The sequence below is a fragment of the Lithobates pipiens genome, unplaced genomic scaffold, assembly GCF_037356315.1.
Source record: "Lithobates pipiens isolate NorthernLeopardFrog02 unplaced genomic scaffold, aLitPip1_a1.2 Scaffold_8, whole genome shotgun sequence".
Taxonomy (NCBI): domain Eukaryota; kingdom Metazoa; phylum Chordata; class Amphibia; order Anura; family Ranidae; genus Lithobates; species Lithobates pipiens.
In genome coordinates, this window is record NW_027507903.1 from 199,726,146 (window position 1) to 199,790,509 (window position 64,364).

The 64,364-nt window shown below is 44.8% G+C and overlaps 1 protein-coding gene across 1 annotated transcript; it reads right to left on the reverse strand.

The window, feature by feature from the left end:
* Positions 1–3,476: 3,476 nt before the first annotated feature.
* LOC143963642 (hyaluronidase-1-like) lies at positions 3,477–45,521 on the reverse strand. The gene is made up of 4 exons (XM_077473329.1): positions 45,367–45,521; positions 15,485–16,449; positions 7,934–8,023; positions 3,477–4,847 (listed from the first exon to the last, which is right to left on the reverse strand). The coding sequence occupies exons 2-4, from the start codon at positions 16,421–16,423 to the stop codon at positions 4,416–4,418; spliced, it is 1,461 nt and encodes a 486-aa protein (XP_077329455.1). The 5' UTR covers positions 16,424–16,449; positions 45,367–45,521; the 3' UTR covers positions 3,477–4,415.
* Positions 45,522–64,364: the final 18,843 nt, after the last annotated feature.

Consider the following 64,364-nt stretch of genomic DNA (forward strand, 5'->3'; position numbering starts at 1 on the left):
GTATTCAATAAATACAGAGTTCAAAAATATGTATGATTGTACTGCAATAAACTAAGTGACAAAAAGGTGTATACACAATCTGTACAGTATATGCAGGCAGAAATGTTTACAAATGGACACTTCAACCTCAATGTATCACAATTGTAATAGGTATTGCTATACAATTGTTCAGTGTATGTTATGCTTTTATTTAAATAAAATAGTTCCGATTTTAAAACACATATGTATTCAAAGTGTAGTTATCATGAAAATATGAAACGACACAACCACTAGTATTGTGGTTGTCAGCTCTACACTTCTGACCCTTTACCATTAGAAACAAAAGCAAGGTTCAGTTTTTTGCCAGCAGGCTCAATAAAAATAAAATAAAGAGATCCCTGCATTAATGCAAGCGATGTTGATGTTGATCTCTCCCACTGAGCTACTGTATTCTATCAGGGGTGACTCTTGCTCCCCTGGTCAGAATAGAGGAACATTTTATACTTACCTGACGGTAATTTTCCTTTCCTGATGCAAAGCATGGCAGCATATACGTATGCATATACTTATGGGTAGGCTCCACCCTCTGCCCTATTCCAGGACCGGTAATACTATAAAAGTAAGTCTCCTCCCGGCAGGCCACATTCTCGTAACTAAGTATCACTGCAAAGCCCTTATCCGGAGGGACTGAGTGGCGGCACGTGCACTGTGGGCAAACTACGCCCCCCCCATCCATGCGCCCAGCCCCTTTCAGAGGAGGGGGTGGTACATTTTGAGCACCTGATTAGAGCCAGAGGCTCTAATAGGCTTCAAATTAGGGTGGGCTCGGGGCGCAGAGAGTGCACCTTGATCCTACCCAATTCTGTGACCATAGCAAATTAATTTTCACTATTTTCGCACTAACCTGCCAGGACGTCATACCTACAGGATACCTATAGGATGCCTGGCGCTTCGGAAGAAGACCGAGGATACACACGCTCTGAGAGGACAGTGCTGCTGTAGGTCCCCTCGGCTCAGTCAGAGCCACGGGGGGAGTGCTGCAGCCGCAATCCACGTGGGGGGTTCCGGAGCCACGATTCGCACGGGGGGTCAGTGTGTGGGCACAGATGGCTGCATTTGATGGGCACAATGGCTGCGTTTGATGTGCACAAGTGGCTGCGTTTGATGGGCACAAGTGGCTGCGATTGATGGACACAGGTGGCTACATTTGATGGGCACAATGGCTGCATTTGATGGGCATGTGGCTGCATTTGATGGGCAAAATGGCTGCGTTTGATGGGCACAAGTGGCAGCGTTTGATGAGCACAAGTGGCTGTGATTGATGGGCACAGGTGGCTACATTTGATGGGCACAATGGCTGCATATGATGGGCATGTGGCTGCATTTGATGGGCACAAGTGGCTGCATTTGATGGGCACACGTGGCTGTGTTTGATGGGCACAATTGGCTGCATTTGATGGGCACAGGTGGCTGCATATGATGGGCACAAGTGGTTGCATTTGATGGACACAAGTGGCTGCATTTGATGGGCACAGTGGCTGCATTTGATGGACAAAGGTACTGCGTTTGATGGGCACAGTGGCTGCATTTGATGGGCACAATGGCTATATATATGATGGACACAGGTGGCTGCATTTGATGGGCAAGTGGCTGCATTTGATGGGCACAATGGGTGCGTTTTATGGGCACAAGTGGCTGCATTTGATGGGCACAGGTGGCTGCGTATGATGGGTACAAGTGGCTATGTTTGATGGGCTCAATGGATGCGTTTGATGGGCGCAATGGCTATGTTTGGGCACAGGTAGCTGTGTTTGATGGGCAAAGGTGGCTGTGTTTGATGGGCACAGGTGGCTGCATATGATGGGCACAAGTGGCTGCATTTGATGGCACAAGTGGCTGCATTTGATGGCACAAGGGGCTGCATTTGATGGCACAAGGGGCTGCATTTGATGATCAAGTGGCTGCATTTGATGGGCACAGGTGGCTGCGTCTGATGGGCACAGGTGGCTGTATATGATAGGCACAAGTGGCTGCATATGATGGGCACAAGTGGCTGCATTTGATGGAAACTAACCTGCCAAGACGTCATACCTATTGGATGCCTGGCGCTTCGGAAAAGGAGTGAGGATACACTCAGTGGAGCCTCCGCTCTGAGAGGACAGTGCTGCGGTAAGTCCCCTCGGCTCCGTCAGAGCCAAGGGGACTTAAGTCATGATGGAGCAATTTCTAGAGACCAGATACCATTGCCCCCCCCATCCTGGATCTTGAGGGGCGAGGTCTCCCCCATATAGGCGTTCATGTCTGCCTTAACAGTGGGGAGCTTCGTCACAGGAGAGACTTGAAGATGAATCTGGCAAGGTGAGGGAGAAAAATCCTGCTTTCAGCAGTAGCATAACCGGCTGTAGCAGTGAGGAAAAAAAGAGAATGTGGCCTGCAGGGAGGAGACTAATTATTAAGATTATTAATATTATTAAGATTAATTTGCTATGGTCACACAATTGGGTGGGATCAGGGCGAACTCTCTGCGCTCCGAGCCCACCCTAATTTGAAGCCTATTAGAGCCTCTGGCTCTAATCAGGTGCTCAAAATGTACAACCCCCTCCATAGGAATCCATGGGCCCGGCATTCTGAAAGGGGCCAGGCGCATGGATGGGGGGCAGCGTAGTTTGCCCACAGTGCACGTGCCGCCACTGATATTGGTCCCTCCGGAAAAGGGCTTTGCATTGATACTTAGTTACGAGAATGTGGCCTGCCGGGAGGAGACTTACTTTTATAGTATAACCAGTCCTGGAATAGGGCAGGGGGCAGAGCCTACCCATATGTATATTCATACCTATATTTTGTCATGCTGTGTCGGGAAAAATAGATCAGCGCTGCAGCCATTGGCTGAAAGGGCTGATCTGTGGAAGATAAGTGCAGCGCTCAAAATTTATCTCAAAGAACTGAAAAAATATATAAAACATTGTACATATACATATATATGAAAAAGTGCACATAGATGATCTGAGAATAAACTCAAGACAATACAAACGGTGTATAGATACACATAAGTATACACTAAAATATACAAATGTAATAAACCAAAAATAAAAATGATATACTGAGTGTCATATCAACAAATGTGCAAATAGGAATTATGTGAATATTGTCCAATAACAATGTCCAAAGAAAAAGGAAATAAGTCCTGAATGTTTGGAAAGGTGAACCAAACAATAAAATGATAAATATCCAAAACGTGGTTCAAAATAGCTGACACTTGAACTGGGTAACAGTGTGACATAGAAAAAGATGCCCTAACTTGATGATAAGTGATCCACCACTAGAGAGTCAAAAGGCTTACCAGAACGATTGAACCCAAATAGGTATAGCAATAGGTCAATCAGGCTTGTAGGGCTACACACCTAAGTAGAACTGTCACAATGGACACAACCTCCAGCCAGAAGACCAACCAACAGTGGACCTCAATGGGGTAGATATTAGACAGAAAACCACATGGATTGTTTCTTAGTCCTTCCTTTATTTCTTAGAAAGCTTCAGGAAATCTCTGGTATACAGACAGACAGAGAAACCAGTAAGACGCAGGAAGGCGTTGATTTTTCACACTATTTAAAAGGGCTGATCGAATGCTGGTTTTCTAGCAGGATCATTCGACATTAGGCAGGCTTCTGTTGAACAAAGGAGGTACACACAGACCAAAAATCAGCCTCTTCCTGCTTATACAGCCCGCTTCCTCTTTCTTGTCTGGTCATTAGCTTAGACTTATGACATCATGCACAGCTCTCTCTCTCTCACTCTTGTGAGAGTTTGTCAGGAAGGGAGGGGGGATGAGTCATAAGAGGGCCAATAAGAGCTGCAGGGCTGCAGAGCTGGAGGCCTGCCCCTGTGTGCCTGTGTAAACCCAGGAAGTTAACAGGCAGCAGCTTCAGCTGCCCACAGTTAAAATGGATGCAGCCAGACTTAGTGGAGGGAGATCTCTGCAGCATATTTGGCAAGTGCAGAATCACAGTATATATAAAATAATATGCAAAGTGGTTGGAGGGAAGCTTCAGAATGGCAAAGATGTTTTTAATACTAATTATGTGAGCAGACTGCAGTTCCTCTTTAAGATGTGTGGGAATACCTAGAATAAAAAAAAAAAAAGGGAGGTGGATATAGAGATGAAAATACTGCTGGAGGGCACAAGCCTTGTAGGAACTATAGGTGAACATCACTTTATAGTAATATATGTCTTGTCACATTCATGTAAGCAGTAAGTAAACTGTTTAACGTTAACTTAGCTCAGTAGTACTGGTTGATCCTTATATTCTCATGTATGTTGGGATTCACTTGCTAAATGATTTTCAGTACGTTTGCAACGCACAGTTAACATGCAAGACATTGTTATCCTTGGATCTTTTCAGCTCTTATGTAGGTTTTTGTTGCGTTCTCTTGGAACATTATGCATAAATTGTTATTAAAACACTGATGTTAAAAAGAAGAAAAAGCACAAGGTTAAAAGATGTTGACAATATGGCTGAACCATTATTGAAATTTACTGCCCTCGTTTCTAAATCATCCGAGTCCGGTATTTCACAGAACATCCCAGTCCAACCTTCAAAGCACCGACATTCAAATTTACGCTTCATGTACAGGACATCTTCTTTTCCATGGTGACCAGTTACATAATGCCCTTTACCATTAAAATGGGATTTTATTTTAAAATTGTTTGGATTCAAATGTAAATATGTTGCTGAATTCTGTTTCTTTCTTACACACCTCCCATTTTTTCCACATATAACTGCACTGCAAAGTTTAGCAGCAGAAGTTACATTGACGATGTAGTGTCCAAAATCTCCATCAATGTAGTTCTTCAATTTGTTGCAGCTGTCCTGAAGGAAAGAAATACAATATAAGGTTAGGTTTTGTCCTTATTGCTGTGTGTCCTTTGAAGCAGGTCTTGACATTAGGGTTGCACTGATACCGATACTGGTATCGGTGCTGATACTAGGCATTTGCATGGGTATAGTACTTTTGCAAATGCACTGATACCCGAAACTGATACCTTCTAGCTCAGTTCTTTCAGCTGTCAGCGGGATTTCCCCCTCTAACAGCTTAAATGTAAAGAAAAGAATGCCGAAAATTATTGGTTGTTAAGGAGCAGGGCCACCACGTCCTTAGCAACCAATGACATTTCATCTGTCCATGGGATTGCCCTCCCCGCCACCTCCTCCCCTCTAGCTAGCTGTCACCCTCCTGGCCTGAAGGATAGCGAGAGCAGCGCTATTTAAGTGCAGTGTGCAAGCAATTTAATGTATAAAAGGTAAGAAATACACTCACAAGGTTACAAAGATTTCCAGCATAAATGATGAATGTGGTGTTCATCTACACTACTCTAGTGTGGTAGCCGCTGGTGTGTCGGTGGCAAGAGGTCTGGGGGCGCTCGTGGCTCCCATCACTTCCTAGTAAACTTGGAGACACTCAGGTGCACTGATGACGTCACTTCTGGGTATATCATTAGTGCCCCTGAGTGTTTACAAGGAATCCCTGGAAGGCACAAGCGCCCCAGACCTCTGGCCACCACACACCAGTGGCTACCACCTGAGAGTAGAGCAGATGAACACCACATTCATCATTTATGCTGGAATTGTTTTTACTTTGCAAGTGTATTTCTTACCTTTTATACATTAAATTGCAGGCATGCTCTAGATCAGCCTTTCTCAACCATTTCAGTATAGAGGAACCCTTGAAATAGTTCCCTGGTCTCGGGGGAACCCCTGCTAAAAATTAGAAATCTACAACTCATGATACATTAGTTTGATGGTCAGTGGGAAGAATGGTCCTTACACTTGTGGTCATTGGGAAGAACTACCTCCTTACAGATAGCTAAAAAGATCAATGGTGCGAGTGGGAACTTATCCAAGAGGCAGAAATTACCCAATGCTAAAGGAATCCCTAGCAACCTCTGGAGGAACCCTAGGGTTCCACGGAACCCTGGTTGAGAATCACTGTCCTAAACGGTACAGGATTATGAGATGCTTTCCTAATAAGTACTGTAAATCTTATTCTAGGCTTACCTATAGGTACAAACATTAGAACAGCCTTTCTCAACCTTTTCAACATGGGGGACCTTTGAAATAACTTTCCAGTCTCAGGGAACCCCTGCTATTAATGACTATATCTACAACTCATGATACATTACCGTGATGTCAGTGGGAAGAATGCTCTTTACATTGGTGGTCATTGGGAAGAATTACCCCCTTACAAATAGCTAAAAATATCAATGGTGTCAGTGGGAACTTATCTGAGAGGCAGAAACTGGTCATTGCTCAAGGAACCCCTGGCAACCTCTGGAGAAACCCTAAGGTTCCATGGAACCCCGGTTGAGAAACCCTGCTCTAGATAGATGGTGCTGCTCTGTTTGTCCTTTGTATTCCCAAAGTCCCTTCTAGATCCCCAACCCTGCCCTCACTTACCCTCCTACCCCCCCACCCTGTCCTCAACCCAGCCTCACCTAACTCCCTAACCCCCAGCCTCCCAAACCACCCCTCTACCTACTCTTCCCAAGCGATAGGTATCAGTAATTGGTATCAGCGAGTATCGTACTCATATTCAGTGTTTAAAAAATGGCATTGGTGCATCCCTAGTTGATTAGACATTAAAGCCCTGTCTACACAATCAGAATATTGTACAAAAAAATCGCGCTTTAGACACCATTGTTCAATAATCTGATCGTTGGTACACAGCTGGCATCCAAAATTTTCCGAAGGGACAAACACAAAAATACAAATAATTTTTATTCTGCCATATGAGAATTTTCAGACTTTAATAACCTATTCATTTTCTATATAGAGATTATCACCCCAAAAAAACCCCCCCCAAAAAAACGGGCGATAATTTGTCCAATAATCTCATTGTATGTACTAGGCTGAACTTATTAGGTTTAATGAGTAGCTCCAGTGACGTCTACTTTAGGGCTTTTCCACATCCAGCAGTCTAATGCAGGCCATACACGGTCGAATTTCGAACGAATTTTCTTTTCAAAATCAGAAAATTCGTTTTTTTTGTGATCCGATGATGCCACCATTGATTTTCGAAATTCGGCCGACCAAGCCTTCAATTTCACCTCATGTTGCTACAGAAAAGAATTTTCTTGGCTGGAAATCTTCTTTTCTCTCCGTACATTTTCTTTTATCTCCGTACATTTTCTTTTATCTCCGTACATTTTCTTACGTTTCTCGCACGATTCTCCCATCATTGATTAGAAAATCGTTCGTTTTTCTAAAAATTTCCAACATGTCCGATTCCTCAAATTTTATTTCTGCACGAAAATCGGCTGTTGCTGCAGCCCACTAATGGTGCGAAATTCATACGAAAATTCTTAGATACGATTTTCGAAAGAAAATTCTTTCGAAATTCGAACCGTGTATGGCCGGCATTACCTTTCCCAGTGGCAGTCACACTTTCTTAACTCTTGTAGCTCAGGAGGACAACAGCCTGTGGAACTTTAGGCCACACTTCTGACAGTACTCTGTTGGTGCTATGATCAATAAAAGACTTAAGCCTGGTACACACTACTATTTTTTTTTTTCAGTCAACCCAAAGGGCTGACTGAAAAAAAACTGAAGTGCTCGGGAGGAACTGCCGTACTAACAATCTGATGTTAGTACAGCAATCTCCCCTGTTGAGCTATTGTGTTCTGAAAGGGGGTCTGCCCCCCTGCCAGAACTCCCCACTCAGCGCTTTCAGCAATTGGCTGAGAGTATTGATTAGATGCCGAGCGGCAGACCTTTTTTCGGTCAATGCTCCTTTGACAGAAATCGGACCAGCTGCAGTACTCACAGGCCGCATATCAGCTGATTTCTATTGAACTATCTGATGCCACCCCACATTCAGCCCGTGTGTACTAGGCTTAACAATGGCACAGGAATTGCCAGACCCTGCTTGAGTTTAAACTGAGCATAGATTTACTACTTACCGGTGTGCTGGAATAATCACTGCCTCCCCACAGCACTATTCCAGCTACTCCTAATGCTGCACTTTCTCCAATTGTGTTAATTAAGTCGATCTGAAAATGTGAAAACACATTAGAAATGTTATCATTTAGTATATTATTAACTGCAAATACCATTGAGGAGCTTGTATGATGAGGACATTCATAGGATTTACATGTAGACAAGAGTTACCTTGGTTGGTGAAGGTGTATCAAGAAGAGTTTTAAAGGGGGAACAGAAAAGAAAGGAAATTGAGTAAAATAAGTGATAAAGAGGCAGCCATTGCTGACCTTTTGGAAATACAAATTTCCTTTCTGTCTTTGTCTGCCATACCTTTTGGGGTCAATAACCCAGAACAAGAGTAAAGGCAGCTGAGTAAGAGCACCGTAAGAACTGAGCATACTGTATGTTTGTTGTCTGTTGTCAGAAAATGTGTAGCGAATAGGTGACCCCGATGCATACATTTATTATATTGTACATTTGTATGTGGGATTTGGACTCAAACATTTTTTTGGGGGGTGATTTAAGTAAGTGCTTGGGTGTAACTTCAATTTTTTAAATATACTTTTTACCAAACTTTTTCCCCCCAGTAGACTTGGTCATGGATCAATTTGTAACTTAATACCCTTTTTCTTTGTTCTTATAATATATTGTTTTTGGAACCAAGCAGGGGGTGAATGAGATGTGTATCTCTGTATGTATATATACACTATATTACCAAAAGTATTGAGACGCCTGCCTTTACACACACATGAACTTTAACCGCTTGCCGACCGCCCCATGTATATTTGCAAAGGCAGAATGGCGCGGCTGGGCAATTGAGCGTAGCTGTACGTCCCTTTGGAATTCCCGCCAATAGTGGCGCGCGCGCAGCTGCCCCTGGCACATGCGCGCCCCCATCGCGTTCTCCGTGATCGCGCCCACGGGTCCTGCAGACTCGATGTCCGTCGGTCTCCCGGCGATCGTGTCACGGAGAGGTAGAACGGGGAGATGCTTTTGTAAACTAAGCATTCCCCCGTTCTGCCTATTGACAGGACAGTGATCAACTGGAATTCCCGCCAATAGTGGCGCGCGCGCAGCTGCCCCTGGCACATGCACGCCCCCATCGCGTTCTCCGTGATCGCGCCCACGGGTCCTGCAGACTCGATGTCCGTCGGTCTCCCGGCGATCGTGTCACGGAGAGGTAGAATGGGGAGATGCTTTTGTAAACTAAGCATTTCCCCGTTCTGCCTATTGACAGGACAGTGATCAACTGCTGTCTGTCATCAAAAGCAGCGATCAATGTCCTGTGTGTTCAAGCCTAGCCCTAGCCTCACAGTTAGAATCACTTCCTAGGACACACTTAACCCCTTCACCGCCCCCTAGTGGTTGACCCCTTCACTGCCAGTGTAATTTACACACATTTCATTGAGTAGCCAAATCCTCCAGGGCTGAAGTGGTTAATGGCATCGCAGGCTTAGTCCGTGGGGTTCAATATTGAGTTGGCCCACCCTTTGCAGCTATAACAGCTTTAACTTTTCTGGGAAGGCTGTTCACAAGGTTTAGGAGTGTGTCTATGGGAATGTATGACCATTCTTCCAGAAGCGCATTTGTGAGATCAGACACTGATGTTGGACGAGAAGGCCTGGCTGGCAGTTTCTGCTCTAATTCATCCCAAATGTGTTCTATTGAGTTGAGGTCAGGACTTTGTGCAGGCCAGTCAAGTTCCTCCACCCCAAACTCGCTCATCCATGTCTTTATGGACCTTGCTTTGTGCACTGGTGCACAGTCATGTTGGAACAGGATGGGGCCATCCCCAAACTGTTCCCACAAAGTTGGGAGCATGAAATCGTCCAAAATGTCTTGGTATGCTGATGCCTTAAGAGTTCCCTTCACTGGAACTAAGGGGCCAAGCCCATAATCCCCCCTCCACCAAATGATTTGGAGTACACAAAGCAAAGCTCCAAGCAGGTTGCTATGGGGGTACCCAAGCCGAGTCACAGCTCCCTGTGTCCATTCAGACACAGAGCCCTGACCCGGCTCCACCCCCTCTCTCCCCTGATTGACTAGCTGACTTTGACAGCAATGGGCACCAATGGACTGCGGTGTCTCAGCCAATGAGGAAGGAGAATGTCAGACAGCTGAGATACTCGTAGACATCGCTGAACAGAGAGGGACCTCAGGTAATTGTTAGGGGGGCTGAGGGGGGCTGCTGCATACAGAAGGCTTTTTATCTTAATGCATAGAATGCATTAAGATAAACAAAAACTTCTGCCTTTACAACCGCTTAAAAGCAGAAATAAACTTACATTTTAAGAAACTGCTGGCAGGTAGAGTTTTTGTGACAAAAAAGACTCTATTGGACTCCTCTGCCGCTCTTGGATGTGATGTCATTGAAGCCCAGCCATTCAAGTGGCCGAATAGATGGAACCCTGAAGAATGACTGGGAGAAGATGGCAGTGCCCCTGGCCAGCAAGAACGCTCGCAGTGCCGTAGGGCATCATTTGATAGGTAAGCCTGTCATAATACTATGGCATACACCTCCTGGGGGCCCATTTATTTAAAAAAAAATGTGTAGAATAATTCCACTTTAAATAATTCTTCTTTTGGTTGTCACTGTATTCTTCCTCACTGTTCCGGTTACAAGTCATAATTTTGGATTTCCTACCCCACTTTTAGTCCTGATGACAGGTCACTAGGATAAATACAGAGCATAAATCCTCCCTGTGTGGACACACACAGAATAACAACACCTTACGGGGGTTCTAACCCTGTGCTAATCTAAAATTAAGAAATGTTTTGGATTCAGATGCACATTAAGAAACATATTGGTGTCTTCTCTTCACCCCAATCTGTTTAAGCAGGGGAAGAGCTGAAGTAGACTGATAAGGTTATCCTACAGATTACTCTGCTTTCTTGTCCTGTTAGCACCTTCCAAGTCAATACATTTGCATACAACATATCAAGTAAGGGAATTCCTCTTTTAAAAGAGAAACTGTAATGTAAAAAAATAGAAAAACATACTGTACACACGCACTTAGATGGTTGCAGCATCAATCTGCTGCTGCAGCCCCCTGCCAGTTCTACACAGAGAAAGGAGTGATCAACAACCTCTGATTGCTCAGTTCTCAGGTCCACTCTGAACAAAGCGTGGTGATTGCCAGTCACTTTTCTATGCTCTGCCCCTGAGCGCTGGGCTGGGAAGAGGGTGGAAGAGGATGAGCCAGCTTCCTGTCAGGCATCAGAGTGGATCTCGATTGTCAGGTTCCCTGTAGAACCTGGACCAGCTCTGTTACATCAGCCGACAACAGACTTTAGTCCACTGTCAGCTGAACCTGGGTTACAGGAGTGCAGAATTACCTGTACTACTGTGAGCCACAGGAGAAGTATGGCCAAAAGAGTGTGGGGCTATACTGTGCCTTTAAACAGTTGTCTCTACAGGTGTACCCAATATAGGACTTTTCTGCTGGTCACTAGGCAAAAATAGAGTAAAATTATCCCTAGGAAACACGAAAACAATAAAAATCTGACAATGCTGATAACCATTCCCAGCTAAATTCAAAACTAAAAAAAGGTTTTACCTTAAAGTGGTCATAAAGGTAGAAGGTTTTTTTTATCTTAATGCATTCTTTGCATTAAGATAAAAAGTCTTCTGTGTGCAGCAGCCCCCCACGGCCCCCCTAATACTTACCTGAGCCATCTCAATCCAGCGATGTTGCATGAGAGACTCGGCTGTCCGAGACTCTCCCTCCTAATTGGCTGAGACAGCAGTGAAGCGCCATTGGCTCCTGCTGCTGTCAATCAAAGTCAGTGAGCCAATGAGGAGAGAGGGGGAGAGGCCAGGCCTTGGCTCCATGTCTGAATGGACACAGGGAGCTGTGGCTTGGGTGCCCCCATAGCAAGCTGCTTGCTGTGGGGGCACTCAACAGGATGGAGGGGCCAGGAATGCTGGTGGGGGATGAAAGAAAAGGAGGATCTGGGCTGCTCTCTGCAAAACCACTGCACAGAGCAGGTAAGTATGACATGTTTATTATTTTTAACAAAAAACAAGACTTTAGTATCACTTTAAAGTTTTGCTCTAAAGTTAAAATTTTTTCACCTTAATACATTCCCTTAATGCATTGTGCAACCCAAAACACTTACTTGTCGTTGATTAACCACTGTCATAGGCACCATCTCTTCTCTCCCCTTTTTGTGGGAGACCGAGGTAGTAGTGGGAGCCATTGGCTCCTGCTGCTGTCAGTCAAATCCTTTGAGGAGGCGGGGGGGGGGGGGGGCATGGCCAAGCCAAGTTGTGTGTATCTGTATTAAAAAATCTGTTTTAAAAAAACAGTCTTTCAAACATTAGTAGCTCTTAAGAAGTTCATATGTAAATAAAGATAAAAAGTTCCACTTGTGTTTTAATTATACAAAGCAGGGTGTGGGGGTAGTGGCTGATCCGTTCTTACAAAATGTTGAACACCAAATCTTTGCAGATCAAAATCCCAGATAAATCCTTTACCACATTGCTGCTATGGGAATCCCCTGAAGGTAATTCACTTACCGGAAGGTAAAGGGTTAACAGCGTGCCTTTTACTGGTTTGGTATCAGCGGACTCTGTTTAATTCACTCAAATATGGCTGGATCCGTGGATGGATGTTTGGATGGCTGTCAGGGCACTCTGCATGCTTCCAGGGCGCCCTCTGACGAAAGCATTGGGGAAACGCGTGTCATGGCATGACCACAACTGACCACATGCATGACCACGCCGTTGATCTTCTGTGATACCTTACCCGGGAATACCGCTCTTAGCGGTAATAAGGTATATCGGGACTCAGCGATTTAGTACGGAGATATGATACATGCTTATACTATTTTTGATCTATATGGGATCACTTTGTTTTTTTAAATAAAATTATTTTAATTTACTGGATTACACTATGAGCACTTCTGTTTCTTCGCTCGTCATAAGCTAAATTTAGATGGAAGCATGCAGATTGTGCTGACAGCCATCCAAACATCCATCCACGGATCCAGCCCTATTTGAGTGAATTAAACAGAGTCCGCTGATACAAAACCAGTGAAAGGCACGCTGTTAACCCATTACCTTCCGGTAAGTGAATTACCAACAGGGGATTCCCATAGACACAATGTGGAGAAGGATTTATCTAGGATTTTGATCTGCAGAGATTTGGTGTTCAACATTTTGTACGAATGGATCAGCTACCTGCTTTGTATAATTAAAACACAAGAGGAACTTTTTATCTTTATTTACATATGAACTTCTTAAGTGCTACTAATGTTTGAAAGACTTTTGTTTTTTTAAACATATTTTTGGATACAGTTCATATTTTTTTATAGTAGCAGCTTTAATATTTTATAATTTTTGCATGAGCACTGAGGGAGAAATACCTTGCATCTGTTTATTTCTCATTGTTTGTTCAAGTTGTGTTTATCTATAGATGCATACAGTTCGGCTTGGGAGCGAAACTGCATGTGTGCCCCTCGAGCACCTGGCTTGCTATGGGGACACATGGAGAAAAGGAGAAGTGAACAGCAGGGAACTTCAAAAGAGAAGGTAAGGGACTACTCTGTGCAATACCATTTTTTAAAATGTTTAAACATGTTTTATTTAGGAGATTAATTTACCATACAGACTAGCTCGAGCACTTAACAAATGCATATGCTTAAAGACATTAAGTCCAGCAAGATTCAGAAGTTTACAGTAAAGAAGAGAACATGATATGCTAGCAGGACACAAGGAACAGTACAATCTTGCCAGTGTAATCATCCATGGGAAAGAAAAAGCGGCTAACTGCATAAAAGTTTTAGGGAACCTCATGTCCTTAGTTTTACTTTAAAGGGATTGGGAGTAGGGCTGAAAGGATTAATCGATATTATTGATAATAATCGATAATGAAAATCGTTGTCAGTGATTTTCATTATCGATTAGTTGGACCTTCCTTCTTGCTAGTCTGTTAGAATCCTCCTTTATACAATGCGGTGCCGCCACCGTATTCTCATGAGAATACGGTGGTGCTCATGTGACCAGGTACATCCGCGTCGCACATCCGCACCTCTCCTCCTCGCTGACGTCAGCTCCCCCCTGATATTGTCAGCCCAACACGCTGCTACCTCGAGGGAATAGACAGAGAGAGGAGAGAAGCAGCCGTGAGAGCTGAACTGCACCTGTGTGAAGTGATAAGGTAGCGGCTAATGGTTATACAGAATACTCAGTCAGTACAGTACATTCATTTCTGTGATGGCAAGTGCCTCATGATCCAAGGTATTTCTGCCCCATCATTGGTGTTCTGAGGGGGAGGGTGGAATAGTGCCCCATCATTGGTTTTCCTGGGGGGGAATAGTGCCCCATTGGTGTTCCTGGGTGGGGAGGGGGGATAGTGCCCCATTGGTGTTCCTGGGAGGGAGAATAGTGCCCCATCATTGGTGTTCCTGGGAGGAATAGTGCCCCATCATTGCTGTTCTTGGGTGGAATAGTACCCCATAATTGGTGTTCCCGGGAGGAATAATGCTTCATCATTGGTATTCCTGGGAGGAATAGTGCCCCATCATTGGTGTTCCTGGGAGGAATAGTGCTGCCCCATCATTGATGTTCCTGGGAGAAATAGTGCCCCGTCATTGATGTTCCTGAGTGGAATAGTACCCCATCATTGGTGTTTCTGGGAGGAATAGTGCCCCATCATTGGTTTATCTGGGAGGGGGGAGAAAAAGTGCCCTATTGGTGTTCCTGGGAGGGGGGAATAGTGCCCTATCATTGGTATCCCCGGGAGGAATAGAGCCCCATCAGTGGTGTTCCTGGGTGGAATAGTACCCCACCATTGGTGTTCCTGGGAGTAATAGTGCCCCCTCACTGGTGTTCCCGGAAGGAATAGTGCCCCATCATTGGTGTTCCCAGGAGGAATAGTGCTGCCCCATCATTGGTGTTCTCAGGAGGAACAGTGCCCCATAATTTTCATTATTACTTTAAATAAACGAAAAAAAATTGCATATCACGTTTTTTTTATGATTTTATCCGATTAATCGATTAATTGAAACAATAATCGGCCAACTAATCGATTATGAAAATAATCGTTAGTTGCAGCCCTAATTGGGAGTTGTTGTGAGGTGGACTTCGGGCCTAATGGGGAATCAGGGAAGAAGGATAAATAGTGGGGGGAGGTATTCAGAAGGCAGACAGGGGTGCAGCCGTATACCAGGGACAAGGGAACACAATGGGATGTTAAAGGTAGGTGACAGGGGTAGACAGAGAAGAGGGAGAAAGAAGAAGAGGAGAAAGAGGAAAAAAACGGTATCCTCTCTCTCCTCCTCATCTTCCCAATTTATAACTTTTTTATTTAAATTAAAAAAAAATTGCCTTTAGAAACACTTTAAGATACACTTGATTGTATACACTCATTCAAATACATGTGAATGAATATAGAGCTGCCATAATTTGTATCTTATATATCATGCCTGGAGTTGAGCTTTTATTTACTGTACAATATTCTACTGTAAATGCAAAATTGATAGATAGATAGATAGATAGGCTGTATATACTGTGTATTTAGTTTACTTACCTCTGACAAGGGATTAAGAGTATATGAGTAAAAAGGTCTTGCATATGCGTAAACTGGCAATACATAGTGTTTACCAGACATTGTAGCAACACGTGTTGCTTCTCTTAAACGATGATGAACAAATTTTTGTGCATTTTTTGTTGATTCAAGAACACTATCTAGATATATGGAAGGGAACAGAGCAGTGCTGTATTTCCACATCCAATGCAGGTTATCATTGCGCTTTACTTCAATATCTGGACATTGTCCTGTATAGGTATCAGGATGTCGCTTATAATCATGATTGTAGCAATCTGGAAATAGATAATAACCCCAAAGGCCATTAGATCGAATTTCTTGACCCAGAAGAACCGTCTCGCTCATAATACTCTTTGCAGCAAAAGTAAATTCTTCTTTGGCTTGTTTCTGTAATAAATTGATAGGCCAGTCTGGATGAAGCATCTTTACCAGCTCAATCGATTTAGTTCTGTAGATGTTTTTCTTGTCCCAGTTTCTATCCCACAGGGGCCTCCAGTTTTCCCAATCTATGACTGCTAAGCCTTGGAAATCTTTATTTGGTAAAAATTTGACAATATCTTCTTTAGCTTTACTGAGGTGTTGTGCAAGACTTTGATTTTGTGGTATCCCACCATTAACAGATATTCCATCATCAGTGACATATGGGTAGTAGCCCAGATGGGAAGGATAAAATATTGTGACATTCTGACCACTCAAGGTTTCATTTGGATTTGCAACTATGTCAAAGACACTGAGATCCAAGTCAATTTTATATCTCTGTTTACATTGCTGCGTGGGTGCATTCCAGATAGCAATAAATGGTTTATCGCGCAATATAGGTGATTTTGCTTTCTTCAACCGTTGACCATTAATGATAGTAATGGTGATGAAAAGAGCCAAACACCATATCAACCACTGAGAAATGAAAATCCTGGAGGACATCTTCGCAAGCTTGAATAAAAAATTTTCTGGGAAATGAAAGAAATTACAAAAACATACGTTTATTGAACGTGACCATATTTTATGCACGCGCCATTAAAAACATAATCCTTTGTTTAGTTAGATATACCTGTGTTACGTATATAGAAATGTACTAGTTTGCTTTTTACTACAGGAGGCAATTTTTATACATATTTCTCCATAATATTTATTTTTATTTCCCTATATGAGGACTAAAAATAAGAATGACACAGAAAGCAATAAAATACCAGATAGGTGTTCTAATCCCTCTCCAATCTATCTAAAAATAAAAACATCCCATACTTCCCATCCTTTACAACCCGTTATCTCCTGGAAAATATAGGACATGTTTAAAGCGTTCTATGGTCACAGCATACAGTATCCTTTTATTTCAGAAATAATAAATATTCAATGTGGATATTAATAGATAATATTACATTTTGAGCATATACTGTATACACTTTAAACTGACGAATCCCCCAAATAATTATAGTGTTAGGTAAATCCTTTTCACTGCATAATCGGTTTTCAGGAAGGAACTCCAGGAATTCCATGTATGGATATTTTATACATAGTTATATTGGTCCAGCTTGGGCCAACCAATGTAACTACATACAGTATCTCACAAAAGTGAGTACACCCCTCACTTTTTTGTAAATATTTTATTATATCTTTTCATGTGACAACACTGAAGAAATTACACTTTGCTACAATGTAAAGTAGTGAGTGTAAAGCTTGTATAACAGTGTACATTTGCTGTCCCTTCAAAATAACACACAGCCATTAATGTCTGAACCGTTGGCAACAAAAGTGGTTACACCCATAAGAGAAAATGTCCAAATTGGGCCCAGTTAGCCTTTTCTCTCTCGGGTGTCATGTGACTCGTTAGTGTTACAAGGTCTCAGATGTGAATGGGGAGCAGGTGTGTTAAATTTGGTGTTATCGCTCTCATACTGGTCACTGGAAGTTCAACATGGCACCTCATAGCAAAGAATTCTTTGAGGATCTGAAAAAAATAATAGTTGCTCTATATAAAGATGGCCTAGGCCAGTGATGGCGAACCTTGGCATCCCACATGTTTTGGAACTACATTTCCCATGATTCTCATGCACTCTGCAGTGTAGTTGAACATCATAGGAAAAGTAGTTCCAAAACATCTGGGGTGTCAAGGTTCGCCATCACAGGCCTAGGCTATAAGAAGATTGCCAAGACCCTGAAACTGAGCTGTAGCACGGCGGCCAAGACCATGCAACGGTTTAACAGGACAGGGTCCACTCAGAACAGGCTTCGCCATGGTCGACCGAAGAAGTTGAGTGCACGTGCTCAGCATCATATCCAGAGGTTGTCTTTGGGAAATAGACATAAAAGTGCTGCCAACATTGCTGCATAGGTTGAAGGGGTGGGGGGTCAGCCTGTCAGTGCTCACACCATACGCTGCACACTGCATCAAATTGGTCTGCTTGGCTGTCTTCCCTGATGGAAGCCTCTTCTAAAGATGATGCACAAGAAAGCCCGCAAACAGTTTGCAGAAGACAAGCAGACTAAGGATATGAATTACTGGAACCATGTCCTGTGGTCTGATGAGACCAAGATAAACTTATTTGGTTCAGATGGTGTCAAGCGTTTGTGGCGGCAAACCAGGTGAGGAGTACAAAGACAAGTGTGTCTTGCCTAAAGTCAAGCATTTTGGTGTCAAGGTCTGGGCTGCATGAGTGCTGCCAACACTGGGGAGCTACAGTTCATTGAGGGAACCATGAATGCCAACATATACTGTGACATACTGAAGCAAAGCATGATCCCCTTCACTTTGGAGACTGGGCCGCAGGGCAGTATTCCAACATGATAACGACCCCAAACACACCTCCAAGACCACCACTCCCTTGCTAAAGAAGCTGAGGGTAAAGATGATGAACTAGCCAAGCATGTTTTCAGAACTAAACCCTATTGAGCATCTGTGGGGCATCCTCAAAGGGAGGGTGGAGGAGCGCAAGGTCTCTAACATCTACCAGCTCTGTGATGTCGTCATGGAGGAGTGGAAGTGGACTCCAGTGACAACCTGTGAAGCTCTGGTGAACTCCAAGCCCAAGATGGTTAAGACAGTGCTGGAAAATAATGATGGCCACACGAAATATTGACACTTTTGCCCAATTTGGACATTTTCACTTAGGGGTGTACTCACTTTTGTTGCCAGTGGTTTAAACATTAATGGCTGTGTGTTGAGTTATTTTGAGGGGACAGAAAATTGACACTGTTGAACAAGCTGTATACTCACTACTTTACATTGTAGCAAAGTGTAATTTCTTCAGTGTTGTCACATAAAAAGATATAATAAAATATTTACAAAAATGTGAGGAGTGTACTCACTTTTGTGAGATACTGTATATATACCTTTCCTCTCCAATTGGGCGCTGCAAAGACGCAGGGAGATGACTTTGCATTCAGTGTGGCTCCTATGCTGAGGGGCCAATCTCCTGTATTCAGAATGCAGCATGCCAGCTGCTCAAAACTTCAGTGATTTCCAGCTTCCAGGGACATCCGCCAGATATGGACTGGACCAATGTAACCATGTATAAAATATCCATGCTTGGAATTCTTCTATAATGCCACACTCTCCAGGCTAAAGTGTGAAAGACAATACAGGCAGCCCCCTGTTACAAATAAGATAAGTTATCTAGATTTATCCTTAAAGAGGAGGGTCGGTTTAAAAAAAAAATTAAAAGTCAGCAGCTGCAAACACTGTAGCTGCTGACTTTTAATAAGCACACTTACCTGTCCAGGGCACCCGCGATGTCGGCCGCCCGAGGCTGACCCGTCCCTCGGGTCTCGGGTCCCGGCGCAGCGATTTTGGCTAAGGGAAACAGGCAGTGGAGCCTTGTGGCTTCACTGCCCGTTTCCTACTGCGCATGCAAGCAAGTGCATGCAAGTCGCGCAGCGCTTTGTGAATGGGGCGCGCTGTGTTCTGGGACACACAGTTCCCAGAACACAGCGCGACCCATTACCCAGAAGATGCCGCGCGGAGGAGAGAAGACAGAAGATCACCGCGGAGGAGGAAGAGGCAGATTAGGACGATGTGCCTAGCAACAAGCATTTCTGGTAAGTTAAAAAAAAAATGTCATTTTTTTCTTTTCAGATTCTTTTCTAAATTTTTATGTCTTTTTTTTTCAGGGTGGCCCTCCACTTTAAGTTGAATTTGTATGTAAGTTGAATCAGGTAAATTTTTTAAGTGTAACTCCAGCCTAAAAACTGTTTTAATGTTTTTTGGATAGCATAGGGGAGGGTTAATGCCCCTGTAATGTTTATTTTGCTGTCTGTCAGCATATTTCACCTAACTTTCTGTCCCTGTGACAAATTGGATTTTGAAATTTTTGGGTTGTTGTGGAAACAAGGATTGCTGATAAAGCTTCAGTGGAGACAGATTTTTTTTCATTATAACTTCCTAAGGGTAGATTTCCTCTAACTTCCTGTTGTCTCCCTCCATTTGTACGTATGAGTCGTGTAAGTCGGATGTATATAACTTGGGGACTGCCTGTACAGGGGTTGTTTGGAAAGAATGAATTCCATAGTATTACAATTTACCAATATAGTAAAGAAAAAAAATGGGCAAGCCTTCCTAGTCCTGCGGTCTCTGCAGGGTAATTAGCTTCAGCCTTTTCAGAGAAAAAATAAGACTATTCATAGAAAATATTTTTTTTTAGTATTGACAGCATTAAAGCGGAGTTCCACCCTTTTTTTTTTACATTTTCCTAGTCCTTGATCAATAATGACAAACATTTGGAGTGAAAAAAAATGTTTTACTTACCCGAAGTGCCCTGTTGCTAGGTGGTGTCTCCTAATCTGCCACTTCCAGGTCTGCGGAGCTCAGCATCACTTCCTCCCTCGCCTGTGCTCTTGGGAAATGCAAGTCATTCCCCAGGAGTCAGTGGGCAGGAGTGTGTTAAAAAATCGCGTTATTTCCCAACAGGAAATTATGCAATTTAAGGCGGATCTATCTAGGTTGCAATAACAACGGGGCTGGACCTTCCTCCGTCACCGCTCGTTGTTATGGCAAATTGATAAACAATTGGCGATACGGCTGCCGGAGCATCGCGCATGCGTGAGATCGAGAGGTGCATGCTGGTTACCCAGCATGCACCTCTCGATATGTTATCCAGGAGGAGGTTGCGAGTGGGCTTCATAAGGCCATACTCATCATAGCAACGGCCAGAAAAGGATCAGATAAACTGTAAGTAAAAAAAAAAAAAATAATAGGATTCCTATCCACTAGCATATACACATATAGTTTATGTGTTTAAATTAATGCAGTGGGAGGGATGCCTGTTAAAAAATATAATAATTGCGGTGACAGGAACTCCACTTTAAAGGAGAAGTCCAACCTGAGCTTGTTTGGCTGGGCTTCTCCTAAGAGTCACGGGAGTGCAATTAATTTTGCACTCCTGTTACCCGTTCTCAGCAGAGAGTGGACCAAAGTCCGCTCTCTGCTGACCTCACTGGAATTAGTCCAGGCACCGAGTCATTGCGACAATAAAGTCTGGATCTGTCAAGTGCCTGGACTGATGCCTGTCCAAGGCTCTCAGCAAGCCGCTGAGAGCCTGAGATGGCCGCTCCCTGCCCCTCCACAGCTCAGCGCTCCAATGAACATGGAGGAGCAGAGAGGAGAGGTGCCGATTGATAGTCAGCAGCTCTCCTCTCGGGGATCTGTGCGAACTGAGCCATCAGCGGTGTTTCATGGTTCTCAGTGTAGAGACGCCGGTGGACAGATGCAGCATGCTGCATCCACCTAGGGAAGTATAAAAGGGGGAAAAAAACATACTTCTCTTTTAACAACTCAATCAATGTAGACTGAATAATTCTATTTATATTAAACTAACTTTTTTTTATGAGATTGAGTGGCAGATGGCTTCAGGCTGCTGTTTTTACTCTAAACCAATGGCAATATGGGTTCTTTACTGGCTACATAAAATTATGAAGTGTATTTGATATAAATTCCCAAATATTTGAATATTTCTACCTGTTGTAGCTTGTTACTCATTTTATACTTTTGTGATGAAGGTCAATATAAATAAGATTATTAACTGATATATGGTGAGCAACCAGAGTTTTCTAGATTCAAAGTCATGCTGTCTACATATAGTTTTATTTAGGCTGGGTTCACACTTTGTGTGGATGCGGCTCACCGCAGGGGTCCAGTGCTTCCCTGTTCTCCATTTCAGGGATGAATCAGGCCCGAATTTTCGGCCTAATTCAGACCTAAAATGGACCCAAAGACTCACAGGACCCCTGTGCAATCTGCTTCACGGCCACCACGGAGATGTGTGAACCAGTCTCCTGTCATGTGAATTGGATGTGGAGAAACCCCCATCCAATTTGCACTAGTGTGAACCCAGCCTTAAACTGTGGGCTGGACAGCATCCTGATCGTTAATACTGCTATTGGAAAAAGTTAAGGTGATCAGGGACACTTTAGATTCCCCTGTGTAGTTTAAAAAGAGGATAAATAACATTGTTTACTAATATGGAAGTTACTGAAGTGTTATAGATAGTCTGGATTCAATAGAAGAAATTTTGCACCAAATCCAAGTTGAGCCATGTGACCATATGAAGTTCTAAATAATGGAGTTGGATGGTTTAATAAGGTCTAAAAATTCCATGGCACTGTCTCCATTGTTATCATGACCTAGCAAGACACCGACCAGCATTTTCCTGATTTTTACGTGGCATAAATCCAGCTTGATGTATAATTGATGCTCTCACTTTCTGTAATATTTTTAGCCACAAGGTTAATAATAATTTGATCCCTCAGTATGAGCCACAATCCTTAAAGCAGAAGTAAACCCATCGATCTAACAGTTTGAAAAACATGCCGGAAATGCTAACTGTCACATTGGTTGTGCTCTCAACCAAACTGGCAAACCATCCAATGGCTGGTGTCATAACTGATCACATGTGCAGCTTCATGGCAGTTAAAGATTAAACGGAGGCCAAGATGGCATCTTCCTTGGCTGAAAATTATAGGAGGGGTTACTTTCACTTTAACCAGTTGCCGACCGCCTCACGCCGATGTACGTCATCAGAATGGCACGGGCAGGCATAAGCACATAAATGTACGTCCTTGCCTTCCCGCGGGTCGGGGGCCCGATCGGGCCCCCGCCCGGTGCCTGCGGCGGTCGGTATTCGTTCGGGAGCGATCCCGGACGAGGGGACGGCCATTCATTCATGGCCACCCCCTCGCGATCGCTCCCGACGAATGAAAATCCCCCCTGACATCACTTCCTCTCCTGTAATGTAAACACAGGAGAGGAAGTGATGTATTCTCTCCTCGTGTCGGTCTTTTTCGTTCCGGCACGGAGGAGAGAGGATCGGTGAGTTGCACCTAACACTACACTAACAGTAGAACACGCCAGGCACACTTTTCACCCCCCTGATCACCCCCCAATCACCCCCCAATCACCCCTGCCCCCCCCAGTCACAGTGACACCAAGTGCATTTTTTTTTTTTTTATTTTTTTTTTTTTTTTTTTGCATTGGTGTCATTTGTGACTGTAATAACTGTTAGGGCAGTTAGGGCTAGCCCCCTTTAGCTCTAGGGTGCCCCCCTAACCCCCCCAATAAAGGTTTAACCCCGTGATCACCCCCCGTCGCCAGTGTCACTAATAAGCGATTTTTTTCTGATCGCTGTATTAGTGTCACAGGTGACGCTAGATAGGCAGGTAAGTATTTGGGTTCGCCGCAGCTTTTTATAGCGTCAGGGACCCCCATATACTACCGCATAGCCCCCTGATTGCCCCCCAGTTAACCCTTTCACCAGTGATCACCATATAACTGTTACAGGTGACGCTGGTTGGTTAGTTATATTTTTTTGTTTCAGGGCACCCGCCATTTATTACCTAATAAAGGTTTAACCCCCTGATCACCCGGCGGGTGATATAAGTTTTTTAGGGTCAGATAAGGCCTGCGTCGCCCCAGCGTCAGGTTAGTGCCAGTACCGCTAACACCCACGCGCAAAGCATACACCTCCCTTAGTAATATAGTATCTGATCAGATATATATTAGCGTTGCCAGCATTTTAGGTTTCCCAAAACGCATTGTTAGCGGGATCAGCCCAGATACCCGCTAGCACCTGCGTTTAGCCCCTCCGCCAAGCCCAGCCCAGCCCACCCAAGTGCAGTATCGATCGATCACTGTCACTTACAAAACACAACACACATAACTGCAGCGTTCGCAGAGTCAGGCTTGATCCCTGCGATCGCTAACAGTTTTTTTTGTAGCGTTTTGAAACAGTCGCTGACAGGCTAGGTGCTTTTTTACCTGTGAGTCTCACTAGTGTACCCCTAAATTTAGAGCCCAAAATGGCAAAGCGAAGGTACACTAGTGATGAGGCCTACACGTTTCTGAGCATGACAGATAGTGAAGAGGACGTCACTCATCTGTCAGATTCAGGCTCAGAATACGATCCTGTAGAGGACAGCGGCTCCATGACAGATAGCTCTGACGACGGAGATGAGGCCGCTGTTAAGAACAGGTGTGCCCAATCCCGTATGTATTCTGTTGTTGAGGTGCAGGAACCGCAGGTCACTCGTATGGAGCAGAGACATACTAGAGCCGCTCAACCTTCTGGTGAACTGGCAAGCACCAGCGGCCTAGTACACCCTGGACCTACATCCAGCACTGCAGTAACACGTGGTGACGTGGCGAGTCCCATAAGTGCAGTTCAAGCTGGCGAGGTGGCAAGCACAAGTAGTGTCCCGCTGCCACCAAGAAGAAGACAAAGACAGGCCCGTCGTACCCATAGTGCCCTTCCTGCAGAATTCGCCAATCCTATTTGGGTGCCCACCACTTCTGCAGAACCCGTACTTCCCCCATTCACTGGCCAACCTGGCATTAACGTGGAAACAGTTGATTTTACGACACTTGACTTTTACTCACTGTTTTTCACCGAAGATCTCTTTAGATCTATTGTGGACCAAACCAATTTGTACGCTGCTCAACACATCGCCACTATTCCCCAGTCCGCCCTTGCCAGACAATGGAAACCAGTTACGGTTTCCGAATTTAAAATCTTTCTGGGCCTCTCCCTCAACATGGGCATAACCAAAAAGAGTGAGTTGCGGTCATATTGGTCCATTGACCCAATTCACCATATGCGCGTGTTCTCTGCTTCCATGTCCAGGGCACGATACGAGATGATTTTGCGGTTCATGCACTTCAGCGACAATGAACTCTGTCGTCCTCGTGGAGACCCTGAGTATGATCGGCTCTACAAAATTCGGCCCCTCATAAACCACTTCAACCAACGTTTTGCAGCCTTGTTTACTCCCGATCAAGTTGTCTGCGTTGATGAGTCCCTGATTAAATTTTCTGGTCGCTTGTCCTTCAAACAATACGTCCCCAACAAGCGTTCCAGATACGGGGTCAAGATGTATAAGCTCTGTGACAGGGCCACAGGCTATACACGTAGTTTCATGGTTTATGAGGGAAGAGATAGTCACGTAGAGCCGGAGAACTGCCCTGACTACATAGGAAGCGCTGGCAAGATAGTGTGGGACATGGTGTCACCCTTATTCGGAAAGGGGTACCACTTGTACGTGGACAATTATTACACAAGCGTGCCACTCTTTAGTCACTTGTTTGATCAGCAGATTGGAGCATGTGGCACCGTGCGACCTAATCGCCGGGGCTTTCCCCAGCGGCTTGTAGAGTCCCGTCTTAGGCTGGGGGAGAGAGCCTGCTTGCGCAGTAATAATTTGCTCGCTATGAAGTGGAGGGATAATAAGAATGTTTTCGTTCTTACCTCCCTTCATGCAGACACGACGGTCCAAATTTCTACGGCGACTGGTGTTGTGGAGAAACCCCTCTGTGTCCACAAATATAACCTTAACATGGGAGGGGTGGACCTCAATGACCAGTTGTTGGCGCCGTATCTAGTTGCCCGTAAGTCCAGACGCTGGTACAAAAAAGTGTCTGTTTATTTATTCCAATTGGCTATACTGAATGCTTATGTACTACACAAAGCTTCAGGACGGACTGGATCCTTCCTCAAATTCCAGGAGGATATCGTCAGAGCCCTTCTGTATCCAGGCGGTGCTCCACCTCACCTTCCCCTACCAGATGCAGTAAGCCGGCTGCATGAGAGGCATTATTCTTATGTCCTCCCGAGTACCCCTACCCAACGAACCCCCCAAAAAAGATGTCGTGTCTGTACCAAGCGCGGATTTAGGCGTGACACCCGTTCTTATTGTCCCCGCTGTCCTGGCAATCCTGGTCTTTGTCAGGGTGAGTGTTTTGAACGCTACCATGAACTAGTTGAGTATTAGCGCAGGGTACAGCATTGCACAAGCTAGGCACACGTTCACAGGGTCTCCCAAGATGCCATCACATTTTGAGAGACCCAAACCGCTGGAACCGTTACAACAGAAAAAGTGTTAAAGTTACAAAAAAAAGTGTTAAAAAAAAAAAAAAAAAAAAGTAAAAAAACCAAAAAAACCAAAAAAAATATAAAATAAAAAAACCAAAAATAGTTGTCGTTTTATTGTTCTCTCTCGCTCTCTATTCTCTCTCTATTGTTCTGCTCCTTTGTACTGTATTCTATTCTGCAATGTTTTATTGTTAACCATTTTTTGTTTTCAGGTACGCCATTCAGCTGTAGCGTGGATTTATTTATCTTGACAGCAACAGCGTTTGCTCCCACGATATGTAAAGCCACGACTCCAGCGCTGTCGGAGGTGATTTCACCACCACAGTTAAAAAAGAGCATATATGCCGAAGCATGGGGGCATAAGGGGTGGAGGATCGATTTTGCTCCTAATGCCGCGTACATACAGTCAAAATTCCGACGGAGGGCTTGCCCGTGGAAAAGTTTGAATGTATGTACGCGGCATAACTTTTTTGCGGGAGGATGCCCCCATGCTTCGGCATATATATATTTTAGGCACAGATTGTGTTAAATGTGTTATTTTTTGCGATTTTTTTTGTATTTGCTTTGCAGGTATGGTAAGTCCTACTGTTATACTGTAATGTTACTTTGTTTTATTGTTAACCATCATTTGCTTAGCAGGTACGCCATTCTGCTGCAGAGCGGATTTATTTATCTTGACAGCAACAGCGTTTGCTCCCACGATACATAAAGCCGCGACTCCAGCACTGTCGGGGGTGATTTCACCACCACAGTTAAAAAAGAGCATATATGCCGAAGCATGGGGGCATACGGGGTGGAGGAACGATCTGCTCCTACCTTTTGCGGGAGGATGCCCCCATGCTTCGGCATATATAAATGGTGCATGTATGCCCACCATTAGAAAGTGGGTGGATGAAGGGTGGTATCTAATGGTGGGCATGCCCACCGATCAATATTTTTTTTTCGTTCAGCCCACAGGCTGCATGAAAAAAAAAATACAATATATGCCCAACCAGTTCCAGCAACATACTGGTATGTTGCGGGACTTTGAGTGCTTATACCAGAATGATGCCTGCAGGTTTAGGTATCATCTTGGTATCATTCTTTTCAGCCAGCGGTCGGCTTTTATGTAAAAGCAATCCTAGTGGCTAATTAGCCTCTAGACTACTTTTACAAGCAGTGGGAGGGAATGTCCCCCCCCCCGCACCATCTTCCATGGTTTTCTCAGGCTCTCCTGTCCCAACAGGGAACCTGAGAATGCAGCCGGTGGTTCCGCCAGCTGACCATAGAGCTGATCAGAGACCAGAATGGCTCCAATCATCTCTATGGCCTAAGACACCGGAAGCTACGAGCATTTCATGACTTAGATTTTGCGGGATGTAAACAGCGCCATTGGGAAATTGGGAAAGCATTTTATCACACCGATCTTGGTGTGGTCAGATGCTTTGAGGACAGAGGAGAGATCTAGGGTCTGATAGACCCTAATTTTTTAAAAAAAGAGTACCTGTCACTACCTATTGCAATCATAGGGGATATTTATATTCCCTGAGATAACAATAAAAATCATAAAAAAATATATATAAATGAAAGGAACAGTTTAAAAAAAAAATAAAAAAGCAAAATAAATAATAAAAAAAAAAAAAAAAAAAAAAACCACCCCTGTCCCCCCCTGCTAAGGCGCAACGCGGAACACAAGCGTTGGTCTGGTGGCATATGTAAACAGCAATTGCACCATGCATGTGAGGTATCACCGCGAAGGTCAGATCGAGGGTACTAATTTTAGCAGTAGACCTCCTCCGTAAATCTAAAGTGGTCACCTGTAAAGGCATTTAAAGGCTTTTAAAAATGTACGTAGTTTGTCGCCGCTGCACGTTTCTGCGCAATTTTAAAGCATGTCGTGTTTGGTATCCATGTACTCGGCCTAAGATCATATTTTTTATTTCATCAAACATTTGGGCAATATAGTGATTTTTAGTGCATTAAAATAAAAAAAAGTGTGTTTTTTCCCCAAAAAATGCGTTTGAAAAATCGCCGCGCAAATACCGTGTGAAAAAAAAATATGAAACACCCACCATTTTAATCGGTAGGGCTTTTGCTTTAAAAAAACACTACATGTTTGGGGGTTCAAAGTAATTTTCTTGCAAAAAAAAATATTTTTTCATGTAAACAAAAAGTGTCAGAAAGGGCTTTTTCTTCAAGTGGTTAGAAGAGTGGGTGATGTGTGACATAAGCTTCTAAATGTTGTGCATAAAATGCCAGGACAGTTCAAAACCCCCCCAAATGACCCCATTTTAGAAAGTAGACACCCCAAGCTATTTGCTGAGAGGCAGGTCGAGTCCATGGAATATTTTATATTTTGACAAAAGTTGTGGAAAAAATACATTATTATTATTTTTTTTTTTTTTTTGCACAAAGTTGTCATTAAATGATATATTGCTCAAACATGCCATGGTTATATGTAAAATTACACCCCAAAATACATTCTGTTGCTTCTCCTGAGTACGGGGATACCACAAGTGTGAGACCTTTTGGGAGCCTAACCGCGTACGGTACCCCAAAATCCAAGCACCACCTTCAGGATTTCTAAGGGTGTAAATTTTAGATTTCATTCCTCACTGCCTATCACAGTTTCGGAGGCCATGGAATGCCCAGATAGCACAAAATCCCCCCAAGTGACCCCATTTTGGAAAGGAGACACCCCAAGCTATTTGCCGAGAGGTATGGTTAGTATTTTGCAGACCTTCATTTTTGTCACAAAGTTTTGAAAATTGAAAAAAAGAAAAAAAATATACATTATTTTTTTTTTTCTTCATTTTCAAAAACAAATGAGAGCTGCAAAATACTCACCATGCCTCTCGGCAAATAGCTTGGGGTGTCTACTTTCCAAAATGGGGTCATTTTGGGGGGTTTTGTGCTATTTTGGCATTTTATGGCCTTCAAAACTGTGATAGGTAGTGAGGTGTAAAATCCAAAATTTACACCCTTAGAAATCCTGAAGGCGGTTCTTGGTTTTCGGGGCCCCGTACGCGACTAGGCTCCCAAAAAGTCCCACACATGTGGTATCCCCGTACTCAGGAGAAGCAGCAGAATTTATTTTGGGGTGTCATTTCACATATGTCCCTGGCATGTGTGAGCAATATATCATTTAGTGACAACTTTGTGAAAAAAAAATAAAAGTTTGTAATTTTCCCGCAACTTGTGGCAAAATATAAAATATTCCATGGACTCAACATGCCTCTCAGCAAATAGCTTGGGGTGTCTACTTTCTAAAATGGGGTCATTTGTGGGGGTTTTGTGCCATCTTGGCATTTTATGGCCTTCAAAACTGTAATAGGTAGTGAGGCGTGAAATCAAAGATTTACGCCCTTAGAAAGCCTGAAGGCGGTTCTTGGCTTTCGGGGCCCCGTACGCACCTAGGCTCCCAAAAAATCCCACACATGTGGTATCCCCGTACTCAGGAGAAGCAGCAGAATTTATTTTGGGGTGTCATTTTACATATGCCCATGGCATGCATGAGCAATATATCATTTAGTGACAACTTTGTGAAAAAAAAAATAAAAAAAAAAAAGTTTGTAAATTTCCCGCAACTTGCGGCAAAATATAAAATATTCCATGGACTCAACATGCCTCTCAGCAAATAGCTTGGGGTGTCTACTTTCTAAAATGGGGTCATTTGTGGGTGTTTTGTGCCATCTTGGCATTTTATGGCCTTCAAAACTGTAATAGGTAGTGAGGCGTGAAATCAAAGATTTACGCCCTTAGAAAGCCTGAAGGCGGTTCTTGGCTTTTGGGGCCCCGTACGCAGCTAGGCTCCCAAAAAGTCCCACATATGTGGTATCCCCGTACTCAGGAGAAGCAGCAGAATTTATTTTGGGGTGTCATTTCACATATGCCCATGGCATGCGTGAGCAATATATCATTTAGTGACAACTTTGTGAAAAAAAAAAATAAAATAAAAAAAGTTTGTAATTTTCCCGCAACTTGCGGCAAAATATAAAATATTCCATGGACTCAACATGCCTCTCAGCAAATAGCTTGGGGTGTCTACTTTCTAAAATGGGGTCATTTGTGGGGGTTTTGTGCCATCTTGGCATTTTATGGCCTTCAAAACTGTAATAGGTAGTGAGGCGTGAAATTAAAAATTTACGGCCTTAGAAAGCCTGAAGGCGGTGCTTGGTTTTCGGGGCCCCGTACGCGGCTAGGCTCCCAAAAAATCCCACACATGTGGTATCCCCGTACTCAGGAGAAGCAGCAGAATTTATTTTGGGGTGTAATTTCACATATGCCCATAGCATGTGTAAGCAATATATCATTTAGTGACAACTTTGTGAAAAATTTATAAAGTTTGTCATTTTCCCGCAACTTGTGGCAAAATATAAAATATTCCATGGACTCAACATGCCTCTCAGCAAATAGCTTGGGGTGTCTACTTTCTAAAATGGGGTCATTTGTGGGGGTTTTGTGCCATCTTGGCATTTTATGGCCTTCAAAACTGTGATAGGTAGTGAGGAGTAAAATGACATATGTATGCCCTTAGAAATCCTGAAGGCGGTGCTTGGCTTTCGGGGCCCCGTACGCGGCTAGGCTTCCAAAAAGTCGACCACATGTGGTATCCCCGTACTCAGGAGAAGCAGCAGAATGTATTTTGGGGTACAATTCCACATATAACCATGGCATGTGTGAGCAATATATCATTTAGTGACAACTTTGTGTAAAAAAAAAAAAAAATTTTTTTTTTTGTCATTATTCAATCGCTTGCGGCAAAAAAATAAAATATTCAATGGGCTCAACATGCCTCTTATCAATTTCCTTAGGGTGTCTACTTTCCAAAATGGGGTCATTTGGGGGGGTTTTGTACTGCCCTGCCATTTTAGCACCTCAAGAAATGAGATAGGCAGTCATAAAATAAAAGCTGCGTAAATTCCAGAAAATGTACCTTAGTTTGTAGATGTGACAACTTTTGCGCAAACCAATAAATATACAATTATTGACTTTTTTTTTACCAAAGACATGTGGCTGAATACATTTTGGCCTAAATGTATGACTAAAATTGAGTTTATTGGATTTTTCTAATAACAAAAAGTAGAAAATATCATTTTTTTTCAAAATTTGCGGTCTTTTTACGTTTATATCGCAAAAAATAAAAATCGCAGAGTCAGTCAAATACCTTTAAAAGAAAGCTCTATTTGTGGGAAGAAAAGGACGCAAATTTCGTTTGGGTACAACATTGCATGACCGCGCAATTACCAGTTAAAGCAGCGCAGTGCCAAAGTGTAAAAAGACCTCTGGTCATTTACCAGCAAAATGGTCCGGTCTGAAAGTGGTTAAAGTATACCTAAAGGCAAAATCTTTTTTTTTTTTCGTTTTGGATGGAGTAGATAGGGATTAGAAATGCTGTTAAATTTTCTTTACTGTCTGTGCCCCCGTTATGGAGATCCATTCCCTCTATTTTTCTTGTTTACTGTTATCATCAAAAGTAAAAGAAAATCCCAAATTTTGGGTTGACACTGGAACAGGAATAGAGGGAAAATCTTCCACTGAGAACACTAGTTCTGGCATATGATTTTGAGGGACTGTCCCTAATTTGGAACAATGTCCCTCTGTCCCTCTTTCCTTCTAATTTGCCCCTCATTTTTGGCCTGATATATATATAGCTGTATATAAAACACACTTTTTATCTATCAAAAAGTGTTTTCCAGCGCTAAACCTTTCATCTGATTTCTAAATTGCTGCATTTGTAAATTCCAGAAGCCAATCTAAAAGAATAGTATTGGTAAAAAAAAGCAACTGTGTGTTTACCCACTCTTGTTTTTTTGTACAATTCTCGTTTAAGGGGCGTGACAAGGGGTGTGTCCTATGCCTGCATACATTAGGCGTATAAGTGAATAGGTGTCCCTCATTCCCATCTCAAAAAAGTTGTGAGGTATGGTTCTGGTGACACCACGGGAACTCCTTCACTTTGCAAAGATTTTCTGCCACTTTCTACTTGGCTATGAGGGGGAATCTCTGCAATAGGACACAGATGGCAAAAAAAACTGACAGGGGTTATAACTCTCTCATAATCTATCCAGAATTAAACAACATTTTTGCCTTTAAGTCTATTTTAAGATCTTTACCTAGTTTCAGTAACAGGATTATATTGACTGATTTTAGGCTTTCAATATCATTCATGGATGACTATGTAATAAAAATGTCAGGATCCTATCCTACGACATGATACTTGAAATAATCAACACTGCGGATAAGTGGTTAACTCATTGCATTTCAAATTTTCATCCTGGAGCTTATTTAATTTGTGTGGCTTTTCCCTGGGTACTCTATGTGGTTTTCAAATACATTTCATGTATTTATATTTTGTATGGATGTCCTGAGTGCTCCGTTTTTTTCTACAATTGACTAAACACTGCTAGGTTAATTGGTTTTGTCCAAACTGCCGCTAGTGGACATGCTAGAAAAATTTGATTGTGAGCTCCTTTCTGCTGCAAGCACTATTAGGAATTGGTCTATGTACTCTGTAAATCAATGTGTAATATGTTATATAATAATGCTCTGCACTGCAGAGAAACCCAAAATAAATAAATCATCAGTTGGCCTGTACTGTATATATGACTACCAATACCATCAATGGAAATATATATATATATCTGAACAATGTGCGGCACTAACAACTCATATATATTCGGTTCAACTTTTTTTTAGTATATGATGTGGTATTGTTCATTATGCAGCCTCCAAGCCATTTGATCCTCTATCTTTGTCGGTGTCTTTAGTTTTTGGATTTTCTTTTTTTGACTAGATTTAGAGGCTTGGAGGCTTAAGCTACAGCTTAAAGCAGAGGTCCGCCCCAAAAAAAAAAAAAATGAAAAGCCAGCAGCTACACATACTGCAGCTGCTGGCTTTTAATAATAGGATACTCACCTGTCCTGGAGTCCAGTGATGTCAGCACAGCGATGTCGAGTGATGCTGCCACCATTGCGGGTAAGGGAACCTGGCAGTGTAGCCTTATGGCTTCATGGCAGGAACCCTACTGCTCATGAGCGATGCCCTGCTCCTCTCTCTTACTGGCCCGGCAACAGGGGGAGGAGGAGGGAGGAAGAGGGAGCCCCGCGGTGACGTCATGGGCCGCGGCACGGACTCCTAGAAGTGGGAACAGGATACCTGTCACCTCCCCCCCACGAATGGTGCCAATTGGGGCACCGGAGGGGAAGAGAAGACAAATGAGCGGAAGTTCCATTTTAAGCGGTTTAAGCTCAGTTTACTACGGGCGCAAAGTTCAGCCTTGTCTGTGTACAGGAAGTGGACATCGGAGGCGTTGGCATCTTAGTTTATAAAAGCTGTCAGAAAAATGAGGCCCTGTCAAAGGCCTTGTTTTCCAAATAGGATTTGACCTTGGTTCTTCATACATTTCTGCCATTGATTGATCAGCCATTGATTCTGCCAAATTCCAAGTTTCTGCTGAAGGGGCTTTCTTCTTTTGATCTTTGAGCCTATTCTTTGGAGGTAGCTCAATTGGAAGATGAAGAACTTTCCAATCTGTATCTAAGGCCCCTTTCACACTGGCGGAGTCCGCCACTGGATCCACCTTCTCAGTGGAAGATTTCTCGGCTGATCGCCACTGAGAAAGCAGATTACAGGTCCGTGTCCTCTTTGCTGTACAGCCCGCTGTCCTCTATGGGCTGTTGGATGGGAACGGACCACCTGTCTCTTTCCATCCAACTGTCATCCAATCCCATCTGCTGGATGAATGGGGAATGGATCCCAATCCGTCTGTTTTTAGTGGACAGGATCGGATGTTGGCAGAAATGCATGCTGCTCCATATAGAGCAATGGATGGTCCGATCAGGTCTGCATGTAAGTTTTTTGGCAAATGGTTAAACAAGTTCACCTACTTCAAGTTCCTCTCCTCTTTAGCACTATCTTCACCTCCTCCCATTCTCTGCTACAGGACTACATGACTACATTCTCTGCCACAGGACTTGTCCACAGCCTCTCCCATCCTATGGAAGTCCTTACCACAATGTGTGTGGCTTTCGCCTGCTCTGTCTACCTTTAGGTGATTCAAAAAAAATTGAATCTCTTCAGGGAAGCCTATCCACCTAAAAACTGAACTTTTTACTTTCCTCATCAACTTATCCCCACACAGCTATTATCCTTTTGTGTCACTTGTTCCTCCCTTTTAGATTGTAAGCCAAGAGCAGAGCCCTCCTAACCCTCCTGTATGAATTTTATTGTGACTGTACTGTTTCTCTTTATATCATAAAGTGCTGTGCAAACTGTTCAAACTATATAAAGCCTTTTAATAATAATAGTAACAATGAAAAAAGTGTAGCAATGTTTTTTTTTGGGGGGGGATGATAAATGGCCCTCAAAAATTATATTGTGCTAATATTAACCATAAGTACATAGATGCACAACAGTATGAAAACAATACATACTTTATGTGATAAAATATTAATAGTAATACATACATTCAATGTACAAACAAGTATTATCAGCAAAGGGCCCAACAGGAGTCCTGGTGGAATTGTACACAAATAGTCAGGTATATACTGTATAGTCAATATATCTCCAGAAGAATGTTGCAGCAAAGTCAAGTGGCAGGGGCCCCTGAGGATAATTGCAATGCAGCATCCAACTTGATGCCAAAGACCTGATGACAAAATCAGTGATGATGGGGAGATCCTCCTCTGATTGTCCAACCAACGTGGAATGCAACTTCTCACCAGCAGAAACCAGGTGTGACTCTGGAACTCAGAGTCAGCCTATCTTCTTTGCATCTTAGTCTAGTAACTTCTAATCTGCCATGCAAGATTAAACTACTTCTGGGCTGTTGGATGCCTAACTTGGCTCTAGCCTTTGCTAGCTATTGAGACATGATGTAAAACTAACTATAGAATCTCAAAACTGAAAGGACAGGTATGTAGTATGTAGCACTAACCCCTGAAGGAGCTGCTGGTTTTATTGGGCTTACCGTTACCTTCTTGTCTGCTTCTCCGTCTAGGGATTCCCGTGGTAGATAGTATCAGTACCTGAGTATCTCTCAGCCCATCCGGCGATACAGTATGAGTGTTGATCCAGGTTGCGTCCTTCAACTAAGCCTCCAGGGTTTTTCCAGTTGCTGGGCCTCTCCCTTCAGATAAGATGGCACCGGACCACCTTCGGATCAATAGGCCCCGAAATCCATTCAGGCCTGTCCCTGCAGTTGTGTTGCCTTGGGCCAGCCAGCCCTGAGACTTGAAATGCATGATTCCGCACCCCAGGCCAGGAGGGCCATGGGGCTGGGTCAGGCGGACCACCCGAACCAAACAGGCAGAGAATAATCTCTGGAACCCCGAAGCATGTGATGTCGGTACCTTAACCACCTTCCTGCCCAGACCAATTTTGAGCTTTCAGCACTGTCGCACTTTGAGTGACAATTGCGTGGTCATGCTACACTGTACCCAAATGAAATTTTTATCATTTTTTCCCACAAATAGAGCTTTCTTTTGGTGGTATTTGATCACCTCTGCGGTTTTTATTTTTTGCTAAACAAATAAAAAAAGACCGAAAATTTTGAAAAAAAATGTTTTTCTTTGTTTCAGTTTCAAAACTTTGTAAATAAGTAAGTTTTCTCCTTCACTGATGGGGTTACACTGATGGGCAATGATAAGACGGCACTGATGGGCACCGATGAGGTGGCACCAATGAAGTCGCACTGATGAGGTGGCATTGATGGACACTGATATGTGGAACTGATGGGCACTGATAGGCGGCACTGATGGGTGGCACTGATGGGCGACACGGATGGGCACTGATAGGTGGCACAAATTGGCTCTGATAGCTGGCACAGATTGGCATGGATGGGCGGCACGGATGGGCATGGATAGGTGGCACAGGTGGGCATGGGTAGGTGGCACAGATGGGCATGAGTAGGCGGAACAGATGGGCATTGATGGGCACTGATAGGTGGCACGGATGGGCACTGATAGGCGGCACAGATGGGAACTGATAGGCCGCATTGTATTATAATATACTGTACTAATGGATGCCAATCAGTGCCAAACAATAATGCATGCCAATCAGTGATGCCCATTGTGGGCACTGATTGGCATCCATTATGGGCACTGATTGGCATCCATTGTGGCACTGACTGGAATCCCTGGTGGTCTAGGGTGGCATACCTTGTCCTGGGCATCCCTGGTGGTCTGATGGCGTCCCTGGTGGTCCAGTGTGGGCATCCTCGGGGGGGCTGCGCTGATAATCGATCAGCACAGACCCCCTCTGTCAGAGGAGCAGCCGATCAGCTCTCCTCTACTCGCGTCTGACAGACGCGAGTGAGGAAAAGCCGATCACTGGCTCTTCCTATTTACACTGTGATCAGCCGTGATTGGACACAGCTGAGCACGTGGTAAAGAGTCTCCGTCGAAGACTCTTTACTGAGATCGTAGTTGTCGGGTGTCAGACTGACACCCCACAACAACGATCGCCGCAATGCGTGCCCCCGGGGGTGCGCAGCGGCTCAAAATCCTGATCACGTCATATGACGTCCGATCAGGATTATGAAACCACTTTGCCACCATCATTTTGTTATAGGGCGGGCGGCAAGTGGTTAAATACCACCCCCCATAATGCACAGCGGGAGAACACTCCCACTGGGCTGGTTCCGAGGGAATAATGGCATTCAATACACCCAGCTAGACTGTGTTTCCAACCTTGCCAGCATGTTCGGAGCGGTGAAGGAGCGGTGTATACACCACTCCTCCACTGTTCCTGCCCATTGAAATGAATGGGCAGTGCCGCCTAACCGCCGGCAAAGTGCTGCTGGAGTGGCATTTTGCCGGTCATTTTAAGCCCTTTTTGCCCGCTATCGGGGGTTAAAAGCCCCCCGATAGAGGCCGAAAACCTCTGCAAAAACGGCTGTAAATCGGTCAACGCCCCATTGTGAAAGCAGCCTTAGCTATCTGGTATAGTGCATGTGAGATACCAACAAGGGGACAGATATACAGTACTTCTGTCACCAGTATCTCACAAAAGCGAGTACACCCCTCACATTTTTATAAATATTTTTCATATCTTTTCATGTGACAACACTGAAGAAATGACACTTTGCTACAATGTAAAGTAGTGAGTGTACAGCTTGGATAACAGTGTAAATTTGCTGTCCCATCAAAATATCTCAACACACAGCCATTAATGTCTGAACCACTGGCAACAAAGGTGAGTAAGTGAAAATATCCAAATTGGGTCCAACATGGCACTTATGGCAAAGAACACTCTCAGGATCTGAAAAAAGGAATTGTTGTCCTACATAAAGATGGCCTAGGCTAGGGTGATCAAGACCATACAGCAGTTTAACGGGACAGGTTCCACTCAGAACAGGCCTCGCCATGGTCGACTAAAGAAGTCGAGTGCACATGTTCAGTGTCATATCCATAGGTTGTCTTTGGGAAATAGACATATGAGTGCTGCCAGCATTGCTGCAGAGGTTGAAGGGATGGGGGGGGTCAGCCTGTCAGTGCTCAGACCAAATGCCGCATGCTGCATCAAATTGGTCTGCATGGCTGTCATCCCAGATGGAAGCCTCTTCTAAAGATTATGCACAAGAAAGCCCACAAACAGTTTGCTGAAGGCAAACAGACTAAGGACATGGATTACTGGAACCATGTCCTGTGGTCTAATGAGACCAAGATAAACTTATTTGGTTCAGATGGTGTCAAGTATGTGTGGCGGCAACCTGGTGAGGAGTACAAAGACAAGTGTATCTTGCCTAAAGTCAAGCATGGTGGTGGGAGTGTCATGGTCTAGGGCTGTATGAGTGCTGCCGGCACTGGGGAGCTACAGTTCATTGAGGGAACCATGAATGCCAACATGTACTGTGCCTTACTGAAACAGAGCATGCTCCCCTCCCTTCGGAGACTGGGCCGCAGGGAAGTATTCCAACATGATAATGACCTTAAACACACCTCCAAGACCACCACTGCCTTGCTAAAGAAGCTGAGGGTAGGGCATCATCAAATAAAAGGTGGAGGTGTGCAAGGTCTCTAACATCCACCAGCTCTGTGATGTCGTCATGGAGGAGTGGAAGAGGACTCCAGTGGCAACCTGTGAAGCTCTGGTGAACTCCATGCCCAAGAGGGTTAAGGCAGTGCTGGAAAATAATGATGGCCACACAAAATATTGACACTTTGGGCCCAGTTTAGACATTTTCACTTAGGGGTGTACTCACTTTTGTTGCCAGCGGTTTAGACATTAATGGCTGTGTGTTGAGTTTTTTGGAGGGGACAGCAAATTTACACTGTTATACAAGCTGTACACTCACTACTTATATCCATATCCATATCCATATATAGCCATCCAGAAGTTATGGCGAGCAATTGGAGTACTTACCCACTTCCAGCTTCTGGTCTTTGTTCTTTGTCTTTGGTCTTTCTTCAGGATCTGTTTTTCCATGTGGTTACAAATCCTCTCTCTAGTTACTTCCTCACTCTGGGGTTTATAACCCAGCCACACACAGACAGGAAGTGATGTACATATAAAATCCAGTGACATTAAAGCCATATATCTAAAAGCAAACATTTATTATATTGCAGCTGAATAGTTCTTAGATGTGATGGCTACATTTGTTTTTAGGCTTTCTTGATGATCCAGCCAGTAAGTACCGTATATACTCGAGTATAGGCCGACCCGAATATAAGCCGAGGCCCCCAATTTACCCCCAAAAAAACTGGCAAACTTATTGACTCGTGTATAAGCCGAGGGTGAGACATGCCTGTCCATCCCTGTGTGTGTGTCCGTCCATCCCTGTGTGTCCGTCCATCCCTGTGTGTCCGTCCATCCCTGTGTGTCCGTCCATCCATCCCTGTGTGTGTGTGTGTCCATCCATCCATCCATCCCTGTGTGTGTCTCCATCCATCCATCCCTGTGTGTGTGTGTGTGTCTCCATCCATCCATCCATCCCTGTGTGTGTGTGTCTCCATCCATCCACCCATCCCTGTGTGTGTCTCCATCCATCCACCCATCCCTGTGTGTGTGTGTATCCATGTGTGTGTGTGTGTGTGTGTGTGTGTGTGTGTGTGTGTGTGTGTGTGTGTGTGTGTGTGTGTGTGTGTGTGTGTGTGTCCAGCCTACCTTTGTCCCGAGCCTCCGTCCCGTGCCTTGCCTCCTTGCCTCCGTTCCGTCCCGTGCCGTCCCGTGCCGTGCCGTGCCTTGCCGTCGTGTCGTGCCTTGCCTTGCCTTGCCTCCGTCCCGTCCCGTGCCGTGCCGTGCCTTGCCTTGCCTTGCCTTGCCTCCGTCCCGTGCCCTCTTCGGCGGCCATTGTAAAATTCAAAAGCCGCGCCTCCTCCTTCGCCTGTGATAGGCGGAACACTGAATTTCCCAGCAGCCTGTGTTCCGCCTATCACTGACGTCGTATCATCCTCGTCCGTAGTACGAGGATGATACGATGTCCGTGATAGGCGGAACACAGGCTGCTGGGAAATTCAGTGTTCCGCCTATCACAGGCGAAGGCGGAGCCGGAGGCGCGGCTTTTGAATAGTAGAATGGCCGCTGTCTGTCTGCTCGACACGCTGATCGAGCGGGCAGACAGCGATGACTCGAGTATAAGCCGAGGGGGGCACTTTCAGCCTCAAAAAAGAGGCTGAAAATCTCGGCTTATACTCGAGTATATACGGTAGTTGTCAGCAGAATACTGCAAATGTTGCAGTTAGAGTGTTGAGACAAACCATTTACCAAAGACAGGGTTGCTTACAATGATCAGTTTTATTTATTTTTCTCCATGCACACTGAAGTTTATAAATGTCAGTTTTTAGGAGTTTTTTTTAACAGCTCATAAACTCCCCTCTATGTTATCCTATGTGTCCATGCACACATGGATGTTTTTGGATGTTTATCAGCAGTGGAGTTTATGGGCTGTTTTCTGAACGCGATAAAATCGCATTCAGGAGTCGTTTTTCTGACCACAAAAAACACCTTACGTTCATAAACACTCATAAACGCTGATAAATGTCAATAAATGCTCATAAACTTGGCTCACCAGCGTTTTTGATGCATTGAAAAAAAATGATAACAAGGAAAAACGCAAAAAAACGCTAATAGGCGCTATTTCAAAAACGCTAATAGGCGGCACAGTGGTGTAGTGGTTAGCACTCTTGCCTAGCAGTAAGAAGGGTCGCTGGTTCAAATCCCAACCACGACACTACCTGCCTGGAGTTTGCATGTTCTCCCTGTGCCTGCGTGGGTTTCCTCCGGGTACTCCGGTTTCCTCCCACAATCCAAAGACATGCAGGTAGGTTAATTGGCTTCTGTCCAAAATTGGCCCTAGTATATGAATGGGGACCTTGGATTATGGGCTCTTTGAGGGTAGGGACCAATGTGAGTGTGCAATGTACAGGGGCAATTGTAGACACTCAATCAGGATGGACTGGTGTCTTTATTCAACCTTACTAACTATGAAACTATGAAACTATTTAAAGACTCACCGGAAAGCTACTGCCATTTTTATAAAGTTATTTCAACGTCCAGTGTGCATGTAGCCTTCATGTAAAATCTCACAATCTCAAAAAAAAACTAAAAATTGTTGCTGTAACTGCTTGTGTAACTGCAGTGTGAGCTGGAATTTGGCTTCAATTTGTTAGTGTATCTAAACCTACTAGTAAATATAATGCCGCGTACACACAGCCGGAATTTCCGATGGAAACAGTCCAATGGGAGCTTCTCATCTGATTTTCCAACCGTGTGTATGCCCATTGGTCTTTTTCTGTCGGCATTTCCGACAGTCTTTAGATTGAGAACCTGTTCTTAATTTTTCCGAAAGAAAACCTTTCTATCGGATTTTTCGATTGTGTGTATGCAATTCCGACACTCAAAATTTCGACGCATGCTCGGAAACAATTCAACGCATGCTCGGAAGCATTAAACTTCCGTTTTATAGTGCTGTCGAACGTGTTCTATGTCGCGATGCTAGACAGTTTGAGCGAAATTCCGTTGGAATTCCGATGAGAAAACCTTCAAAGCTTTTTCCAATGAGAATTCCGATCGTGTGTACGCAGCATTTCTCTCCCCCTCTCCCCAGACTACGTTGCTGCTGTCCAAAGGGGCCCCTGTGCTCCTTTATCCAGCTGGAGGCACTCTAATACAGGAGGTGTGTTATTGGCTGGATCCCCAGGTGAAAATAGAGCAAAAAAAAGCCTAAAAATACTAAACCAATGCAACCACCACATCTAAGTATTGGTGAGCTGCAACATATTTTATTTTTGGTTTTGAGTTTAATACTGCTTTAAGCAGCACAGCCGTTTCTAAATACATATAGTAGAGGGCAGCAGATCCCCACTAAAACGATAGTTCAAGCTTTGGAGGGGTATCACAGTCCACATGCATGAAACACAGTGCACACGCACACACACATCCTGTTTGGCTTTAGCAAACATGCTTACGCAATTTCATATGTTTTTGTTTGCAAATACATGTTGTAATAATAAATACTGATACGTACACTGTCGTATTTGCTCCAGAAACACAACATATAGGACTTTTAAAGCTACTCCTTTGTTTTGTGCAGTGAGCAATTGTTGTGTTGTTATTGTTCATTTTATTAGTTTCCCCTTAACAGCATAAAACACACAAAAACAGGACTACTTTATGGTCAATACAGAAGGGAAAATGTGAAATGTCAAGAGCTTTGGTGCTTTGTTATATAAAACATATTGGAAGGAAGCAGTTGATACTTTCTATTATGGTATTTTACATTTTGGACTAATTAAAGCATGTGTTGAGTGTTAGGTAAAGAATATTTACAAGCAAGCACTTAACAAATGACTAAAATAAATATATCCATCAAGCTTCGAGACATCTGTCATTCATTTAATTCAAGTCATTGTAATTACATTTGTTTATGAAGCTGTTAAACCAATGCTTTATAAGAGTACGCAGCAAAAATCTTTCTACCCAGATAACAGTGTGATGGAAAATAAATTGAGACCGTGAGAACATTTCAGATTATTTCCCTAGACAACAAGCACAAAAGCATGCGTCTGATGTTGGAAAAAGCTGATATTTTTACTGCTGCATCACCATTGACACTATTATTTTACCTTGCAAGCTACCAATAGACAAAAGCAGTGTATACAAAAGTTATATAAGTCATAGTTAGTAAGGTTGCATAAAAACACCAGTCCAACCTGAGCAAGTGTCTACAATTGTCCCTATCCCTGTACATTGCACACTCACATCAGTCCCTATCCTCAAGGAGCCCACAATCCTAGGTCCCCATTCATATACTAAGGCCATTTTTTTGGACAGAAGCCAATTAACCTACCTGCATGTCTTTGGATTGTGGGAGGAAACTGGAGTACCCTGAGGAAACCCATGCAGGCACAGTGAGAACATGCAAACTCCAGGCAGGTAGTGTCGTGGTTGGGATTTGAACCAGCGACACTTTTTAATTCTAGGTGAGAGTGCTAACCACTACACCATTGTGCCACCCTTGTTCAGTATATTCTGACAGCAGGGAAGTCTCGTCAGAATACAATAGGGAGGATTTCCCCATCTACATCAAATGTGTGGATGAGGGAATCAAGACTTTTTTTTTTTTATTATTCATCCCGTTGGTTGAGCAAAAAAAAAATGAAGTTTTTTTTTACATGCTAGTCTCATATTGAAAATGAAGAAGTTACTAAAAGTGGTTGTAAAGGCACAAGGTCTGTTTACCTTCATGCATTTTATGCACCTTTGGTCTGCAGCAGCCCCCCTAAGCCCTTGTACACACGGTCGGACATTCCAACAGAAAATGTCGGATCGGACCGTGTTGTCGGATAATCCGACTGTGTGTGGGCTCCATCAGACTTTTTCCGTCGGAATGTCCGACCAACAAAGTTTGAGAGCTAGAAATAAAATTTTCCGACAACATGATCCGATCAGACTTTGTCGGATCATTTGTAGAGAATTCCAAACGGACAAAGTGCCAAGCATGCTCAGATCAAATTACAAGACCAAAGCTATTGGCTACTAGCCTAAACGAATGAACGCCATCACGTTCCGAACAATCGGATTTTCCGACAACTTTGTCCGACCGTGTGTATGTAACACCAGTTTCGGACAAAATCCGTCGGATTTTGTTGTTGGAATGTCCAACCGTGTATACAAGGGCTAATAGTTACCTGAGCCCCCTCTCAGTCCAGCGATGTCCACAAGAGTCTTGCCTCTCCAGGGACTTGTACTCCTGATTGACTTTTGGCAGTAGCGGGAGCCATTGGTTCCCACTGCTGTCAATTACAGCCATGGAGCGAATCAGCAGATGGAGGGGGCAGGGCCAAGCCGCAGCTCTGGATGTGAATGGACACACAGAGCCATGGCTCGGGAGCACACCTGCTTGGGCGCCCCTACAGCAAGCTGCTTGCTGTGGGGGCACCCAGCAGGAGGGAGGAGCCAGGAGCACCGGCGTACAACCGTTGCACTGAGCAGGTAAGCATAAAATGTTTGTTCTAAAAAAAAAACAAGGCTATATCACTTAAAGTTAGGAAAATTCTCATATGACAGAATACAACTCCGTAAGTGATGTAATGGTTTGTATTGTAATGAATTCTTTAGTTTCCAAGCATGCGTAGTCTTACTTTTCCGATCTTTTTTGGACTGATTAAACGAAAATCGCACAGTCTGGTATTATAAGAGAAAAAAAATTGTGCTTGTTCATTTGGATAATTTCGGATGAACTGTTGCGATCGGCTCTTGAAAGCTGTATACCAACAATCAAATTATCGTACGATCGCTTCGAAATCCGTATTGTTTGTCCGATTTTCTGATTGTGTGTAGGCTTAAAGAGGAAGTAAAGCCTCTTAAAAAAAAAAAATACACCCAGCAAGGCAAAGGCGCGATGAGCTAGTACTATTAGCTCATTATGAATTACTTACCTGAGATAGAAGCCCCGGCATTGGCCCATGTTTGCCCCCCTCTGACGCGGCCATCTATCCCGGAGGGACTTCCGGGTATCGTGGCTCCAGCATTGTGACTGGCCGGAGCCGCGATGACGTCATTCCCGTGCATGCACACTGGTGCTGCCACTAACGGCATGATTGCCGTTAGAAACGACACACGCAGCGCACCTCATGTCTACGGCACATACGCCGTAGACATCGGTGACGCTATTCCTGCAAATATTTCCTAAACCTTTTAGGTTTGGGAGATATTTCTTGCACCTCCAGGTAAGCCTTAATCTAGGCTTACCTGTAGGTTAAAGTGGTGGTAATGGGTTTACAACCACTTTAAGAAAATGTCACATCCATTTAAATACCTAAAATATGCATTTTTTTCCCACCCTGACTCCTTGTATCTTATCATGAATCGTTATCTAACTTTCTTATCAAGCTAATGCATACCAAAGACACTAGAACCATTCCACTTAAAAAACAAAAACAATGGTTTTAACTAAACCAATGCAAAGCAATTCATGCTGAATTGTTAGAACTGCACTTTTCACTGTAAAGTCAACAGTGAATATAATAGAACAAATGTTAATAAGCATACTATATGATCTTCATGCCATCATAAATTAATCAAAAGCCATATGTGACTGACATACAATAAAAGTATTGAATTGTATTGTAACTGTGCTGTCTGCCCCCATGTTGTAATGCACTGCACAAACTGTTGGTGCTATATAAATCCTGAATAATAATAATAATAATAATAATATTAAATAAGAACCTTTTAAGTATCTACTGAAAATCTATTTTAATAAGAAATGTTGTTGAAAATAAGTTGATATATTTTCTATGTGTTTTTTTTTTTGCCTAAATATAAATTGTATTTAACTTACTTTATTATACCAGTGATTTAATAATAAAAGAGCACATTAATGTGTAACACATGGCTGTTAACAGCTGTAAAAGGTAAGAATTCCAAGAATCAATGACCCCTGTGGCTATGTCCATGTTGAAGTCATTAGTGGTAACACTAATGGGAACTGAAGAATTTGCCCGTGTATTGCGACATGTACTGCCAACTATAGCAACAACAAAAACATACAGTGGATTCTTAGAAAGAATAATATACAACTTCACACTACTCCTAATATAATGCATACACAATAGACAGACAGACACTGGCAGAGTAAAATTGTTTTAAAAGAATAAAAATGCAACTGCATGCAACATAACACTTTGAATATAAAGAAAAACATTTTTTAGTAAGTCAGTCGAATCTATTGCCTACAAAATAGCATTTTAAAACTTAGCAATTTGTTATATAGAGAAAGCAACAACACTACACTTAAGCAGTGTAAAGTTATGGGCTCAGTTCATAAAGCTACTATAACAGGTTAAGTATACGTAATCATTTAAAGTGACAGTTAGTTTCAGCTAGGTCCAGTAAGGTTTCAAAATTACAATGACTAAACTAGAAAGCATTATCCTTGTGTTAAAGCTTTGTGAATTATGCCTTATGGGTAATAAGATTGCAAAAGAGTAATATCTCACAAACTCTAATATCTCACAAACTCTAATATCTCACAAAGTCTAACATCTCACAAACTAATACTTCACAAGCTCTAATATCTCACAAACTTACCTTTAGTGGAGGATGAAGGAAGAGTTGGCAGGGATTGTGTTCTCTGAGCCTACAGTGCTCAACTCCTTGTCATAAGAGAAGTGCTTTAATGAAATCCAACTGTACAAAAAAGAAAGCCCACTCGTGGAGATCAGATTTCAAAGTGGCCTTCTGTGACTTAGAAAAAAATACAAGTTTGTTGCACCATTTCTCTTTTGCTAAACACTTGGACGTTACCCAATAATTTCAATTTTTCTTACTAACCCTATGTAGATTATTCTCCGTATCTCAGCTTTGTTCACAGTTTAAGTGACCACAATTTTTATTACAGCTACGAATAAATTAGACTTTTTTGTAGAAAACTGTAAGAGGAAGATCCTATTTTGGAAAGCGACACCATCTTGTCCTATGTCTTTTAGTATGTAAAATAATCGTATCCACATTTCAGAAACGTAAGCGGCTTTTGTTGTTTGTGGTGGTAGTAAACCATGTTTTATTTATTTTCCAGAAATACCTAGGAACGTTATATACTAAGGGAATGTGTCTTCAGTATATTACATAAATGCATGGAAAATTTGTTTTTGTTTCTTGTTGGTCTTTTCCCTTATTTCCTCTTTAACCACTTCCCCTCTAGAACATTTTATTTTCTTAATTTTTTTGCACGCATGTTAAAATCAGCATTATTGGCTATAAAATTACTAAACCCCCACCAAACATTATATATTTTCTGAATGCAGAGGTTTTGTAAAATAAAAATATGGTCGTTTTCATTTTTTTATGTTGCGCAATGTTTGCACAACTGTTTACAAAATCTATATTTTATCTTTAACTGCTTACAAAGTCTCTATTTTCAGTCACATGTCATATTGTTTACATGCATGTGTTCTCTTTGCATGCGTTGCGTTCGAATTGTGTGTGCCTGGAGCAATGCGGGTGCTTTTAAAGCATATCTCCAGTCAAAAAAAAAAAAAGTTTTCCTATGCACTGGGGTTGTGCCTGCACTGTAGGGGTTAACTGCTTGTTTTTGTCAAGGGAAGAGGAGAAAGGAGATTTGCTTATCTAATCCTCTGATTGCCCAGCAAAAGACTGTTTCATCTCCCCCCCCCCCCCCAGCGGTCTTGAGTTGTGGATTTTTCTGATGTCATGAAGCCCAGAGCAGGCTCCATGGACCAGTAACAGTCCACCGCTGTAAAAGCTTTCGCCTCTTTCGCCTTACCCCTAGACAAAATGAGCAGGTGATCCGTGCAGTGACGGCACAGCACCACTTAGAGCCATGGATAAGGGGGCACTGCTGGTCCTCCTGTGGGAGGCCTGAGCCAGCAAGGAGGCCAGGGCAGCAGGCAGAAAAAGATATGGGCAGGGAGGTCATCGGCATGGGGGGGGGGGGGGGAGACAACTACTACTGGAACCAACTCCCTGTATGGCTTTCTCTGCAGCAGCTGAAAGCTGCCTTTTTCTCATCTTACTCCTCTCCTTCCTGCCTGAAGCTGCAAGCACACAATAGGCTCCCTAAAGATGGAGGGTGGGGGAAGGGTCTGGTAAATATGTCAAATTTACCAACCCCTTCCTTTCATGAATGAACACAATGAGTGATCAGTGCTGATCTTTCACTGTGTTCATTCATAACTGAATCATTGACTGTACAGGCCCCCGTTTCTGGTTTTCTGTATGGGGCCCTGTGGTTTCTAACAGCAACCCTGGTCCCACTGCATGGGGAAACTTTTTTTTTTCACCAGGAGTTGGGCTTTATTTATTTATTTATTTTTTATTTTTTTTACATTTAGTATTTTTAACCCAAACTTATTGCTATCAGAAGGTTTAAGTGGTTGTAAACCCTTACAAACCACTTTGACCTACAGGTAAGCCTAGATTACGGTTTACCTGTAGGTCCAAGAAATATCTCCTAAACCTACACGGTTTAGGAGACATTTACAAAAAGACAGGCACCATTGTCTATGGCTCATGCACCGTAGACAGCAGCGCGCAGGCGCACTGGGCATGCTGCTGCTAAGGGTGATATGCCTTTAGTGGCGGCTCCCGTGCGCATGCGTGGGAGGGATGTCATGGCTGCTCTGCCGCTGTCAGTGGCCGGAGCAGCGATACCCGTAAGAAGATGGACGCTCCGTGCTACAGGGGACAGTGGTGACATCGCTGGCTCCTCTGTCAGGTAAGTGACACATAATGGGCTACTATGCGATGCAATGGTTACAGCAATACATTTATTTTTCCATTGCAGCAGTGGAAAGTTTCAGGTATTGGATGTACCCTCTGTCTAGGTTGGGGTTCATGGGAAACCTCTAAGGCCGCGTACACACGCGGGGACTGTTCGCTCAACTTTGTCCGCTGAACAGTGTTTCGGCGGACAGTCCGCTCGTGTGTGGGCTTTCAGCGGACAGTTTCAGCGAACAGTCTGCTGAACAAAGTTTTTCGGAATTTCCGAAAAACTGTTCGCTGAAACTTTGTTTCAGCGAACAGTCCCCTCGTGTGTAGGCTTGTTCGTCAAACTAAGTTCCGCGCATGCTCAGAAAGGATTTACACGCCGAAGTTTGCATTGCAGTGTATAGGACGTCGTTTTCTAGTCCCGTCGTACGCGCCGTTCACGTCATCGCGCACGGTTTCAGCGGACTGTTCCTTCGTCGTGTGTGGCCAAGTCCGTCCATGCTAATTTTGAGCGGACTGTCCGCTGAAACTGTTTGACGAACAAAGTTGAGCGAACAGTCCCCGCGTGTGTACGCGGCCTAACACAATAAGCAAATTTAGTAACTTTTCTCTGAAAGCTGCTTAAAATACTTGTTGCTCATGCTTGTTAAATAACAACAAAGCTGAAAAAAGAGAAAACAATGAGCAGGATGCATTTGCCCGATTATACAATGCAGCAGGTGTACAGTTGAAAACATATCCTCTTTACTGAGAAATTAGGACCCATACACACTGGGTGTTTGCCCAGTTCTTCCAAACACCAGGAGAAAAGCAGCATGAAAAAAACGTCTAAAGCCATGTTTTTGTAAATGCGTTTAGGTGCATTTAGATACGTTTAGACTCATCAAGCGCTTGGGCATTTATTAATTTCATTGGCCAAAATAATCATTTATTCCGACTATTGAAATTAATGTACGCTCATGTGCTTGATGCGCCTAGTACTTACACATGTTCAGATGCGTTTATACACGTTTAGGCGTATTGGGAATTTTTTTTTTGTTTTTGCCAAAAAGTTGCTGCTCCTGAACACATTGGCAGTGGTTTTTATTTCTGCCTCTAAACGCCCCTGCTTTTTAAAGCCTGTAAATGTCCATGTGTGTGTAGCACTCTCTACCAGACGGTAGGTGCTAGTAAGGGTTCTTTTACTAGGTTTGTTCAAAACAAGCAAATTTAGGCAGGCTTATGCTACAAGCTAGGCCTGTCTGTTTTGATCTGGGGGCTGGGAGTGGTCAGCGTAGCAGTGGGTATGATCCCCTGCATTTCATTTCTGAGGCTCCTCCCCTGCTTCCAGGGAGAATGTTCTGGAAGAGAAGGCTGGGCCTAGAGCTGGAGTGGCAGGCGGCACATATGGGAGCCCTGACCAATCCCTAAATGGCATTGGCAGGGGGCGGGCCTCCTATATATATGCTGAGGTTACATGTTGCTGGGGAGGAGTAGTCGACTGGGTGACGTGAGGATTGGAGTGCTAGACAGCCGCAGGAGCACACCCTCATCTGGGGGGGGGGGGGTGTATCGATCGTAGGAGGAGGCCCGGGGAGAACTGTGAGGGAACATTGCCTCTACACGGTCATTGCCAATGTCTCTGTCACCACATGGTCGGCGGCAGGGAAATCTTGGAGCAGAGGGGCAGGAGAAGCTGTCAGAATGCATGGTTCGGGAAAGTTCCTTATCAAGGACTCAGGGGCGGAAGGTCAGTGAGTGTTACCACAGTGAATGGCTGGAGGTGCCATGGATTCTGTAAGGGAACTCTGCTTCTACACGGTCACTAGCAGAGTCTTTATCACGCACACAGTGGATGGTAAAGAGTCCTGGATCAGAGAAGAGACTGTGGGGATGTGTGTGTCAAATCAGTGTGGCCAGGAAACACATGATTTTTCAAGTTGGACTGGCTGGGAGCAGTAGTCCATTTCTGGGAAGATAGACTTTAACCTACTAGGCCTCCAGGGAGAGGTTCTGCAGGCCTCAGGTCTAGTAGCAGCGAGTCACCAGAGCGAGTAGAGGGGCTTATTCAGAGTGAGTTCTTCATACCCATTAAAGTAAGCAAGTTTGGGCAGGTGGTGAAGAGAACTAAGACCATTACTTTTACACGGTCAAAAGTGATGTTTCTGTCCTTCACACCGTGATGGATGGAGAACTCTTAGCAGGGGCGTAACTATAGGGGGTGCAGCAGTCGCGACCGCAACTGGGCCCTGTGCTGCAGGGGGCCCATGCAGCCCCCTCTACATATGCTGATCACCCGTCCAGCACACTGGATGGAGCCCAGGCCAACATGGATGAGTGCGCGGCCTGCAGCTTGGTCATGGTGAGTGAGAGGACCCCATCCCCCACACACACCATTACTTACCCCCTCCATCTCCCCCTGGGGACAGGGGCCCCTTCTCATGTGGGGACAGGGACCCCATCTCCCCTGGGGACAGGGTCCCCTTCTCACCTGGGGGCAGTAACTTCATCTGCCCTGGAGAAAAGGATCTCATCTCTTCTGGGGACGGGGACCCCATCCTGCCTAGGGACAGTCCCCCAATGGGGCACCTAAAAATGAAAAATAAAATAATAAAAAAAACTACTGATGCCAGTGGTGGAACTACAGGGCTCACAAAGGTCATACCTGTGACCACGCCCTGGAGTTCCACCGCCGGACTCAGAGGGAAGGGCCCTGGCTGGGGTTCAGGGGGGCCCTTCATGGTTTCTTGCATCTGGGCCCTGAAGGTTCTAGTTACGCCACTGACTCTTAGTAACAGCAGTCTGCATAGGAGATGCATGGGGAGTAACAGTCTGCAGGGAGCTGCAGGAGAAGATTTCTACTTAGTCAAGGGTTCACATTCAATCCTCAGACTCTCAATATGATCAAAGTATATTGAAATATGTAAATATGATGGCAATGAATAATTCTATGGGCATCCCATATCCCAATCCCTATCCAAGTTGTACCCCCCAATAAAACAACAAAACAAAGGATGCATGAAGTCTGGCAATGGGGTGATTTGGCGGTTTGTTTGTCAATAGTGCTAACACCATGGCTACATATTCATGGACGCATAGGCTAACACTGAGAGGCATTTTGATGCAAAAAGTAAAAACTCATGTAGCGCTGGTATTATGCTGCTATTATTTTTGAAAATGTAAAGCTGCAGTTTGGCTCAGACTAATTATGCTAATGTCGTGGCTTCTGTACCAGTTTGGCTGGGTTGTGCTAATTTCCACTTGATCATAGGTGTCGCTGTCACCATTGGTAAGTGTTGAAAGTGCGACAAGCTAAATGTATTGGGTACCCCTTTTACGGGTACCGATGCCATTTTCTGGGGTTTGTTTTTCCCAATCTTGTGGCCCTCTTGGCCTGGGGTGTGTGCTGCTTTGATCAATGCCTCGGGGCAGGCTGGCCGGAGGCTTCATAACTGAGGAGTAGGCCCAGAGGTTCTGGGACCTACTGATCCAGAGATGATCCTGTGCTCTCTTGCCTATGGGGAGAAGCCAAGCAACTGGAGGATCCAGGGAGGACTTTTCTGAAGAGGACTGAGCAATAAGGCTGGTGCCTCATAGAGAAGCCTGGACACTCAGTTGTAGGATGCATCCTGGGTTGTCTACAACATAGTATCGCCAGGTCGGCTGAGAGAATCAGGTACTGTGGGGAAACTCTTTCATTTTCCCACCAGACGCTTATTATGCCTTCCTGTGGCAGTGGATTGCATAACAAGATCGCTAAACTTATCAAGTCTGTGGCAGAGACTTTGTTGGAGCATCTCACCGCCTGCTAGGTCAGTGAGAGGGGCCTATCCGGTGATAGCTAGATCCAGTCTGTGGGAGTCGTTTGTCCTCTGGATCAAGGAAATACCTTTAATCCGCAAAACTACAAAGGTACCTGAATTCCCCTTATCCTCTACCCCTCTATTGCAAAAGTGTGTGTTTTTGTTAAATAAACATCCAGAAAAAAGACTGAGGCCGCGTACACACGGGCGGACTGTTCGCCCAACCTTGTCCGCTGAACAGTGTTTGGGCGGACAGTCCGCTCGTGTGTGGGCTTTCAGCGGACAGTTTCAGCGGACAGTTTGACGGACAAAGTCTTTCGGAAATTCCGAAAAACTGTCCGCTGAAACTGTGTTTGAGCGAACAGTCCGCCCGTGTGTAGGCTACTTTCGAAATGAGCAAACTGTTCCCGCTCGGAGGAAAGTCTGCTCATTTCGAGCGCGTGTGAAGGTAGGCGGGGCCCTCGACGGAGACGTCGCGGGCTCCGCCGCCTGGAATGGGCTTAAAGGGGAACCCCAACGCCGAAAAAAATCGGCGTGGGGGTTCCCCCAAAGTCCACAACAGACCCTTGTCCGAGCACGCTACCCGGCCAGCCAGGAAAGGGGGGCGAGCGAGCGCGCCCCCCCTCCTGAGCCGTACCAGGCCGCGTGCCCTCAACATGGGGGGTGCCTTGGGGAAGGGGGGGCCGCGCGGCCCCCCCACCCCAAAGCACCTTGTCCCCATGTTGATGAGGACAAGGGCCTCTTCCCGACAACCCTGGCCGTTGGTTGTCGGGGTCTGCGGGCGGGGGGCTTATCGGAATCCGGGAGCCCCCTTTAAGAAGGGGGCCCCCGGATACCGGCCCCCCACCCTATGTGAATGAGTATGGGGTACAATGTACCCCTACCCATTCACCTGTGAAATAAAGTACAAAAAAAAACACAACACAGAGAAAAAATATTTTATTGCACAGCTCCGGGGGTCTTCCGTCTTCGGGGGTCTTCTCGCCGGACTCCTCCGCTATCTTCGTGTAGCTCTTTTACTAGCGGAGGAGCCCGGCTTTCTTCCTCCCCGCCGCCGGCCTCTTCTCCCGACTTCGGGGGTCTTGTCCCCCTCTTCGGTTCTTCTGCCGGGCCACCGCGCCTTCTTGTAGCTCTTTTGCAGGCGGTGGCCCGGTCTTCTGTCGCCGCTGCCTTCCGTTCTTCTGTCGCCGCCTTCGGTTCTTCTGCCGGGCCACCGCGCCTTCTTGTAGCTCTTTTACAGGCGGTGGCCTGGTCTTCTGTCGCCGCTGTCGCTGTCGCCGTCGCCGCCTTCCGTTCTTCTTCTTCTTCTTGTTCTTCTTCTTCCCCAGGAGATGTTGACACGTCGCTCTCTCCGGCCGGAATGCCAGAGCCGCGCTGTGCGGTCACTTATATAGTGACAATGGGGCGGTGTCACATGGTATATGTCACATGGGTTGGTCACATGGTGACCCCGCCCCCTTACGATGTCATAGTCCCCATGTGACATCAACCCATGTGACCAACCCATGTGACATATACCATGTGACACCGCCCCATTGTCACTATATAAGTGACCGCACAGCGCGGCTCTGGCATTCCGGCCGGAGAGAGCGACGTGTCAACATCTCCTGGGGAAGAAGAAGAACAAGAAGAAGAAGAAGAACGGAAGGCGGCGACGGCGACAGCGACAGCGGCGACAGAAGACCGGGCCACCGCCTGTAAAAGAGCTACAAGAAGGCGCGGTGGCCCGGCAGAAGAACCGAAGGCGGCGACAGAAGAACGGAAGGCAGCGGCGACAGAAGACCGGGCCACCGCCTGCAAAAGAGCTACAAGAAGGCGCGGTGGCCCGGCAGAAGAACCGAAGAGGGGGACAAGACCCCCGAAGTCGGGAGAAGAGGCCGGCGGCGGGGAGGAAGAAAGCCGGGCTCCTCCGCTAGTAAAAGAGCTACACGAAGATAGCGGAGGAGTCCGGCGAGAAGACCCCCGAAGACGGAAGACCCCCGGAGCTGTGCAATAAAATATTTTTTCTCTGTGTTGTGTTTTTTTTTGTACTTTATTTCACAGGTGAATGGGTAGGGGTACATTGTACCCCATACTCATTCACATAGGGTGGGGGGCCGGTATCCGGGGGCCCCCTTCTTAAAGGGGGCTCCCGGATTCCGATAAGCCCCCCGCCCGCAGACCCCGACAACCAACGGCCAGGGTTGTCGGGAAGAGGCCCTTGTCCTCATCAACATGGGGACAAGGTGCTTTGGGGTGGGGGGGCCGCGTGGCCCCCCCCCTTCCCCAAGGCACCCCCCCATGTTGAGGGCACGCGGCCTGGTACGGCTCAGGAGGGGGGGCGCGCTCGCTCGCCCCCCTTTCCTGGCCGGTCGGGTAGCGTGCTCGGACAAGGGTCTGTTGTGGACTTTGGGGGGACCCCACGCCGATTTTTTTCGGCGTTGGGGTTCCCCTTTAAGTCCATTCCAGGCGGCGGAGCCCGCGACGTCTCCTTCGCGGGCCCCGCCTACCTGTACACGCGCTTGAAATGGGCGGATTTGCCTCCGCCTTACGTGGGCGAGTCCGTTCATTTCAAAAGTTGAGCGAACTGTTTGGCAAACAGTTCGCTGAAACAGTCCGCTCAAAAAGTGCCGTGTGTGGCCATGTCCGTCCATGCTAATTTTGAGCGGACTGTTTGCCGAAACTGTTTGACAAACAAAGTTGGGCGAACAGTCCGCCCGTGTGTACGCGGCCTAAGTGTCAGAGCTAATATTCTTTAATCGATTCTACAACGGGACCCCTAACACAGACACAGTGAGCAGGTGAGGTAACGGTAAGCCCAACAAAAACCAGCAGCTCCTTTCGGGGGTAAGTGCTAAACTCAAAATGGCTCTAAAATTTAAAACGTCCTGTGGTCATGAGGCCTTAAAGGCGTTTTTTCACCTTACTCAAGCTTCTGACACTGACTCCCTCCCCCCCCCCCCCGTTTTACTCACCTGAGCCATTCATTCCCACAGATGCTTTATACCTCTATGCCCATTGTCTCGGCTCTTATGTCAGAAACCATGAATCAAACTAAGACAGAAGTACAATTAAATCACACATGTTTATTAATAAAAATAAAAAGGTAAATAGAAAAAGCGTAGTCAAGCAAGCCAGAGTCCAGTAACCAGATCGGATAGTCAGCCAGTCCAAAGTTCTATAACCAGATCGGGTAATCAGCCAGGCCAGAAGTCAGGGATCCAAGTAGAGCAACAGCAAGCAGTATAAGGAGCCAGAAGGGATGTCAGCAAGCCAGTCTTTAAACAGAACCGCAGGAGATGGTTTCTAGTGATGTGACCAAGGCGAAGGAAGGGGTATAATGAGCTGGAAGGCTTTAAGTAGGCAGGTCAGACGAGCATCATCAGGAACAGCTGGTAACTGTGGAGAGAGAAGAAAGCTGGCAATTAGCCGACAGCTAAGTGGCCAGCCCAGAGAAGGAAGGGCTAAGCCAGCCCTGACATCTTGATTGGATAGATTGATAGCAGTGTAGCCATTGGCTCACGCTGCTGTTAATCAAATACAACGACCTGCCATTCTGTGTCAATGGACACAGGAGCAGGACTCTGGAGCCCGCTCACACGGGTGTCCACCTTAGGAGAGTCTTCTCCAAGGTGGGCACTCATGTGGAAAGGAGCTACCAGCGCTGCCGGGGGACCCCAGAAGAGGCAGATCGGGGGCACTCTGTGCAAAACAAACTGCAAAGTGGAGGTAAGTATGACATGTTTGTTATTAAAAAACAAAAACAAGCACCCGACGAGATCTTCAGGATCTGGTTTATAGGGGGGTCGGAGCCTATTCTGATCTTCCTATTCCGACGAAAGCTACGTTGAAGGTGTGGGTTGTGGCTAGACGTCGTTTTTCGAGTTCCGATCGGTGGTCTCCTGCGCAGCCACTTTGGGGCAATCCTGCCTTGCCTCATTTTCGTACGGTTCCGGACCCTCGGGTGTGGGCTAGGTATGGGATAGCGACTCTCCGGGATGTTATGCCTACCGGTGTTCTACTGACATACTCACACTTATCCAGGAAGTATGGACTCCCAGGATGGATGTACTTTCGATACATTCAATTGCGCCATGCTGCCAGGGCCCAATTCCCGACTCCCCCCTCGATTCAAACGGATCCAGTGGAAGACTTATTGTCTGATAGTGACCTGAGGAAGCCCCTCTCTGCATTGTATACCACCTTACTACCAAAGGACACTCCTAGGATGGCTCGGGTGTGGGAGGAATGGCAAACTGACATCCTGACGCTCACTAGAGAGGATTGGGAAGACTGCCTAGCCTACGGGCCCAGGGTACTGATAGCAGCGGGGGACAAATTGATTCAGCTTAAATTTCTCCACAGAGTTTACTTTACCCCAGTCCGATTGGCGAGAATGTATGCTGTTAGGGATCCGCAGTGCCCCCGTTGTAGAGCACATCGTGGCACTTTTATTCATATGTTCTGGGAGTGCCCGACTCTGGCGACTTTTTGGGATGGGGTATTTGAACATATGAATGTTCGTATGGAATTATCAGTCGTCAGGTCGCCAGAGCTTGCTCTCTTGGGGGTGCAGGAGGAGGCCCAAAGGCCGCATCACAGTAGGATACTTATCTATATGCTTTGTTTTTACGCTAGAAAGGAGATTCTGGTGAGATGGACATCCCCGACTCCACCTGGGGTGTCTGCATGGGAGAGTAAAATAAATGCTATGTTGCCCATGTAAAAGCTGACATATATGAGCAGGGGCTGTCCTTGGAAGTTCGACAAGGTCTGGTCTCCCTGGATTGGGTCCGCCCCTGGATAGGTGATTAGTGGTGACGGTTAGCTTTGTGCACTTATCCCTCTGCACTTCCTGCCCCTTCTGCTGTTTTTCCTCTGTTTTCCTCCTTGTCCTTCCCCCCCCCTGGTCCATTTTCTCCTTTTTCTCTCTCCTCCCGTTTCTTTTCTTTTTTTCCCTGTTTCCGGTGCCCTCCTTGTTCCCCTGTCCTCCTTTGTCCTCCTATATCCTCTTTTCTCCCCGCTGGGTTGTGGCACTGTATTAGGCATTTTCCGGTTCACACTGTTTTATTGGTCTTGTGATTGATAAGTCGATTTATGTACGTTGCTAATTGTATACCTTGTGTATGTGGATTTTGTATTATGATGATGTTCAATAAAGCACTCCTGATTGTTAAAAAAAAAAAAAAAAAAAAAAAAGGTTTACAACCACTTTATTCCTCATTTTTTCAATTTTATAGCATTACATGAGGATTAAAATTCTTCAACTGTATGTATGCTGAGTGAACAATGGTTAAAACAAATGCAAATGAATAATACAAAATAATAAATATGTAATTGTTTAAATAACACTGAATTATATCATTTGTGTTTAATATATGTTGACTGTATGATGGTGTCATAAGCTTTTCTTTCATTTCTATGAGGCACCTAGCGTCTGAGTCCACTAGTGACCTCTAGTGGCCAACAATAAGACTGCATTAATGTTTTTTTTTTTTTGCATTGCATGATCTGTAAAATAGAAGAATGATATTGGAAAATGAAGTCATAAACACTAAGCACAAATGTATTCATTCATTAATTAAAGTCCCCTTATTTATCACAAATCTGCATTTTTTTGTTATGAAATGATCTTAGTTTATTTATCACAGAATATATCATATAACCAATGCACACAAAGCAGACATCTTCTAGCTATATACTTGTCTTTACTCCTTATGGTGATCAGAACCACAAAGAGGAAATGTAAATCCTTATTAGGACAAAAATGGAACAAGTAATCACAATATCATTATTATTTAAAACATTTATTCCAAAAATACAGATTGTTTGTGAATAATATGCACTAATATTATATAATAAACCAGAGGGGATGATAGAGGGGTTAAGGGTAAGGAAGGGAGGATGAAAGAGAGGGGGGTGAGAGAGAGAGGATAGGCATGAGCATGTGTGGGAGTAACAGCAACGCAGCCTGCAAGGTAGACCAAGTGAAGATGGAAGCGCCCGGGACCCGCCGGATCGATCAAAGCGCAGAGCTCGAGGGCTCAGTCTGACAGGTAAGTGTACCCTAATGTGCTAATATGCTGTGTGTACTTTTACATTATAGCATAACCTACCTCAGGGCCTCTAAAAAGTAGTAATGTTAGCGAAGCTTATACCGCTTTAATATCACAGGATCCCAGGAGCCTCTCATAGGTGCCCTCTACTGACCCGTGGCCCTTGGGCAGTGCCCAAGTGCATAATTGCCAACATTTCAAAAATATTTTCAGGGACACTTATTTTACCAGTGGTATATTTAGAGTAGCTGACATCCCCTATATTCCTCTATAGATCACAGTAGTAATCACAAAATTAAAAGAGTACTAAAAATGGGCAGAACAAATATGAGGACTGAGAAGATTTCCTTTAGTTGAACTAACCAAAGTGTACCCATTCTAAAGCTGGTAACATTGAGGATATTCAATATCATTTTAAAGAACAGTTTTTGTGGGTAAGTAATAAGGGAGGAGTATGGATGGTATAAAAGTGGGAAGTATGTGCAGGGGAGGGAGAGGACTGTGGAGAGTATAACAGTGGGCACTATGTACAGGAGAGGAGTGTGGAGGGCATGATGGGGGCAGTATGTACAGGAGAGGAGTGTGGAGGGTATGATAGGGGTGGTATGTACAGGAGAGGAGTGTGGAAGGTATTATGGGGGCAGTATGTACACGAGGGGAGCGTGGAGAGAAAGACAGTTGGCAGCATGTACAGGAGAGGAGTGTGGAGGGTATCACAGTGGGCAGTATGTATAGGAGAGGAGTGTGGATGGTATGATAGTGGGCAGTATGCACAGGAGAGGAGTGTGGAGGGTATGACAGATGGCACTATGTAAAGTAGAGGAGTTTATGAAAGTGGACAGTATGTACAGGAGAGGTGTGTGAATGGTATGACAGTGGGCAATATGTACAGGAGGGGAGTGTGGATGGTATGATACTAAGCAGTATGTACAGGAGACAAGTGTGGAGGGTAAGACAGTAAGCAGTATGTACAGGAATATGTGTGGAGGGTTCGACAGTGGGTAGTATGTACAGGAGAAAAGTGTGGAGGGTATGATAGGGAGCAGTATGTACAGGAGAGGAAAGTGGTATGACAGTGAGCAGTATGTACAGGAGAGGAAAGTGGAGGGTATGACAGTGAGCAGTATGTACAGGAGAAGAGTGTGGAGGTTATGACAGAGGGCAGTATGTACAGGAGAAGAGTGTGGAGGTTATGACAGTGGGCAGTATGTACAGGAGAAGAGTGTGGAGGGTTTGAAAATGGGCAGTATGTACAGGAGTGGAGTGTGGAGGGTATGACAGTGAGCAGTATGTACAGGAGACGAGTATGGAGGGTAAGACAGTGGGCAGTATGTATAGGAGAAGAGTATGGAGGATATGACAGTGGGTAGTATGTACAGGAGAGGAGTGTCGGGGGTATGACATAGGGTAGTATGTACAGGAGAGGAGTGTGCAGGATATGACAATAGGTAGTATGTACAGGAGAGGAGTGCGGAGGGTATGACAGTGAGTAGTATGTACAGGAGAGGAATGTGGAGGGTATGACAGCAAGCTCTATGTACAGGAGAGAAGTGTATGACAGTGGGCAGTATGTACAGGAGAGGATTGTGGGGGATATGACAAGGGGGCACTATGTATATGAGAGAAGTGTGAAGGGTATGACAGTGGGCACTATGTATAGGAGAGAGATGTGGAGGGTATGACAGAGGGCAGTATGTACAGGACAGAAGTGTTTTTACAGCAGGCACTATTTATAGGAGAGGAGTGTGGAGGGTATGACAGTGAGCAGTATGTACAGGAGAGGAGTGTGGAGGGTATGACAGTGAGCAGTATGTACAGGAGAGGAGTGTGGGGGGTATGGCAGTGGGCACTATGTACAGGAGCGAAGTGTGTGACAGTGGGCAGTATGTACAAGAGAGGAGTGTGGAGGGTATGACAGCAGGCACTATGTATAGGAGAGAAGTGTATGACAGTGGGTAGTATGCACAGGAGAGGAGTGTGGAGGGTATGACAGCGGGCACTATGTATAGGGGAGAAGTGTTGAGGGTATGACAGAGGGCAATATGTACAGGAGAGGCGTGTGGAGGGTATGACAGCCGGCACTATGTACAGGTGAGGAGGATGAAGGAATCTGGGAAGGAAAAATGTAAAGGTATGTGGAAGGATGTTTAGCGACTACATAGTGGTTAAGCGGGCCATACATGGATTGAAATTAAGCCAATTAAGCAGAGGCCAGCCATAGTAGATCTATGTGTGTGACAAGTCAGTCTATTAATCGACTTGAGTACAACCAAATTGTCAGGCTTTTCCCAGAAAAATCAGTGTTGCCAACTATAGTTAGCAACACTGATCATTGTATTGTGTGGGTAGGGAAGGCTCCCCACTGGTAGAACACAATAACAATGGTGATTCCCCCATTCACAGGTTAGCAGGTGAGAGGGTGTGTGGGGACAGGCTGGGGAGAGAGGTCTGTCAGCAGGGGGGTGGGAGGTGGTCATGGAGGGATATCAATCAGCGGGTGGGGTGAGTAACTGGGGGTGATATCTTATGCAGTAGGGTCTGTCATCTGCAGGTTGGGAAATGGTCACCTGTGATATAAGTTGAAGGGAGGTGGCTAACATGAGAAGTGGCTGGGGAGTGACCTGGTTGGTGGTGAATGTGAAATGGATGTGTTTCAAGTTTCTTTCACATTTGCGGTGGATTGCTTTTCAACGAGTGGTAAAGCAGCAGCTGACAGGTGTTCAGGAGGTGCTACTGCCGCCTCCTTGTTTTTTTTTTTACATTGCTGAATGTTAGTTTTACATTGTTGGACTATGCTGCTACTGCAAGCTAGTTTGGCTTGCAGTTTCAGTTTGGCCCCATTGAAATCAATATGCAAATTTGCTGCCTGTCAAACTCTGTAGGCTTCGGGCTGTCCATTGAGCTCAGTGCCTCTGACAAGTGAGAGCTCATCCTCTCAGTCTGCTGCAAACAGAGTGTGCCAGCTTGTATTTAAACTGGCCACCCTGTATGTAGCTTCTGACAGGCTGCGCAAAAAGCCCCGTATGTCTGGAACCACAGATGATAGGAGCCCCTATTCAGCTACCTACCCCCCAAATTTGGGGTCTCTGTGACCCCTGGTCGCCAGGCTACGACCCTCAAAGTTGATCATTTTTTGTTTGTTTTTTGGGGAAAATTGACCTATCTTAAGGTAAGGGGCCTGGAGCTGCAGCTCCAATAGCCCCTATGTTAATCCGGCCCTGGTTCTGCAGTGTGTCCCAACTCACAGCAATGCACTACCATTCACCAGGCTGTGTTAAATTATTGGAACAGTGTGAACCTGGTCTTATAAGAATAGCCAATTACTTGTCAGTCACTCATACAACTAATTGTTCGATGTAACTGTGTATGTTTAGATTAACATAGTCATGGAAGGATTTTTTTTGTGAATGTAATTGGGTATTCCTTGCAGAGTGAATTTTCACTATATTCACTAGGGGGACAAAGTGAACAGTCTATTTGCCCTTCATAAACCAACCCCTATGTGATTGGTATGTGGTCTTAGCCCTTGAACACGCGGTCAGACATTCCGACAACAAAGTTGCTGGAAAATCCGATCGTTTGTAACGTGATGATGTTATTTAGTTACGACGGGACTACGTTCAGGCTAGTAGCCAATAGCTTTGGTCTAGGAATTTGATCTGAGCATGCGTGGCACTTTGTCCGATTGGAATTCTCTACAAACGGATCATATTGTCGTAAAATTTTTATATCCAGCTCTCAAACGTTGTTGGTCGGACATTCCGACGGAAAAAGTCAGATGGAGCCCACACACGGTCGGATTATCCGACAACACGGTCCGATCTGACATTTTCCGTCGGGCTGTCTGACCGTGTGTACAAGGGCTTAGTCAATATGTGTGTGTGTGTGTGTGTGTGTGTGTGTGTGTGTGTGTGTGTGTGTGTGTGTGTGTGTGTGTGTGTGTGTGTGTGTGTGTGTGTGTGTGTGTGTGTGTGTGTGTGTGTGTGTGTGTGTGTGTGTGTGTGTGTGTGTGTGTGTGTGTGTGTGTGAGCAGCCTTATTAGAATCTTTTTTTTTTTTTTATTATTTTTATTGGAAATTTTCACTGTGAAGGTACAAAACAGGGCCCTTGGGGCATACGCCGTTCAATTGGCACACATAGTCATGTGCATAACAGAGTACAACTCACTGTATCTCAAAACTAAGCATATCTAACTACAGTTAAAATTACTAACTAAAAACATATCTAGTACCCAGTTTCTACATAATAGGATAGCAACAGGATATATCTATTCCTGTAAGACCTCTCATCCCTCTTATCTGTCAGAGTCAGATTTTGCAAGGATAGCTCACTTGCTTGTGGCCTGGACTTCAACATTCAACAGGGTCAGGTGGATAATCAGGGTATCTAACCAGGGTAGTCCCCAACAGGCTGATCATCTGTCGTAGACTCTGAGGCTGTCCACAAGTGGCAGACTTTTTAATATTTTTTGAGGCATCCTTGGGATAAATATGTTGCTTTGTATAGGGGTATCATTTTGTTAATGAATGTTTTCCATGATGATAAAGTAGGGGGGATTGGCTAACTTCCATCTTAGCACTATGGCTTTCCTGAAATAATAGGATAACTATTTGGGGGCAGATTGCTTTGGCTAATGCCAACTGTTCTACAAGGATGAGGAGACAGACTCTAATTGTCAGAGGAATAGGCATAGTAGTCAATCCATGGAAAAATTTGCGTTACCTCCCTCCAATATTCCTGAATCTGTAGGCAATCCCAGAATATATGTAGGAAACCAGCAGGGACACCTGAGCATCTTCAGCAAACAGCTGATGAGGTTGGGTATATGCGATTAAGGTGTTGGGGTGTATAGTATATTCTGTGCAGGATTTTGAATTGTATTAACTTGTCCCTAGTTGCAACTAGTGGTTGTAGTGGGTAATCCCATATGTCTTCCCTGTCTTCGCTGTCCAGCTCCTGCACCTCCGCTGCCCATCCGCCCCCCCCCCCCCCCCCGTTACGGAACCATATCCAATCCAACCTGGATGGATGGCAGCAGTGTCCGGTATATTTGAGATAGTGGCTTAGAGAGATTAGTATAATTTAGCAGAGTTTTGAGTTTGTCATGCTCCACCTGGAGCTGAACCGATTTAAACTGCCATTCAAAGGCGTGAAGGAGCTGCATGAACCTGAAAAAGAAAGATCCTTCAAATATTTGTAGCCCTTGGCGGCCCACAGGCCAGGGTCTTGTAGAAAATGAAATTCCTTCAGCTTGGGGTTACACCAAAGTGGTGTGTCAGGGGACGCTTTATGCTTTTCACCAGGTTAGGCTTAATTACCACCGTGTGCTTGTGTTAAGAGTATCAGTAAACCCCCTATCCCCCTGTAGAGTAGGGTGACCAGATGTCCCCGTTTTCAGGGGACAGTCCCCGGATTGAGGACACTGTCCCCGGACCAATTCAGCCTCTGGTTTTGTCCCCAGATTTGACTTCAGCAGGAGCTGGGGCAATTTTCAAAGACAGTCAGTGCAGAATAAAAAAAATCTGAATTACACACCCCTGCTCCTACTAGCTTAGGGGGGTGTATTTTTTCCATTATCTGTGTCCCTTTCTGACGATGATGTGCTGGTCAGAGCGGATGGACTATTTCTTCAGTTTCTGGCACATGCCCATTCAGCTCCGCTCACATGTTATTCTGCCTTGGCTCAAATCCCGGCCAGCCGCCTGCCTGCTTATCTCCTTGCCTTCCCCGACAGAGTTTTTTTCCCATCCCATTTTCCTCCCATCCCCACCAAGTAGTAGCCCGGAGAGTGAGATCTGAGAGGCTGTAAGGCAGGTGGCGGAGGCGGCGGTGGGCAGAGAGAGGCAGCTGAGCTCAGCTGACGATGTCCAGCAGCAGGAATAGAGGGGAAGCAGATCCAATTGTGGGGCTGCCAGTGTCTTCAAGGCTTCAACACAGGTGTGCTTTGGGGTTGTCTCTGAATAGACTACATTGCACTGTGTCTGTCTCTCTGGCATAATGGATGATATCAGAACTCACAGGCAGCAGGGGGGGGTGCACTTATTGGTCAGAAGTTAACAAAATCAGTGCCCAGCAGTCATGTTATGTGACACACTGTGACAGAGCCAGCCAGAGCCATGATAGAGTGCCCGCTGCCTGTGAGTTATCATAATGCTGATGGTCTTAACCAGTTGCCGATCACCTGATAGCAGATTTACTGCTACAGGGCAGTCGCACTGCACAGGATCACTTTTATATACGTGATCCTGCATTTCTGGGTATCAGAGCCAATCAGCGGATCCGGCAGACTCGCCTAGTGGTCTGCCTATGTAAACAAGGCAATACGGCATTCTGTCAGTGTGGAAGACATTGATCCTGTGTTCCTCCAAAGCAGGTACAGGGATCTATATCTTCCCTTATTAAAAGCACCTCCCCCACAGTGAGAAAACACTTGTTAGGCACACATTTAACCCACTGATTGCCCTAGATGTTATCCCCTTCCCAGCCAGTGTCATTAGTACAGTGACAGTACATATTTTTAGCACTGATCACTGTATTAGTGTCACTGGTTCCCACAAAGTGTCAAAAGTGTCACTAATGTCGTGTACACACGAGCCGAATGCCCGACAGAAAAAATCTGACAGAATCTTTTCATCGGATATTCCCATCCTTTCGAAAATTCTGACGACCTAGAAATAGAACATGTTCTAAATATTTCCAACGGAACCAGTTCCTATCGGGAAAACTGCTCATCTGTATGGCTGTTTTGACGGACCAAAAACGACGCATGCTCTGAAGCAAGTATGAGACGGAAGCTATTGGTTACTGGCTATTAAACTTCCTTTTTCTAGTCCCTTCATATGTGTTGTACCACGTTGTAGACGGTTGGACTTTGGTGTGATCATGTGTAGGCAAGACAGTTTCAGTGGAACTCTGTCGGAACTCCGTCGGAAAAACCTTCAGAGTTTATTCCAACGGGAAAACCGTCTGATTTGTCCACCGCAATATCGCCGTCCCGCTATGAGTGAATGAATGAATGAATGAAATACTTATATAGCGCACA

What these genes read in the sequence shown, in the direction of transcription:
- LOC143963642 (XM_077473329.1), bottom strand. Translation starts at nt 16,423, where the DNA reads ATGTCCTCCAGGATTTTCATTTCTCAGTGGTTGATATGGTGTTTGGCT. An exon ending in CTCTTAATCCCTTGTCAGAG is followed by an intron (nt 8,024 to 15,484) that starts GTAAGTAAACTA and finishes TCACATTTTCAG; the next exon opens with ATCGACTTAATTAACACAAT. An exon ending in GTGATTATTCCAGCACACCG is followed by an intron (nt 4,848 to 7,933) that starts GTAAGTAGTAAA and finishes TCTTTCCTTCAG; the next exon opens with GACAGCTGCAACAAATTGAA.